At 41.2% G+C, this 72,089-nt stretch overlaps 1 protein-coding gene across 1 annotated transcript; it reads right to left on the reverse strand.

Moving 5' to 3' along the window:
* Positions 1-17,753: 17,753 nt before the first annotated feature.
* On the reverse strand, positions 17,754-46,492 carry LOC126268044 (uncharacterized). Its single transcript, XM_049973471.1, has 4 exons — positions 46,473-46,492; positions 31,672-32,014; positions 27,034-27,194; positions 17,754-20,087 (listed from the first exon to the last, which is right to left on the reverse strand). The coding sequence occupies exons 2-4, from the start codon at positions 32,011-32,013 to the stop codon at positions 18,188-18,190; spliced, it is 2,403 nt and encodes an 800-aa protein (XP_049829428.1). The 5' UTR covers position 32,014; positions 46,473-46,492; the 3' UTR covers positions 17,754-18,187.
* Positions 46,493-72,089: the final 25,597 nt, after the last annotated feature.

Raw genomic sequence — 72,089 nt, forward strand, 5'->3', positions numbered from 1 at the left:
ACCTAGATGCACACCACAGCCCGATGTATGTCAATTGGTACCTGCATACCTAGATACACACCACAGTATGATGTACGACAATAGGTGTATGCATACCAAGATGCACACCACCAACCTTAATGGACCATTGGAGATGGAACTTAATCCTGATGTGGCTGCGGCAACTCAGGCTATTCGACGACGTACTTAGTGTTTGGGTACACTAAAACTATGGAGCAAGGCGATGATGGAACCACATGGCGAAACCTGGTGTTGTGCTATGTGAGGGAAAGGAACAGACTTTTGAGTGCATTCACAGACAGTTGCCAGTGCTTTGACCATGCTATCCAATTCCTTTTGTACCTTCCTTAATTGTGGTACTAAGAGATGCCAATTTGAATTAAATGTTTCATAATGTAAACTTTCAATTGCTTCATATGATCTGTATATTGATTTTCACATTTACTCTTATTCTTGTTGTTAAATTTAAGGGAACCAAATTTTACTTGATGTACAATTCCTACTAAAACCCTTTCTATTTACATATTCTCTTTATTAGAGATAGACAAATCATTTCGTATGACAGCATTTGTGTATACACTTTGTTCAAACTATTTTCTATAATCAAATTTTATACTTATGTTGAGTCCATATGACTCAACAACGTAGTAAAATTTTAAGAAAGCCGAGTAGCGGCATATGTAATTATGTAATAGGCGTATTTAAACTGTTTTAGCATGTAATTATCTGAACTGTTTCTTATTTAAATTGTTTTGTTAATTAAATTGCATTGTGTATTATTGAGAAAGAGCGGGAAACCGCGCATAGATACATTTTGAGAAAGAGCGGGAAACAGCGCGCAGTAATACATCTGTAATGGTAGCAGGGATTGTCTGCACCAAAAACCATTGTTGGCGGCGAGACCGCACTTTTGTAGCATTGAGCGTTGGAAGCGAGCAGTTGCGAGTAAGATGTGAGACGAGGCAGTCGTAGCTAGCGAGACATGAGAGGAGGTTGCTGTAAGCGAGGTATGAATTAACACTTTGAAAGAAGCGGTGTGCTCGCCCAGCCACTCGCTATATGTAGCGCAATGCTAGTTTTGAAGAATTTTTGTAAAGAACTATGCCCCTTGTAATTGTTTGTCAAGATCGTTCTCAGAATATAGTTATGTAATTTTGATGGAAAATTAGGTATGTAGCGCAACGCTACTTTTTAAGAATTTTTGTAAACAACTATACCCCTTGTAATTGTTTGTCAAGATCGTTCTCAGAATATAGTTAACTTCTACCAGATTAAATGCATTAAGAATTTTCTATCCCAAAATCATTCACGTAAATGCTTTACGGAATTTATTGTTATCTTAAAAGAAAAGTCTAAACTGAGCTTCAGCTTTTATCAAATCTAAATTAACTTCAACTTAAAGAATTCCAGTCACAAAGTATTATGAAACTCCACCAGCAGCTTATAATTATGTTAAAGAGAAGTAGGTATATTCATTCCACAGTTTGCTGTAGCAGTCAGATGGCGATCCAGTATAAATAATTAAAGGTAAGAATCAGTCTTAATAATTTCAGGTAACGACTGAGGGCCACGGCGACAACACATTTTATGTTTCGTCGTAATAATCAGCAGGTAGTCTTGACAGAGCAGCAGTTAAAAGATTTTAAGAGACGCAGCGTTCAGTCAGCAAGCAAACGTTCATCCAATATTAGACGGGAAGGTTTCACTCATTTTCCAAGAAATAAAGGAAGAAGATAAGACAGTCGTGAAACACATTGCTTTTGCAAGCAGGATACTTTCTCCAGCAGAGCGCAATTATTCTGTAACAGAATTAGAGACACTATGTGTAATTTACGCTTTTAAGCGATTCCGTCATTTTCTATATGGCCGACATACAACAATATATACCGATCACCGAGCAATCCAGTTTTTATTGTCAGCAAAACTTACGCACGATAGATTAAGCCGCTGGAAATTATACTTACAAGAGTTTGATTTTACCATTATACACATTCCAGGCACGCAGAATACTGTTGCCGACGCATTGTCGAGGTCCATTCACAATAAACGCATGTAGAAAGAAAATACCTTTTGCTACAACAACCATAGTATTATGTATATTAAACAAGTAGCTTTCGAAAACTTTATATCAGCAGCATTACAGGATATAGAGAGAGAACAGCAGAAAGATGAAACACTGAAAGAGATTGTAACGCTTTTGAAAGACAGAAGTAACGCTAAAGTCAGACTTCATTACACTGTACATCAAAATATACTCTTTATTCGATCATACCGAGACGGTAATAATTGGCTTTTATGCATTCCGGAAGGGATCGTAAATAAACTGATATGGTATACACATCTAAGTTATGGACACTACGGAGCGAGGAAATGCTTTCTGATTCTGCGACAAAATTGCCACTTTAATAACATGGAAAAACACATAAGAAAAGTAATAGCATCATGCAAGATATGTCAAAAAGCTAAATCATCAACAGTGTCACACATTCCACCATTGTATCCCATCATACCGGTTAAGTTAAGACACATGGCAGCAGTGGATCTTTTCGGTCCAATCCCCAGAACAAATAATGGTTATAGTTATATTTTTGTAGCTGTAGAACTAACATCCAAATTTGTAACATTTTCTCCACTAAGGAAAGCAACAGCAAGAACAGTATCAAGAGCGTTTGTAAGAGATTTTCTATCAGTAGTAGGACGTGTACAGAAGGTTATTTCGGATAACGGTCCGCAGTTTAGGTCAGACGTATGGAAGAAAATGTTAGAAAGTAAGAACATAACACCTATTTACATATCAAGATATCACAGTTCTTCCAACCCATCAGAAAGAATAATGAAAGAGATCGGGAAGTTATGCAGAATTTATTGTCATAAAAGACATACAACATGGGATAAATATATTTTACAGTTTCAAGAAGTGATAAATGCAATACCCAATGAATCTACGATGCTATCACCAACCGTAATACTGACAAATAAAGACCCACCGAACAAAATTACCGAACTAATTACTTTTCCTAAGACGCGTAGGCTTCGACATTGTGAAATAATAGACACAGCATTAGCAAACACTAAAAGAGCTGCAGATCGGCGGAAGAAACAACAGAAGCAGGTAAGTCGACTACAGAAGTACGAGATTGGCGACAAAGTACTGATTCGCACTCATTTTCTTTCCAACAAAGGTAAGCACAGATGCCGTAAATTCGAACTTCTGTATGCAGGCCCTTACAGAGTTCGTAATATTCCACACGCTAATGTAGTGCATGTGGAAACGCTACGTAAGAAGAAATCATTAGGGAATCATCATGTATCCAACGTGAAACATTTCTTGACTTAAATTTTTGCATTTCAGCTGACGAAAGGACGGCGTGACACGTAAGTATGCAACAATGGTAGTTTCAGCGCGCTTCAGTAACAAACAAAGCCGCGACACGCAGCGGGCCGCTAATATTTCACCGTACCTTAAAGAACACAGCAGTACTTAATGATGCTACGCCAGCCAAGACAAATAAAAACACGAGACACATTTCCTAACTTAAAGAGAACATGCAGACAACGACACGACGTATGAATTTGTGCACTGAGAGCTCATAAATGAAAGAAATTTTTTTTTTATAACGTGACATAATTACTTAAGAAAATGTCGATTTTTGCAATAGCTAAACTGATAATATAGATCGTTCATTAATCAATTATTTTAGTGGTAACATTAACATGTACTCTTTATTCCAGAATGCAGCATTGTTGTCACACGTCATCAAAATGAAACGTAGTTTTAGTTAGAATAAGGATGTGAATCTTTAGGTCACGCAGATAGCTGACGCTAATTGTCATTACAGAAATTTTATAGGTCATGCCGGGAGCTGACGTGATTTTGCAGCAGTTAATATTATGATAAAGTGTTTTATAGGTCATGCCAGGAGCGGACGAGAAGTACCAGAAGATGTTTATTGAAGTCATGCCGTGCACTGACGATAATTAATACTGAATGTTTTATAATAAGTCATGCCGTGCGCTGACGTTAATTAATGCTGAATGTTTATAACAGGTTATGCAGAGAGTTGACACAGATGCAGAAGAAGAATGTGTATGTTATGTTAGTATATAAGAAATGTATAATGTTAAGAAATAATTTTGCTAGCATGTGACACATTGCAACACTATGGATGGGGACCACACATTACAATGTCTAACCAGAATAATGTTTACCTTAATTTTCAGCTGCAAAAGAATACTTTAAATAATTTTATGACAGTAATTTTATTGTATATTATGACCTGACATTTGACGACTCATAACTGACGAATACACCCCTGAATGGAAGATAAAATTTTAGGACAGTAAGTCAAGAAATGCATTGTCAACAAAATTTATAATTAATGATGTAAGAAACTAAGATATGTAAATACAGAATAAGTAATAATGTACTTGTCTATAACAAATCTGTATACTATCAAATACTGAATAAGTAGGAACTTTTATGTCTTTTATATATGGGGATAATTTTCTGGAAGAATTCTTAAATTAAAACTACATATTGTTACAAATTACGACACAACATATTTTGTCATAGGGAAAATTATTTGGTAGTCAAATTATGGTACCAACAATGTCCGTGAACCCATTGCCAAAACAATTTTACCCGTACCTTAATTCCTGTGCATCCCCATGGTTATTGAGCACAGAATCAGTGAATTGTGAAACACGTGACTTCAACCAATGATGTTCTCGACGAGGTGTTTGCATACCTAGATGCACACCACAGCCCGATGTATGTCAATTGGTACCTGCATACCTAGATACACACCACAGTATGATGTATGACAATAGGTGTATGCATACCAAGATGCACACCACCAACCTTAATGGACCATTGGAGATGGAACTTAATCCTGATGTGGCTGCGGCAACTCAGGCTATTCGACGACGTACTTAGTGTTTGGGTACACTAAAACTATGGAGCAAGGCGATGATGGAACCACATGGCGAAACCTGGTGTTGTGCTATGTGAGGGAAAGGAACAGACTTTTGAGTGCATTCACAGACAGTTGCCAGTGCTTTGACCATGCTATCCAATTCCTTTTGTACCTTCCTTAATTGTGGTACTAAGAGATGCCAATTTGAATTAAATGTTTCATAATGTAAACTTTCAATTGCTTCATATGATCTGTATATTGATTTTCACATTTACTCTTATTCTTGTTGTTAAATTTAAGGGAACCAAATTTTACTTGATGTACAATTCCTACTAAAACCCTTTCTATTTACATATTCTCTTTATTAGAGATAGACAAATCATTTCGTATGACAGCATTTGTGTATACACTTTGTTCAAACTATTTTCTATAATCAAATTTTATACTTATGTTGAGTCCATATGACTCAACAACGTAGTAAAATTTTAAGAAAGCCGAGTAGCGGCATATGTAATTATGTAATAGGCGTATTTAAACTGTTTTAGCATGTAATTATCTGAACTGTTTCTTATTTAAATTGTTTTGTTAATTAAATTGCATTGTGTATTATTGAGAAAGAGCGGGAAACCGCGCATAGATACATTTTGAGAAAGAGCGGGAAACAGCGCGCAGTAATACATCTGTAATGGTAGCAGGGATTGTCTGCACCAAAAACCATTGTTGGCGGCGAGACCGCACTTTTGTAGCATTGAGCGTTGGAAGCGAGCAGTTGCGAGTAAGATGTGAGACGAGGCAGTCGTAGCTAGCGAGACATGAGAGGAGGTCGCTGTAAGCGAGGTATGAATTAACACTTTGAAAGAAGCGGTGTGCTCGCCCAGCCACTCGCTATATGTAGCGCAATGCTAGTTTTGAAGAATTTTTGTAAAGAACTATGCCCCTTGTAATTGTTTGTCAAGATCGTTCTCAGAATATAGTTATGTAATTTTGATGGAAAATTAGGTATGTAGCGCAACGCTACTTTTTAAGAATTTTTGTAAAGAACTATACCCCTTGTAATTGTTTGTCAAGATCGTTCTCAGAATATAGTTAACTTCTACCAGATTAAATGCATTAAGAATTTTCTATCCCAAAATCATTCACGTAAATGCTTTACGGAATTTATTGTTATCTTAAAAGAAAAGTCTAAACTGAGCTTCAGCTTTTATCAAATCTAAATTAACTTCAACTTAAAGAATTCCAGTCACAAAGTATTATGAAACTCCACCAGCAGCTTATAATTATGTTAAAGAGAAGTAGGTATATTCATTCCACAGTTTGCTGTAGCAGTCAGATGGCGATCCAGTATAAATAATTAAAGGTAAGAATCAGTCTTAATAATTTCAGGTAACGACTGAGGGCCACGGCGACAACACATTTTATGTTTCGTCGTAATAATCAGCAGGTAGTCTTGACAGAGCAGCAGTTAAAAGATTTTAAGAGACGCAGCGTTCAGTCAGCAAGCAAACGTTCACCCAATATTAGACGGGAAGGTTTCAAGGCATACGGACAATCCTTCTTTCCACGAACAATACGAGACTGGAATAGAAGGGCGAACCGTTAGTGGTACACAAGGTACACTCCGCCACACACCGTCAGGTGGCTTGCGGAGTATGGATGTAGATGTAGATAACTTTCGTGAACTTGATGAGAAACTTAAAATTGTGTAGCATTTCCCTTCGTGCTCGACGACGTCAATTCTGCCGTTCTGTAGAAATAATCGCCATCTTTCCAGAAATGTCTCAAAATTCTGAAAGGATTGAAAAGTCCTTACCCTAGATTCCAGGAGAGGGCAACTGCCCCCTCTTGCTCAGCCCTTCCTCTCCCCCTTCCCCTCACCGACGCTCCCACGCCACACCTTGCGTACGCCTAAGTTCCGGCACATTCATTTTTAATTTCGACATGAATTTACCATTTTCGTCCTTTATCAACTACTTTAGTGAAGAAACTATAGTTCACTTCCAAAAACTCTGAAAATACCACACTGCCAATTGCTCACGTCTCAAGCACGACAGAAACGTTATTCTTCCCAGACAGCTACGGTGTTCCAATGTAAATTTCAAATAATCAATCAGTAACCTAAATTTTATATTGAAATTCGGATAAACGGAAGTCCATCGGACTGCACTGTGTCACAAGTCGCTAACAGAAGACTGACAATTTTCTTTCAACCAACTAAACCGGTTTTTCGTATGCCTACACAGTCTAGTTCAACACGTTTGACTATAATGCAACGACGATTCCAGAAGCGTGATAATTAGCCTAATTTTATTTTTTCCTAATACAGAAATTAATATACACTACTGGCCATTAATATTACTACACCAAGAAGAAATACAGATGATAAACGCGTATTCATTGGACAAATATATTATACTAGAACTGACATGTGATAACATTTTCACGCAATTCGGGTACATAGACCCTGAGGAATCAGTACCCAGAACAACCACCTCTGGCCGTAATAACGGCCTTGATACGCCTGGGCATTGTCAAACAGAGCTCGGATGGCGTGTACAGGTACAGCTGCCCATGCAGCTTTAACACGATACCACAGTTCATCAAGAGTAGTGACTGGCGTATTGTGACGAGCCAGTTGCTCGGCCACCATTGACCAGACGTTTTCAATTGGTGAGAGATCTGGAGAATGTGCTGGACATGGCAGCAGTCGAACATTTTCAGAAAGGACCGCACAGGACCTGCAACATGCGGTCGTCCATTATCCTGCTGAAATGTGAGGTGAGCGAGACGAGTAAGCAATGGCCCCATACCATCACGCCGGGTGATAAGCCAGTATGGCGATGACGAATACACGCTTCCAATCTGCGTTCACCACCGTGTCGCCAAACACGGATTGGACCATCATGATGCTGTAAACAGAACCTGGATTCATCCGAAAAAAATTACGTTTTGCCATTCGTGCACCCAGGTTCATCGTTGAGTACACCATCGCAGGCGCTCCTGCCTGTGCTGTAGCGTCAAGGGTAACCGCACCCATGGTCTCCCAGCTGATAGTCCATGCTGCTTCAAACGTCGTCGAACTGTTCGTGTAGATGGTTGTTGTCTTGCAAACATCCCCATCTGTTGACTCAGGGATAGAGACGTGGCTGCACGATCCGTTACAGCCATGCGGATAAGATGCCTGTCATCTCGACTGCTAGTGATAGGAGGCCGTTGGGATCCAGCACGTCGTTCCGTTTTACGCTCCTGAACCCACCGATTCCATACTCTACTAACAGTCATTGGATCTCGACCAACGCGAGCAGCAAAGCCGTGATACGATAACCCCCAATCGCGGTAGGCTACAATCCGACCTTTATCTAAGTCAAAAATGTGATGGTACTCATTTCTTCTTACACGAAGCATCACAACAACGTTTCACAAGACAACGCCGGCCAACTGCTGTTTGTGTAAGTGAAACCGGTTGGAAACTTTCCTCATGTCAGCACGTTGTAGGTGTCGCCACTGGCGCCAACCTTGTGTGAATGCCCTGAAAAGCTAATCATTTGCATATCACAGCATCTTCTCCCTGTCAGTTAAATTTCGCGTCTGGAGCACGTCGTCTTCATAGTGTAGCAATTTATATGGCCTGTAGTGTAGTTTCTTTTTTTTTGTTTTTTTTTGAGGGTGGTATAAATTGATAGCGATTCCGTAGCAGAAACGTTGTACGACATTACGTGAAGCCTCAAATCACATATCATCGGTTATACATATCGTTCAAACGCGTCTATCTACAGTCAAGGCCTTATATTCGTTTAAATTATTTATAGCGTTTATTGCGATATAATATTATGCCCATTTCTCATGTAGCTATATCTCTCTTTCATTTAATCTTTGAGCGGAACTGAATGCATCCCTAAGAAATCAACAGTAAACTTGTATATCCTTCAGAATGATCTGTGGAAGCTGTTGGTCACCATATCTGTGAAAGTTCGGAAGTAATACTTACTGCAAATTCTGCTTTAGTGACATTTTGGTCACGTCCATAAAACCGTCTAATACATCTCAGTAGACTCCTATGAATAAAGTAACATTTACTTTCGACAACGAGATCCATTCATGCACATAAAGTTGACTGACATCTTTCACACCGAGCGAGGTGGAGCAGTGGTTAGCACACTGGACTTCATTTCGGGAGGACGACGGCTGAAACCCGCTTCCGACTATTCTTTTTTGGGTTTTCCGTGATTTCATTAATCGCTTCGGTTAAACGCCCGATGGTTCCTTTGAAAGGGCACAGCCGATTTCCTTCCCAACCTTTCCTAATCCGAAGGGATCGGTGACCCCTCTCCTAAATCAACCAACCAACCAACAGCCCAACATCTTTCACACTTAACAAGCTAAGTGTATCTGCTTTGCCAAAAATTTAAAATACCCAAGAACTGCAAGTATGTCATTTATTTTGTTTTACATACTTGTGTACAGGCTTTGGGCATACAACAAACTCTTTTACCTAGCTGTCGACAAACTCAAAGTAGACAACAAATGAATGAATTCTGCGTAATCTTGTCAACCATCGTACTGTAATAAAATGATCGGTTAACTGTCGAGTTCGCATAAAAGCAAATCACTGTAATTGCCCAATACACACAAAACATTTTCGTACCTCTCATTTGTAATATGATGTGTAACCAATGTCCAGTTTATTCCGAAAGATTTAACTGCCCGCATTACGCAATTTAAAGCGTTTCGTCCATCGCTGTCATCAGAATAAAAATGGAATCTACAGTAAAGTCATCATGCACAGTTCACCCTTCACCAGGTTTGATACGAGGGGCGTTTGAAAAGTCCGTGCAACATCCGAGAGATGGCACAACCGGAGCGTATTGCAGTCATGTTTAGTTAGTAGCATCTTTAGAAAGAACGCTCACTAAGTTTCGGCCATATTGGTCTATTTCTTTGTGTTTGGAATTCGTGAGAATGAAGGAAGCGAGCATTGACAAAAAATGGACGAAAAAGAATTTCGTGTGGTGATTAAACATTACTTTACAAAAGGCAAACCACCTCAGGAGACTAACGACAAGCTTGATAAACATCACGGTGACTCTGCACCTTCGATTAAAACAGTTTATAAGTAGTTTCAAAATGTTCGGAATGGCTATATGGACACAAGTGGTGCTGAACGTTCTGGACGCCCTGTGGGGTCACAACTCCAGAAATCATTGATAAAATCCATGATATGATGATGAATGAATGAAGAGTTAGGGTGCGTGAGGTTGCTAGTGCTGTGGGCATCTCGAATGGATGGGTACATAATATTTTGCATAAACATTTGGACATGAGACAGCTATCCGCAAGATGAGTTCTGTGATTGCTCAAGCTTGACCAAGACTGGAACTGTGTGAAGTGTTGCAAGAATGGTTCGCAGCTGTTCAGGAAGAATCCGAAGGACTTTAAGTGTCGTTTCGTCACTATGAATGAAACATGGATAAACTACTATACTCCTGAGACCAAACAACAATCTAAACAATGGGTTACCAAGGGAGAATCTGCACCAAAAAGGCAAGCCCATTCCTTCAGCTATAAAGGTTATGGCGATTGTCTTTTTGGACTTGCACGGGATAATCCTCATCGACTATATGGAAAATGTTAAAACTGTTACAGGCGAATATTATTCATCGTTATTGAACCGTTTGAAAACCGAGCTGCAAGAAAAACGCCGGAAATTGGACCGTAAAAAAGTCCTTTTCCATCACGACATTGGATCAGCACACACCTCAGCAGTTGTGTCCACAAAATTAATGGAAATAGGATTCCAACTCGTTCACATCCCCCCTATTCTCCAGACTTGGCTCCCTCGGACTACCATTTGTTTCCCAATTTGAAGAAATGGCTGGCGGGACAATGATTTTATTCAAACGATTAGGTGATTGCAGCAACTAATAGCTATTTTGCAGACTTCGATAATTTCTATTGTTGGGAAGGGATCAAGAAATTAGAACAGCGTTGGACGAAGTGTATGAATCTAAAAGGAGACTATGTCGAAAAATAAAAAAGGTTTACCCCAAACACGTAAGTAGATTTTATTTCTGCACGAACTTTTCAAACACCCCTCGTATTTTATAATATGTATCAGAAGTTCAGTATATATCGGATATTTATTCAAGTAAGTAATTTAAAGGTTTCATCTATTGCCTATCACCAGAGCCAAATGAAAACGAGAGATACAATACAAGAATAGTACCTCTCTGAGTGACAAAGAAGAAGCTCTTAGATCGTAGATCACGAACAATATGTGGTGTATACCCGGTGTGGGAGCTCTGATACTGGCCTGTCGACACATATCTTATTTAATGTCGTTTGTTTAACAATGTGAGCTCGTTCCCAAGAATTAGCGGCTTTCATTCAGTTAATATTAGGCATAAATTCAATCTCCATTTGGATCGTACCTCTTTACTCTTGTGCATAAATGAGTACGGTACATTGCTGCATTCATTTTCAAATGGTTCAAAGGCAATCTTATTGGTAATCCCCGTAGATTCAAGAAAAAACTGATGAATTTCCTCGTGGCTGACTCCTGTACCTTCTGGGGATAGCAAATGTAAAAGTTTTAGTTTAAGAAGAATTCCAACATATTTCAATAACTCGCTGTTACTACCTGCCATACCAACTACCTTTCTGTTTTTTATTGCTGGTAACGCTTCTCCTATTTCTAATTAGTACGTCTAGCGCTTTGTAACCTTCATACGTTTCTGCTTGTTTCACTAATTTTTGGTTTTACCACAACTTTTTATAGTGTTCTTCCCATTGTTCTTCGTTAAGTGTGTTAGTGTTTAATGAATATTTTTCTTGTCTGTTTAAATGTGCTACTGGTTCATAGACAATTGTTTGTTGACAATCAATGTCATTTTCTACATTACTTGTAGACCTTTACCATCTTGCTCAGAATTACTTTTTTACATTTTCATTTAGCAATTGATCTCTTTCGATTATTTTCTACTCTCAATTTTCTTTGTAGACATCTCAGATGTGATTATTTCGTCTCTATTATTACATTTATAATTCTTTATTCTATAGCCTTAATCCCTTCTCACTACAACTTTTAAATTTTCTTCCCAGTGCTTCACAATCTACCTCCTGAACACTACTAATTACGTTGTGCAATTCTTAATTAATATCGTCAGTGATGGGTCTCATTATCAATAGTTCATTTACTCTATTTTCGTATAAAAGTTGTGTGAAAATTTGTGCCCTCAGCTCGTGGTCGTGCAGTAGCGTTCTCGCTTCCCAGGCCCGGGTTCCCGTGTTCGATTCCCGGCGGCGTTAGGTGTTTTCTCTGCCTCGTGATAGCTGGGTGTTGTGTGATGTCCTTAGGTTTTTTTTGGGGGGTCATCAGCCTACTGACTGGTTTGATGCGGCCCGCCACGAATTCCTTTCCTGTGCTAACCTCTTCATCTCAGAGTAGCACTTGCAGCCTACGTCCTCAGTTATTCGCTTGACGTTTTCCAATCTCTGTCTTCCTCTACAGTTTTTGCCCTCTACAGCTCCCTCTAGTACCATGGAAGTCATTCCCTCATGTCTTAGCAGATGTCCTATCATCCTGTCCCTTCTCCTTACCAGTGTTTTCCACATATTCCTTTCCTCTCCGATTCTGCGTAGAACCTCCTCATTCCTTACCTTATCAGTCCACCTAATTTTCAACATTCGTCTATAGCACCACATCTCAAATGCTTCGATTATCTTCTGTTCCGGTTTTCCCACAGTCCATGTTTCACTACCATGCAATGCTGTACTCCAGACGTACATCCTCAGAAATTTCTTCCTCAAATTAAGGCCGGTATTTGATATTAGTAGACTTCTCTTGGCCAGAAATGCCTTTTTTGCCATAGCGAGTCTGCTTTTGATGTCCTCCTTGCTCCGTCCGTCATTGGTTATTTTACTGCCTAGGTAGCAGAATTCCTTAACTTCATTGACTTCGTGACCATCAATCCTGATGTTAAGTTTCTCGCTGTTCTCATTTCTACTACTTCTCATTACCTTCGTCTTTCTTCGAATTACTCTCAAACCATACTGTGTGCTTATTAGACTGTTCGTTCCGTTCAGCAGATCATTTAATTCTTCTTCGCTTTCGCTCAGGAGAGCAATGTCATCAGCGAATCGAATCATTGATATCCTTTCACCTTGTATTTTAATTCCACTCCTGAACCTTTCTTTTATTTCCATCATTGCTTCTCGATGTACAGATTGAAGAGTAGGGGCGAAAGGCTACAGCCTTGTCTAACTCCCTTCTTAATACGAGCACTTCGTTCTTGATCGTCCACTCTTATTATTCCCTCTTGGTTGTTGTACATATTGTATATGATCCGTCTCTCCCTATAGCTTACCCCAACTTTTTTCAGAATCTTGAACAACTTGCACCATTTTATATTGTCGAACGCTTTTTCGAGGTCTACAAATCCTATGAACGTGTCTTGATTTTTCTTTAGCCTTGCTTCCATTATTAGCCGTAACGTCAGAATTGCCTCTCTCGTGCCTTTACTTTTCCTAAAGCCAAACTGATCGTCACCTAGCGCATTCTCAATTTTCATTTCCATTCTTCTGTATATTATTCTTGTAAGTAGCTTCGATGCATGAACTGTTAATCTGATTGTGCGATAATTCTCGCACTTGTCAGCTCTTGCCGTCTTCGGAATTATGAGAATGATGCTTTTCCGAAAGTCAGGTGGTATGTCGCCAGACTCATATATTTTATACACCAACGTGAATAGTCGTTTTGTTGCCACTTCCTCTAATGATTTTAGAAATTCTGATGGAATGTTATCTATCCCTTCTGCCTTATTTGACCGTAAGTCCTCCAAAGCTCTTTTAAATTCTGATTCTAATACTGGATCCCCTATCTCTTCTAAATCGACTCCTGTTTCTTCTTCTATCACATCAGACAAATCTTCACCCTCATAGAGGCTTTCAATGTATTCTTTCCACGTATCTGCTCTCTCCTCTGGATTTAACAGTGGAATTCCCGCTGCACACTTAATGTTACCAGCGTTGCATATAAAGTCACCAAAGGTTGTTTTGACTTTCCTGTATGCTGAGTCTGTCCTTCCGACAATCATATCTTTTTCGATGTCTTCACATTTTTCCTGCAGCCATTTCGTCTTAGCTCCCCTGCACTTCCTATTTATTTCATTCATCAGCGACTTGTATTTCTGTATTCCTGATTTTCCCGAAACATGTTTGTAGTTCCTTCTTTCATCAATCAACTGAAGTATTTCTTCTGTTACCCATGGTTTCTTCGCAGCTACCTTCTTTGTACCTATGTTTTCCATCCCAACTTCTGTGATGGCCCTTTTTAGAGACGTCCATTCCTCTTCAACTGTACTGCCTACTGCGCTATTCCTTATTGCTGTATCTATAGAGGTAGAGAACTTCAAACGTATTTCGTCATTCCTTAGAACTTCCGTATCCCACTTCTTAGCGTATTGATTCTTCCTGACTAATGTCTTGAACTTCAGCCTACTCTTCATCACCACTATATTGTGATCTGAGTCTATATCTGCTCCTGGGTACGCCTTACAATCCAGTATCTGATTTCGGTTAGGTTAGTTATGTTCAAGTAGTTCTAAGTTCTAGGGGACTGATGACCATAGATGTTAAGTCCCATAGTGCTCAGAGCCATTTGAACCATTTTTTGTGAAAATTGTTTCTGGTTATATGCACTCTTTCTCAAATTAAACCTCATCACTCAACACTTTATCAGTTTTTCTTTTGTTTCTTCTCTTCGTCACTTTTGCCAACAATCAAGAAGCACTCCATGTTCTAAAGAAAGTGAAACAGCTCTTACGTTTCACTAGTCAAAGTACCATACTGCGCTGTTACATACATACGCCATCTTCTATGCATCTGTATTCCTTATCCATACTCACCCTTCGGAATTTCACCCAAATCCCTCTACCAAATGATTAAATCTGTCGTGAGATATACTCCTGTTCCCAGTTCTAGCTCGAACTCTCTATCTCAATCAATCCTTCCATTTTCCTCCCCCCCCCCCCCCCCACCTCTCAGTGATTTTGGTTGCTGTTAGCGGTTCCACACGGCCCCACTGTCATACTCACCAACCCCCCCCCCCCCCCCAAGTTGTATACATGATCATTTTTGTGCACTGCCAGCATCACCGTCACATCTAAGTAGCATTAACATTATCCTCGGTGATTATTTTAAACTATTTTATACACTACTGGCCATTAAAATTGCTACACCAAGAAGAAATGCAAATGATAAACGGTTATTCATTGGACAAATACATCATACTAGAACTGACATGTGATTACATTTTCACGCAATTTGGGTGCATAGATTCTGAGAAATCAGTACCCAGAACAACCACCTCTGGCCGTAATAACGGCCTTGATAAACCTGGGCATTGAGTCAAACAGAGCTCGGATGGCATGTACAGGTACAGCTGCCCATGCAGCTTCAACACGATACCACAGTTCGTCAAGAGTAGTGACTGGCGTATTGTGACGAGCCAGTTGCTCGGCCACCATTGACCAGACGTTTTCAATTGGTGAGAGATCTGGAGAATGTGCTGGCCAGGGCAGCAGTCGAACATTTTCAGAAAGGACCGTACAGGACTTGCAACTTGCGGTCGTGCATTGTCCTGCTGAAATGTAGGGTTTCGCAGGGATCGAATGAAGGGTAGAGCCACGGGCCGTAACACATCTGAAATGTAACGTCCACTGTTCGAAGTGCCGTCAGTGCGAACAAGAGGTGACCGAGACGTGTAGCCAATGGCACCCCATACCATCACGCCGGATGATACGCCAGAATGTGCGTTCACCGCAATGTCACCATACAGAACCTGGATTCATCTGAAAAAATGACGTTTTGCCATTCGTGCACCCAGGTTCGTCGTTGAGTACACCATCGCAGGCGCTCCTGTCTGTGATGCAGCGTCAAGGGTAACCGCAGCCATGGTCTCCCAGCTGATAGTTCATGCTGCTGCAAACGTCGTCGAACTGTTCGTGCAGATCGTTGTTGTCTTACAAACGTCCCCGTCTGTTGACTCAGTGATAGAGACGTGGCTTCACGATCCGTTACAGCCATGCGGATAAGGTACCTGTCATCTCGACTGCTAGTGATACGATGCCGTTGGGATCCAGCACGGCGTTCCATATTACCCTCCTAAACCCACCGATTCCATATTCTACTAACAGTCATTGGATCTCGACCAACGCGAGCACCAATGTCGTGATACGATAAACCGCAATCGCGATACGCTACAATCCGACCTTTATCAAAGTCGGAAACGTGATGGTACTCATTTATCCTCCTTACACGAGGCATCACAACAACGTTTCACCAGGCAACACGGGTCAATTGCTGTTTGTTATAGGAAATCGGTTGGAACCTTTCCTCATCTCATCACGTTGTAGGTGTCGCCACTGGCGCCAACCTTGTATGAATGCTCTGAAAAGCTAATAATTTACATATCACAGCATCTTCTCCCTGTCGGTTAAATTTCGCGTCTTGTAGCACGTCATCTTCGTGATGTAGCAGTTTTAATGGCCAGTATTGTATAATGTTCTTACGTTTTTAAAGTAATGAAATTTGTCCGCTAAGTTCTTTTAAAAATAATTATTTTCATATGTTTTTATATGTTTAAAACTTCTTTTACAATTGTATAACCTTGGGTTAAAGTGCGATTTTTTGCGTTACCAGCCAACCCATTCGTGGAGAACTGAAATATCAGTTTGCGTTTGCATTTCCGTTTGCTAGTACCTGCTGGTGTGTGCCTCTAGAAATCAAATCAAGTTGTTACCTTCATTTGTAGATGATCCCCTTCCTGGTATGGAGTTCTTTTTTCGGATTAGCAGGTTAGTTCTTCATTTATTAAATTCCAGCCAATCAATGTTTTGTTATTACTAAGTTATCGTCTGAAGACATATCTGCAATTGGTATTTCTGCAGGCCTGTATCTAGTTCTTAAATCTTTGCCTAATTGCAAGTTAGTGCAGAATGTATCTTACATTTTATAGAAAGTGAAGCTGAAATTATCAATTTATTCTGCCTTCAATTTGGTTCTGGGAAAAATTACTCTTAGTAAGTCACCCCACTCACAGTTTTTTTGTCCATTACATTTCTAGTATATTTTGCACAATTAACTGATGAGGTGGTTTTATCATACAATCATCTATATGCTAGTAATTCCATTACTTTAATCTCTCGCATGTCTAACATCAGTCTGCTCATGTCCCTCTTCAACTTTAAAGTTTCTCCACAGTATCATTCCAACATCTGTTCCTCAAAGTCGCACTTCTTCTAGTAATATATATATATACATATATATATATATATATATATATATATATATATATATATATATTCTAGTAATATAGTATATATCAGCTCCCCCCCCAAAAAAAACTATATTCCACCTAAAGTTCCCATTAGAAAATTAGTTAATGTACTAAGCATTCTGCAAACCGTAATAGAAGAGTACATCACGCGATCGCTTGGAACACTATATGAACTTTTGTGTCTTAACGGAGTCTTTCAGTCAGGTTCAGAAACTGTTTCACGTCATAACAGAAAAGTCATGCCAAATACATGTGTTTTCTCATCAGCACTCTTATACACCGGTGTACGTTCTTAGCTTGGATGTGCTTGCTTACCAAAACTTAAAATGTTTCACAACTGATGTCGTCTGGAGAAGATTACTTTTGAGAAATAGTCATTGACTGAAATCCGTAAATACACAGCAAAAACTGAGGACAAAAACTTGAAAGTTTCGTTAATTGCAGAAAACCTGAGAAATACTGACATCATGTTTGGACACGGTAAAACAGGAAAGAAAAGAACTGTATCAGATGCTTATTACTCACATTTAATTTATTCTCTTGTCTCAGCGACACAAGTCCGTACAATATAAATTAAAAATAAATTATTTAATATAAATATGTCCGTGGTGAATGAAAGCAGAATATTCGAGTTCTATGCGTTTTCTACATAGTAGCATTAGACCATATGGACTATGTAAACCTGGATGATTCTGTCACGTTAAGTCTCTTCTCTGCATCTTGATATAGCTCACTGAAGAGATTATCTACCAAATGAGAATGCGGAGGAGGCTTTGTGGTGTAGTCAGGGGGAGAATGTAGTGGTGGTGATATTGATGGAGGCGGTACTTTGGCTGAAGGGGGTGCTTTCACTGGAGGAGTTATAGGGGATGGTGGCGTAGGAGGAGGAGGAATGGCCTCTGTCAGTGGTGGCTTATGTGGTGATTGTTCGTCGTCATGCTCATTGCACTTTGGCTGAAGAGGGTGCTTTCACTGGAGGAGTTGAAGGAGATGGTGGCGTAGGAGGAGGAGGAATGGCCTCTGTCAGTGGTGGCTTATGTGATGATTCTTCGTCGTCATGCTCATTGGGTGGTGTCGAGACCGGCTCTGGCTTTTCAGTTTCGTGGTCTTCATTAATGAAAGGATAAGAATGTTTGTAGTGGCCAGGCTTGTAGTCATGTTCAAGATCATATTGAGGATGAGCGGGCTTGCTGTCAGGATGTGCTGGTTTGTGGTCATAATCATAGTCATGGTCATCGTAAACAGGCTTAACGTGAACACCATAGTGGGCTGGTTTTGGAGGGTAGTCTGGCTTGGGGGGGTGTGGAGGATAGTCTGGCTTAGGTGCAGGGGGAGGGTGGTCTGGTTTATGGTCATAATGGGCTGGAAGGTAGTCTGGCTTAGGTGGGTGAGGAGCGTAATCTGGCTTAGGTGGAGGGGGGTGGGGCTTTGGTTTGTGGTCATACTGGGCAGGAGGAGAATGCTCTGGTTTTGGAGGAGGAGGAGGAGGAGGATGTGGTTTGTGGTCATAGTAATCCGGCTTTGGTGGAGGAGGAGGAGGATGATGTGGTTTGTGGTCATAGTATTCTGGCTTTGCTGGAGGAGAAGGAGGGGGAGGATGGTCTGGTTTGTGGTCATAGTAATCTGGCTTTGCAGGAGGTGGAGGAGGGGGAGGATGGTCTGGTTTGTGGTCATAGTAATCTGGCTTTGCTGGAGGAGGAGGAGGGGGAGGATGGTCTGGTTTGTGGTCATAGTAATCTGGCTTTGCTGGAGGAGGAGGAGGAGGAGGATGCGGTTTGTGGTCATAGTAATCTGGCTTTGGAGGAGGAGGAGGAGGGGGAGGATGGTCTGGTTTGTGGTCATAGTAATCTGGCTTTGGAGGAGGAGGAGGAGGGGGAGGATGGTCTGGTTTATGGTCATAGTAATCTGGCTTTGCTGGAGGAGGAGGAGGAGGAGGGGGAGGATGGTCTGGTTTGTGGTCATAGTAATCTGGCTTTGCTGGAGGAGGAGGAGGAGGATGCGGTTTGTGGTCATAGTAATCTGGCTTTGGGGGAGGAGGAGGTGGAGGATGATGGTGTGGTTTGTGGTCATAGTAATCTGGCTTTGGAGGGGGAGGAGGAGGATAGTCTGGTTTGTGATCGTAGTAATCTGGCTTTGGAGGAGGAGGAGGAGGAGCCGGATGGTGTGGTTTGTGGTCATAGTAATCTGGTTTTGGTGGAGGAGGAGGAGGGTGATGCGGTTTGTGCTCATAGTAATCCGGTTTTGGAGGAGGATGAGAGGGTGGTTTGTGATCATAGGGTGCTGGTTTATGGTTATATGGACCTGGTTTGTGATCGTAGTGGTCAGGTTTCTCGTCATAGTAGTCAGGTTTGTGATCATCGTGACTGGGATTGTGGTCGTAGTGGTCATAGTCATAGTGATCGGGCTTGTGAACAGGTGGCGGCGGTTTGGGCTTGTCACTCTTCTTGCAGAACGGAATCTTGCTATCAGGAGGTACGCAGTTTTTGATTTCCATAGTGGCTGTGACGTGTTTGTCGATGATCTTTTCCACTTTGGTCACCCAGAGCGTCTTAGTGAGTATCCTCGTGACGATGACGGCGGGCAGCAGGTTGTTGAACACGCGCTGCTGCTTCTCGGAGGGCAGGGCGAGGGCTGTCTCCTCCAGAGCCGTGGCCACCTCTTCGGGCGCCGGCGTGGCGCGGCGGAACTCCAGGTAGCGCGCCTCGCGCTCGCTCTCGGCGTCTCCCGCGGACGCCTCCAGCGACGTGCTCCCCTCCAGCGCGGTGCTATCCTGTTCGGAACTGCGACCCTCGCGGTACTCGAAATGCAGACCAGAGTCGGGAGCGGCTGTGGCGGTGATCCTGGAGGCCACGGACATACCGTTGTATAAAACGCAGGTGATAATACACTAATGGAAAAAGAAATCGCAACCCCAATAAGGAACTGTACGACATAAACTAAATTAGGTAGGAGCGTTTCTATTCCAATTTCGCGACAGTCGCAGAAGAGTGGCGTTTGTAGCGCCACTATGAGGATGTAAATCGGGTTTGTTTAGACCAAACTGTAACGGTCAAAAGCGTTAGTTACCTTTAATGGACGTGGTGAGTTGATGTCAATCAAGAATGCATTTAAGACGCCATAATCAATAGCTCACTGAGTTTGAAAGAGGTAGAGTAATAGGGCCATGAGAAGCTGGATTTGCCTTCTGCGACACTGCAGAGAGACTCGTGAAGAATGTAGTCACTGTACGAGGGGCGTTTGAAAAGTCCGTGCAAAGTCCGAGAGATGGCACCACCGGTGCGTATCGAGGTCATGTTTCGTTAGTAGCATCTTTGGAGAGAACGCACAACAAGTTTCAACCGTATTGGTCTATTTCTTTGTGTTTGGCATTCGCAAGAATCAAGGAAGTCGAGTGATTGTCAAAAAAAGGACGAAAAAGAATTTCGTCTGGTGATCAAACATCACTTTATGAAAGGCAAAACACCTCAGGAAACTAAAGAGACGCTTGATAAACATTACGGTGACTCTGCACCTTCGATTAGAACAGTTTATAAGTGGTTTCAAAATTTTCGGAGTGGCCATTTGGGCTCAAGTGATGCTGAACGTTCTGTACGCTCTGTGCAAGTTACGACTCCAGAAGTCATAGATAAAACCCATGATATGGTGATGGATGACAGAAGAGTTAAGATGCATGAGATTTCTAGTACTGTGGGCATCTCGAATGAACGGGTACATAATATTTTGAATAAACATTTGGACATGAGAAAGCTATCCGCAAGATGGGTTCCTCGATTGCTCACGCTTGACCAAAGACGGAATCGTGTGAAGTGTTGCAAGGATGGTTTGCAGCTGTTCAGGAAGAATCCGCAGGACTTTAAGAGTCGTGGATGAAACATCGATAGATTGCTACACTCTTGAGACCAAAGAACAATCTAAACAATGGGTTACCAAGGGAGAATCTGCACCAAAAAAGGCGAACACCATTCCTTCGACCAGAAAGATTATGGCGACTGTCTTTTGGGATTCTCAAGGGATAAGCCTCATCGACTATCTGGAAAATGGTAAAACTATTACAGGTGTATATTATAATTCCAATCCCAAAGAAAGCAGGTGTTGACAGATGTGAAAATTACCGAACTATCAGTCTAATAAGTCACAGCTGCAAAATACTAACGCGATTTCTTTACAGACGAATGGAAAAACTGGTAGAAGCGGACCTCGGGGAATATCAGTTTGGATTCCGTAGAAATGTTGGAACACGTGAGGCAATACTAACCTAACGAATTATTTTAGAAGAAAGATTAAGAAAAGGCTAACCTACGTTTCTAGCATTTGTAGAATTAGAGAAAGCTTTTGACAATGTTCATTGGAATACTCTCTTTCAAATTCTGAAGGTGGCAGTGGTAAAATATAGGGAGCGAAAGGCTATTTACAATTTGTACAGAAACCAGATGGCAGTTATACGAGTCGAGGGGCATGAAAGGGAAGCAGTGGTTGGGAAGGGAGTGAGACAGGGTTGTAACCTCTCCCCGATGTTATTCAATCTGTATATTGAGCAAGCAGTAAAGGAAACAAAAGGAAAATTCGGAGTAGGTATTAAAATTAATGGAGAAGAAATAAAAACTTTGAGGTTCGCTGATGACATTGTAATTCTGTCAGAGACAGCGAAGGACTTGGAAGAGCAGTTGAACGGAATGGACAGTGTCTTGAAAGGAGGATATAAGATTAAGATCAACAAAAGCAAAACGAGGATAATGGAATGTAGTCAAATTAAATAGGGTGATGCTGAGGGAATTAGATTAGGAAATGAGACACTTAAAGTAGTAAAGGAGTTTTGCTATTTGGGGAGTAAAATAACTGATGATGGTCGAAGTAGAGAGGATATAAAATGTAGACTGGCAATGACAAGGAAAGCGTTTCTGAAGAAGAGAAATTTGTTAACATCGAATATAGATTTAAGTGTCAGGAAGTCGTTTCTGAAAGTATTTGTATGGCGTGTAGCCATGCATGGAAGTGAAACATGGACGATAAATAGTTCGGACAAGAAGAGAATAGAAGCTTTCGAAATGTGGTGCTACAGAAGAATGCTGAAGATTAGATGGGTAGATCACATAACTAGTGAGGAGATATTGAATAGAATTGGGGAGAAGAGGAGTTTGTGGCACAACTTGACAAAAAGAAGGTACCGGTTGGTAGGACATGTTCTGAGGCATCAAGGGATGACAAATTTAGCATTGGAGGGCAGCGTGGAGGGTAAAAATCGTAGAGGGAGACCAAGAGATGAATACACTAAGCAGATTCAGAAGGATGTAGGTTGTAGTAAGTACTGGGAGATGATGAAGCTTGCACAGGATAGAGTAGCATGGAGAGCTGCATCAAACCAGTCCTAGGAATGAAGACCACAACAACAACAACATTATTCATCATTACTGGTCCGTTTGAAAACCGAGCTGCAAGAAAACTACAGGTGTTTGGACTGCAAAAAAGTTCTCTTTCATCACGACAATGCACCAGCACACACCTCAGCAGTTGTGTCCACAAAATTAATGAGAATAGGATTCCAACTCGTTTCACATCCCCCCCCCCCCCCCCTATTCTTCCGACTTGGCTCCCTCGGACTACTATTTGTTCCCCAATTTGAAGAAATGGTTGCCGGGAAAAATATTTTTTCCAAATGAGGAGGTGATTGCAGCAACTAATAGCTACTTTGCAGACTTGGACAATTCCTATTATTAGGAAGGGACCAACAAATTAGAACAGCGTTGGACGAAGTGTATAAGTCTAAAAGGAGACTATGTCGAAAAAATAAGGTTGACACCAAACACGTAAGTATTTTTCTTTTTGCACGGACTTTTCAAACACCCCTCGTACTTGATGGGTGGCACGGTGGTCACGAGAATGTTCGGTCGCAAGAAGACCAGTTTCCGACGGCCACGTAGCACTGCCGAGAGAGAAGACCATCGCGGTCGGCGTATGGCTCTGGCGCATTGTACTGCGTCTGCAGCAGCATCTTAATCAGCAGTTGGCACCATAGTGACGCAATGAACAGTTACAAATCGGTTACTGCAAGGAGACAGACGCCCTGTAGTATGCATTTTATTGATCCAAAAGCACTGTTATCTGCGACTTTAGTGGTGTCAGACGAGACGTCATTGCAGAACACGATGAAGGTCTGATGTTTCCCATGAAAGCTTGTTCTGTCCCGGTGGTAGTGGCGGCCGTGTGTTGGTTGGAAGTAGGCCAGCTGAGGGCCTGCAACCAACCTGTCTGCGTGCTAGACACAGTGGATCTGCACCTGGAGTCATGTTCTGGGATCCGATTTAGTACGACAGCAGGAAAACTCTCGTGGTTATCCCACGTACGCTGAATGCAAATTTGTGCGTCAATCTGGTGGTTCGATCGGTTTTGTTGCCATTCATGAAACATTCTAGGGAGTGTTTTCCAACAGGTTAACGCTCGCCCACCTACTGCTGTTGTAGACCAACATGTTCCACAGAGTGTTGACATGTTGCCTTAGCCTGCTCGATCATTAGAGCTGTTTCTAGTCGAGCACGTATGGGTCATCATCAGACGACAACTCGAGCGTCATCCACAAACAGCATTAGCCGTCCCTGTAATGACGGACATGGCGAAAGGCATGGAACTCCGTCGCAAAAACTTACATCCGGCACGCTTTGTTTCAACATTCTGACGGTTATTAATATATCAGCATTTATCATCTGCAATACCTTATCTCGTGCCTGCATTAACCTGTGATCTTGCAATGTTAATCAGTTACATTTGTTAGTTAGACAAATGTATTGCCGAAATTTCATTATTCTGCATTAATTATTTTTCGTGTTGTGATTATTTTCCGTCAGTATAGATAATCGGGAGTTCACCAAGGGAGTATTATAGGGCCGTTACGGTTTATAGTGTACGTAAGTGATCTAATGGATAACGTAGGAGGCTGTTCGCAGACAATGGTGTCGTATGTAAGAAGCTAACATCGCCACATGACTGAAGCGAAGTGCAGGAAGAACTGAGGAGGATCAGTAAAGTATTCTTACAGGTACTGCCAGTTGAGACTCAACGTAAGTAAGTGCAACGTACTGCGCGTGAATTGGTGTAGAGGTTCATTGTTCTTCGATTACATTATTAGCGAAAAAAATTAACGAACTGTAATTCTTTTACAAAAGTAGTGGCTTGTAAAATATTTGTAATAGGCGTATTTGAGTTTTTCTCGTCTCCTTGGGCCCTTACGAGGTTGGATTAATAGCAGAGATAGAGAAGACCCAACGAAGAGCGGAACATTTCGTCACGAAATCAGTTAATAACCACGAGAGCTTTACGGAAATGCTCATCAAACTCCTGTGGCAGACGCTACAAGAAAGGCGTTGTGTATCACCGAGAGGTCTGCTGTTGAAGTTCCGAGGTATTTGATCCTGCCAGATACGTCTCGTACTGACCACGAAGCGAAAATCAGAGAACATGGAATTTATACAGAGGTTTATCAACAGTCGTTTTTCCCACGCACCATTCGCACACAGAACTGGAAGAAGGGGGGAGGGGGGGGGGAGGAATTAACAGCAGTACTGAAAGCACTTTGTGCCCCACAGCCTAACGTGGCTTGTGAAGTACAGCAGCAGGTGTAGATCTCGACTCCCGAAAATGAGTACCTCGTTTCCTACTCCGTTATATTCTAAAAGTTTCTCGTCAAATTAAGGCTGGGCATACAACTGATAAACTGCCCTAATTGCAAAGCGGAGCGACTGCCTTTTCTTGAAGGGCTACAGGAGGAGTTTGGAAATTAAACATTGTCCTCTTCTGTGGGCTATCGGCCGTTATCGTGTACATCTTAGCACAAAAATAATTAATGTAGACCTGTGCAAAATTAAGTTGACTTATCATTTGTGTTGAAAGGTGATGGGCATTATGACAAATAAAAATCTCTAAGTAATAAACATGTGGATCGAAGTTAGCTTAAGTATTAATTACAGTGTAGCTGTCGCATCGATTAGATTAATTCAGTTCATTGCATAAAAATCGCATAAAACCGGAACAAAGGCAATACTCCAGTTGCGAAGATGTGTAATTTAGGAGAAAATGTTTCTGACGGCATTCTAGACGAAAGGAGCTTCTGATCTGCTCAGATATAGTTTCTGGTAGTGCGCAAGATCTAAAAAGGAAGTTCTCATTCGTGACATGTTTCTATAATTACACGAGAATTTCAGATACATAGGGAATATCATTCAATCTGAAATGAAGGATAAAAACAAAGCTACTTAAATAATTTCTGTTGGCTAGATGGCATGGAACCTATTCAAGGAATTATTTTTTGAGAAAAAAAAGTTGAAAGAAGTTCAAGAGATACATGTGCGTATGTAAGATGTATATTCTCTGTACTTATTCCCCAAGAGTCCGTAAAAACTCAGTGAGAAGGGCTACATGTAGTCTTGTTACCACAAAGAAAATGTTTCTATTGAAGGGATCCGGAAAAAAATTATTGTTAATAATCAAGCCAAGTTGGGTGCAGTGGGAATTATCCGAGGGTAATAAGCACAGGATTCGAAAACATTTATAACACTAAACTCAGAAGATATACTCTAGAGGTAAAAAATAATTTTTATAGATGTCTGGAAAGATACTAAACAAAGCATTTTCATTTGGAATATCGTGTCCGATTTCGTATTTATCTCGTTCATTTGAGAATTAATGAAGATACAGGAAACAATGCACTATCGAAATCCTAGACAGTCATCAACGAACCCAGAGACCACATCAGATATCCTTCAAGAAGGTTTTATACACCCACTGGCTTTTTCCGTATGTTAATAACTTAGCAGGTAATATTGCCTATACCTATTTCTTTCTGCGTTGGCACTGCGATGCGAACTCCCGGTATTGCACACAGCTTTACTCTGTCAGAGCGTTTCAAACCGGTGCTGTCGCTGGTACAGAGTGAAAAATTAAACCTGGATCCGCTGGTAGGGTATCATCCTGTCGTGTGGATTGGGAACCGACATTAGTGTGAGGAAGGGAACATGAGCGTACACATAATTGGTAACAAAAACAGTCAGGGATTTGTTGAACTCAGTAAACCGATTACGGTCAACGTTCGACAACGTTTAGTAGTGGTATTCTCCAACAATATCTCGTAAGGTATATGTAATTTCAAAGCTCGGTTTTTAGTTAGTGAGCTAGGAACAGATGCCCAAAGGATATAAGTGAAATTTATTAAATGTCGAGATTCGATTTTCAGCGAGTAATCTGGGAACATCTGCAGCCTTTTACGTACACAGTGTGGTAGTACGGACCGAAACAAAAAAAAGCTTAGTAATCCTGTGCTCTAAAATACATACCGTAAGAGTTATGAGTACTTGTTCATCTTCACTACTACGAGAAACATCTCTTGTACTGAAAGTTCTTAGCTTTCCATATTTTGAGTAGTGGTAGAAGGGATCAAGAAAAGAGCATGCAACTTCGAGGAGGGCCGGTGAAACAAGAGATGGAGAAAGTGAAAGTCATGGCATTTCCGAGGAAAGTGGAGGGTATGAATGTAAAAAGGCGGACCTTGTCAAGTTAGACTACAGCAGAAAGGAAAAGAAAAATACTAACGAGAGTTAAGACTGATAGGCTTTCCCCATTCGAGATTCTTTTATTTTCCGAAAGCAACTCAATTTCACTGGACTCCTGAAAATTGTAAAAAACTTCCTAACTATCGCATCTGCGCACAGTACTTAAATAATCGTACTGCGATCTGACCTTACACTACACGCCACTAGAAAATGGAGGAGTTACACGGCTGCAGCAAGCAGTGATACTGACCTCTTGGCGGAAGACGGGCTGATGTAGAGACCCTCCTCTGGGTAGTCGTCTTCGTCGTCTTCATTCTCGCGGTACTTGCCGTGCTCGTGCGGTCCGAAGCATGGCGGCTTGACGCCGTACATAGTCACACACACCGGATGTTCCGTCACCTTCTTCGTTACCTGCGACAAGCGGAATTTTCCGGTTAACTCTCACTACAGTGACTAGTGACGAACTACCGCCCTTGTAAAGGTAATCAAAAAAGCATTGATAACACAGTACTCCAGTTACAGATTCATTGATATTAACAAACAGAGAGGGCCAGGTTCATTTCATCAATCATCAGAAAACAGATTAGTTCTCAGGGCGATCGAAATTTCCTGCACACTGCGGAATCACTTTTCTATAATGCCCTGTTAACATCTGGAGTATCCATCACACACAGTCGATGCCGTTGAATGTGGGGAAAGTTGCAACGCCAGAAGCCGTAGGGAAATGTAGGGTGGTCTGTGTAGGATCGATACTTCAAAAACTAGTAAACAAATGTAACCCGTTACGCATAAATAAGCTGGCTGACTCATTACTCTTCGATCACGCTTCTAGAAATAAATCCTGGAAGATGTAACGACTGTAAAATATCTAGCAGTATCGATCCGCAGCGACCTAAAGTGGCATGATCACATAAAACAAGTCGTATGTAAAGCATATTCCAGGTTGATATTCATTGAAAGAATACCGAGGAAACGTAAATCACCACGAAAGAAGTGTTTTAGGAAACATTGATTCTTGAGTAATGCTCGCCACTTTGAGATCCTTAGCACGTGAGATTTATAGAGAAGATAGAGCAGTTTATAAGAGCAGCATCGCGTTTCATCATCGTTTCAGTGATGTTCACCGAACTCCAGGAGCAGATGCTACAACAAAGGCATTGTGCATCACGGAGAGGATTACTGATAATTACCGAGAGCCTACTTTCCGAAAAGAAGCAGAAAACGTATTACTTACTCTTACAAACACTTCACTAAATGACCATGACGGGAAACATCAGAGAAATTACAGTTTATATGGAGACTTACACACAGCCTATCTTCCCACGCTCATTCGTGATTGGAGAAATGATAGCGGTACCAGAAGTATCGTCCGCCACACGCCGTAAGGAGCCTTGCAGAGTATAGATCTAGATGCGGATGTAGCTGCAGATATATATGATCGGCTTATGATTTACGTACTGATAGATCTCCGCATATCTCTTGAACTATTCTGAGTTCCCACGGCTGTTGCGAGGTGTACATCGAAAGACTAACAACAATAATATTGTTCCACAGATGTTCAATTGGGTTACGATCCGGAAAATTTGGCTGCCATAAAGCTACGTTGGTGTCTTGATTATGTATCCTGGCTAGTTTTCGACACTTCTATCCACGCTGTCTTTCTCGTGTACCTCATCAATACTAGAGACGACAATAATAACGTGACAGAGTACTTGAGAACGGCATTGTAACTAAATTTGTAGACAGTGCCTTTATGTAGATGTACAGTTCTAGCGAAAATCACGAATAGTTTGAAATCACAACGCTGATATCACAGCACTGAGATCTGGCAGCAGTTGTTGAATCAGGTTTCTTCTCCAACTTGCTCGTCGAAGACCATTTGCCAAACCAACTGACAGCAGCTTCGATATTATCCACTGCTTCGGCAACCAAAACGCAGAAAGGGTCACTATTTTTAAAGATATTACTCTCTTTTTCCTTGGTTTATTTGGCCAGTGACCTAATCATATTCACCGTTTCAGAAATACTGCTCTTCTTCCTATTTCCCATGATCGTACCCATCCAAAAATGGAAAAATTCGCCTTCTTCGTCCACGAGGGCAGTGAGCAAAATGTGTGTAGTCAAAGCCTGTATACATGCACTTCACCAATACAGTTAACGTGAAATTCGTCATGAATTGGCACTGTAGAAACGTGGAAATGATGAAATTATATGCCTGGACAGTTTTTTTTTAATCATCAGTCTTCTGACTGGTTTGATCCGGCCCGCCACGAATTCCTCTCTTGTGCCAACCTCTTCATCTCAGAGTAGCACTTGTAACTTCCGTCCTCAGTTATTTGCTGGATGTTCTCCAGTCTCTGTCTACCTACACAGTTTCTGCCCTCTACAGCTCCCTCTAGTACCGTGGAAGTCATTCCCTGATGTCGTAACAGGTGTATTGTCATCGTCTCCCTTCTCCTTGCCAGTGTTTTCCACAAATTCCGTTCTTCTCCGAGTCTGCGCAGAACCCTCTCATTTCTTACTTTAACACTCCACATAATTTTTAACATTCGTTTGTTTTGTAGCACCACATCTTAAATGCTTCGATTCTCTTCTGTTCCGGTTTTCCCACAATTTTTTTGCTGGCCAGTACATACTAAATAATGAATAAGGAAGAAGACAATGGCCTATCCTGGAGAAACGATGTAATTATTCTCTTTAAAAAAAAAAGGACCCGTAAAAGCACATAAAAAGATAGACTTACCAACCTCCTCACCGTAAAGTACTAGAAATTTTAAAAATTATGACCAAGTGTATAAGAAATAACATTGGATTTTAATCAGGCAAAGGAACAAGCTGGTTTCAGCAGTGTTCATAGCACAACCCGCTAAATAAATTACAGAACGATGCAGATAGTATTAACTGCGATTTTGCCTGGGACTCATAGATTTTCTAAAAGATTTTGTCTCAGTTCGAACAAAATCTGTCGAACCATTGAGAAATATGATGCTAAATCAACAAATATGTTACTTCTACAGCTTAAATTAGTTTTTTCGGAACAATAAGAGATTTAGATCTGAAAGAGGAGTGAGGCAAAACTATACTTGGAAACTTAGAAGTTTCTGGATCTTTAAATGGAAAAACGAAGATAAAATACGCGGCAATGGAAAATATGTGAATTATTTTCGTTTTTGTTGACAACTTTCTATTTGTGCCTGCAGTCCAGACATATTTCACCAACCAATAGAATGAATTAATAGAACAGGTTCGAAAATCAATAAGACAAACATTATGTATAGTAAACATATCGAAACCAAAATAGTACAAATTAAGAACCAAGTCGTAAAAGCAGTGGATAAGTTTCTATATTTCGGACAATTGTAAACAATATCCATATGGACATACAAATACATAAACAGAAGATAAATTAACGTGGCTTGCTTTAGGGAAAGTAAAGTGAAGTTACCAATGTGTCCGAAGAGGAAATTATCTAAATGAGCAAAATGCTTTTAAATGGAAAACTACCCAAAACCTGATGGGTTGAATGACGTAACTACAGCCTCCAAGAAAATGAAATGGAGGTAGATGGATCATGCAGCCAGAAAGTGGTTGACTGATGAACAAAGGAAATTCCTTGTTGGATTCCAAGACATAAGAAAATACCAGGCTCACTACCTAGTGGAAGGTGCTTAAATGACATTATAAATCACGCAGGAAGGATGCTGATTGCGTATATCTTCAGACCGCAACGCGTGCAAAATTCGGGGGTAGTCTTTTATTGAGCAGTTGATGTCAAATATCTGACAATGGTGTTGATGAGTGCTCCTCCCTTTACTTTTTAAAGAAGAAGTTGTTTGTTTCGAAAGCTAATACCGATAATACTTTTCATCGGCCGTCATTCATTATAATTTCATTTTAAAATGTTCTACGACTCGCATAATTTTACATTAAACATTAGCAGTTACAACTATAAGATTGAAATCATTTAAAGATGGAAATCATCTACAGACGCATAGAATACATTATGGCCTGTCCAAAATATCATGACATTTTGATATGGGATATGAGCATTGGCCTGGAAACAGTTCGTCGTCGAGTACACCATCGCAGGTGCTCCTGTCTGTGATGCAGCGTCAAGGGTAACCGCAGCCACGGTCTGCGAGCTGATAGTACATGCTGCTGCAAACGTCGTCGAGCTGTTCGTGAAGATGGTTGTTGTGTTGCAAGTGTGCCCATCTGTTGACTCAGGGATCGAGACGTGGCTGCACGATCCGTTACAGCCATGCGGAAAAGATGCCTGTCATCTCGACTGCCACTGATACGAGGCCGTTGGGATCCAGCACGGCGTTTCGAATTACCCTCCTGAACCCAACGATTCCATATTCTGCTACAGTCATTGGATCTCGAGCAACACGAGCAGCAATCATAACAATGCTTCACCAGGCAACGCCGGTCAACTGCTGTATATGTATGAGAAATCGGTTGGAAACTTTCCTCATGTCAGCACGTTGTAGTTGTCGCCAACGGCGGCAACCTTGTGTGAATGCTCTGAAAAGCTAATCATTTGCGTACCACAGCATATTCTTCCTGTCGGTTAAATTTCGCGTCTGTAGAACGACATCTTCGTGGTGTAGCAGTTTTGATGGTCACTAGTGTATGATCACAGACCGCTTTAGTCCCTAGCCCAACGGCTTTGCTCAGCGATGACCATCCTCAGTGCTCTTTGAAAACTCATCTAACGATGACCATCGCTGGCCGAAATCGGCAAACTAAGGAGCGAGAAGTTTTTTGATCACGGACTGGAACGGAAGAAACCTATTCTACACTTACTGGATCACTGTTCTAGAGCTTGCGAGACAGGTACGGTAGACTAGCGCAAATGCGAATTTCGCTGCGGTGGGCTACGCACCTCGACGAAGACGGTGCGCGTGGCGTAGACGGTCTCGGTGCGGTGTATGGGCGGCATGCCGGGCAGCGAGGGCAGCGTGACGGGCAGCGGTGGCAGAGTGGGCAGCGCCGGCAGCGGCGGCAGGCCCGGCAGCTGCAGCGGCGCCGCCACAGTCTGCTTGCCCTCCGCGGAGTCGCCGGCCGCGACGGCGCTGGGGCTGACGTCCGCGCTCTCCGCCGCCTCAGCTACGGCCTCCTTCCCGGCATCACTGCTGCCGCCGAACAGGCTGCTCAGGCCCAGGTCCAGCGCCAGGGCCGACTCCAGCACCACGGCCACCACCAGCAGGCCGCACCACACCTTCATCCTGCAGGAAAACGCCAACACTGTACTGCCTACCCGCGTCCTTCTATCTCTTCACTTCTCAGAACACGGAGGTACCCTGCAGCCACACTTTACAGTCAACTACAGTAACGTGTAAAATACACCAACAGCAGGACACACACAAAACCTTCGCAGTGTGCGATAGCGATGCTAAAGTTATCGACTAAAGAGCCACTAAAGCGGAGTTACTAAACACTGTTGTTGTTGTTGTTGTTGTTGTGGTCGTCAGTCCTGAGACTGTTTTGATGCAGCTTGTAATGGTTCTTTATTTACGTGACCATTATGGCACTCCAACCCCAGTTCTCGATACCAGTAATATCGTACTACTTTGCTGCGAAGTAACAGACATATTTTTGTGACAATATTCACATTTGGTTTTATTAATGTATAGGTACTCCGACGTATCGATATATTACAGTGATATGGTTCTTGTGTGTATTCATTTCTGTGAGACTGTCACAATCTCTGACTTACTTGTAACCATTTTGGCGCCAATGCGCACAGAGCAGTCTTTGTTTCACTTTGCAGAAGTTAAGTTGTTATTTCACTTTGTAAAAGAAAAGTAAAGTCTTGTGTTTGGTTAAAGTGGAAATTAAATGTATGAAGATTGATACAAAACTGTTTTCTTGTTGATGTGACAATTAAGAAGAAGTATATCTGAATTTACAAGAAGTTTAATAAAAATGTGGATCGTGATCACCAAGTCAAAAATTATTTCTACCGTACCATTGTTCTGATCTGGCATTCTTTGATCATTAAGAATTTCCTGAAAAACGCATTTGTTAGGTCTTCAAATATTGCTAAAATACAGATCTGGACCATCTAGCAGTCAAAGTGGAATCACCCTAGAATCAACAAGATGAGCCATAACAACTTCGACGAAATCTACGTGGGAATCCATTCAAGATAAGTGCCAAAATTAATGACTTTTTTACAGTGACTTCATTATTTCCATTCTCACGATGCCATCCACAGTCAATAACTTTGTTGTTGCCCGATAAAGCAAACATATGCTGCGTGAGCAACATAATTAATTTGATCTGTAACCTACTTTGCAGGTGGTGGTATTGTTAGAAGCTCTCCATGCAACTCTATCCTGTGCAAGCTCCTTCATCTCCCAGTACCTACTGCAACCTACATCCTTCTGAATCTGCTTAGTGTATTCATCTCTTGGTCTCCCTCTACGAGTTTTTCCCTCCACGCTGCCCTCCAATACTAAATTGGCGATCCCTTCATGCCTCAGAACATGTCCTACCAACCGATCTCTTCTTCTAGTGCCAGCGCGATGGTCTCGCAATTCTAGGCGCTCAGTCCGGAACAGCGTGACTGCTACGGTCGCAGGTTCGAATCCAGCCTCGGGCATGGATGTGTGTGATGTCCTTAGGTTAGTTATGTTTAAGTAGTTCTAAGTTCTAGGGGACTGATGACCACAGATGTTAAGTCCCATAGTGCTCAGAGCCATTTGAACCATCTTCTTCTAGTCAAACTTCTCTTCGCCCCAAATTCTATTCAATACCTCCTCATTAGTTATGTGACCTACCCATCTAATCTTCAGCATTCTTCTGTTGCACCACGTTTCGAAAGCTTCTATTCTCTTCTTGTCCAAACTATTTATCGCCATGTTTCACTTCCATACATGGCTACGCTCTGTTGTGTACATAGTTCCCACTAGAACGCGCCCCGCTAAGCACAACAGCGCAGGCGCAGCGCTCGTCCGTCTCGGCATTACGAGATGGCGCTGCCAAAGAGATGGACCAAATTCTGCTTCCGCCCATCCGCGTATTAATATGTAACGCAGCCAATGAGATTGCTGCTAACGTAGAACCTTTATTCCTCGCGTATCACACTCGCGCAGTGATACATCGGGGAGAGGCTACAACCCTCTCTCACTCCCTTCCAAACCACTGCTTCCCTTTCATGTCCCTTGACTCTTATAGCTGCCACCTGGATTCTGTACAAATTGTAAACAGCTTTTCGTATTTAACCCCTGTCACCTTCAGAATTTGAAAGAGAGTATTCCAGTCAACATTGTCAAAAACTTTCTCTAAGTCTACCAATGCTAGAAACGTAGGTTTGCCTTTCCTTAATCTATCTTCTAAGATAAGTCGTAGGGTCAGTATTGCCTCACGTGTTCCAATATTTCTACGGAATCCAAACTGATCTTCCCCGAGGTCGGCTTCTGCCAGTTTTCCCATTCGTCTGTGAAGAATTCGCGTTCGTATTTTGCAGCCGTGACTTATTAAGCTGATAGTTCGGTAACTTTCACATCTGTCAACACCTGCTTTGTTTGGGATTGAAATTATTATATTCTTCTTGAACTCTCAGGGTATTGCTTACCAGACAGTAGAGTTTTGTCAGGACTGGCTCTCCCATGGTTTTCCGAAATTCCATCACCAAAGAAGATGAATTAAACATTCGACAATTCGAATCAAAGAACAGCTGCCAACATGAGTAACTTAGAAGTACACACTAACGCTGCAGAAAAAGCACGTTAAGGGGATAGAAGTACAGGGCAGAAATTCTTATACGTTAGCTTTTTTACTGGCTAAAAATGTTCCTAGAAAGTCTGTCTTTAAGATTATCCATATAAAGTGTGCCATAAATGTTAAAATATGTTATAACCACGATTTAGTGGATGAGAGTCTGGCGAATCTGAACACTCGAATGTAACCGATATAGTACTGTAATAGTTACCGACGGAGTAGGGGTCCTGTTAATTTCCGATGTACCACAGAGAGCATTACTATCGACTGAAATACCATTCTCAACATGATCTCTCTTCGTAACATGATACGTTTATGTTAAATAGTCTAAAAGTACGTGCTTGCCTCGCGTCTGCTTAACTTGTTATTTCGTTTGTTTTTTATACGAAGCGAAACTTGACCAACAGTTTTCGTTGTTGCTGAGCAACAGTCATATAGTATTTTTTAAACGAACACGCTTCCGTTTTACCGTATTATTGTTTATTTAAATACAACCTAGGCAACCTAGGTTTCGACCTCCTTTGTCATTTCCAAGTATTTAAATTTATATCTTTAACATATATCAACATTTAACACCTTGTCAAGGTCAGAGTTTCTCAAATTATGGTCAACTTTGAGCTTGACAACATGTTAAGTATCCTGCAGTATATGTTAAAGATATAAAATTAAATACATGAATTGGGTTGTACTTAATTAAACAATAAAACACTAAAGAGGCGTTGTGTGCCTTTAAAAAAAACCTGAGTGCTTGAAAATGACAGAGAAATGTATTTATACGGATAGAAGAAGACCTAAAACATCATCCCAGTCCTGCAAATAACCCTTCGATTGGTAATCGGAAGTCAGTTAATCAACATTTTTTAATTTGGTTGGAACTGTAACTCTTGAAATATATGTGCAACTACATTATACATTTTTGTACGTTTTGTACACTTTAAATTAATTTTTTGATGCCCCTTTTTGGAAGACACTTTCTTCGTCGAAAAAACTTGACTTTTCAGTCATACAGCCGCCAGTTTGTTAAAAATCAAATTTATTAGACAGTAAAAAATATGACGTCGCCCACATGAGTGTTAAAAGGGATCCGTTAAATTTCGATTACTCGATAAATCTCATAGATATGAAGGTTGGCGGTTCAACTAAATACTTATGGATTACAATTACGAACAACTTAAAGTGCAACGTTCACGTAGAAAATGTTCTGGGGAAGGCGAGCCAACTACTACGTACAATTTGCAGAACACTTCGAAGATGAAACAAATCTGCTAAAGAGACTGTTTACAGTTCACTTGTCCGTCTTCTTTTGGACCGCTACTGCGCCGTCTGGGATCTTCACCAAATGGAACTGATGGAGCACATCGAAAATGTTCAAAGAATGGCAGCTTGTTCTGTATTTTCGTGGAAAGGGGAAGAGATTGTCGGACATCATACGTGAGTGGGGGTGGCGCATATTAAAACAAAGGCGTTTCTCGTTGTCGTGAAATCTTTTCACGAAATTTCATACAACTTTCTCCTCCGAATGTGTAAATATTTTGTTGTCTTTACTTACATAGGGAGGAATTACTACTGCGATAAAATAAGAGAAACCAGAGTTTGCACGGTAAGATTTAAATGAATGTTTCTTCCACGTGCTTTTCGAGAGTGGAACTGAAAGTGGTTCGATGAAACCGCAGCCTTGAACTGCAGAGTAGTTATGCAAACGTACATGCAGATATTAATGATTACTGAAGTATTTTCTCTCACTTCTCAGAAGCATTGGATTCTGCAGTTCACAACATTCTTCTAGAAAAGCTCAAATATTTGTTATCTTGCTAGTAATTGGTTTACATCTTATTTCACTAAAAGGATTCAGTGTATGGCATTATGAAACCCAGGGAGTGTACACCAAAAAGTAGTATCTTCAGAATGGGAATGATCACTATAAGTGAGTCACAGTGATCGATATTTGAACCGCTATTTTCTTTTTATATACCTGTCTAACGGAAAGGATGTAGAGTGCCACACTAAGAAAACCCAGAGAGTTTACGCAACTAAACAGCATCTTCAGAATGGCGAATAATCACTGCAAATATAACACAGGCATCGATAGTGATTCCGCTGTTCTTCTTGTCTTATGTATAAATGATCTGCCATCATACATCCAAGTAGCTGAAATAGTTCGCTTTGCTGATGAAACAAGTATTATAAGCCTAACGGAGAAATTATTAAATGTAACTTCATTACACTGAAGGACAAAAGCGACACAATCTTTGGCCTCAATTTTTTTTCCTTTATTTTATTTCGATATATACTATCACCATCATATATGTCTTTCATTCTAAACTATTACAGAAATCATTAAAGCCATATAGTCAAAATACGCAGTGTCAACAGATAAACCGACTCATTATCAATTTATTACTGTTTCATTCTGTCATTATATCTGTTGACGGTGATGTTTTATGTAAAAGTTTAGAATGAAAGATATGTTTGATGATGATGGAAATTGGAAATTCGTGGTAAGTTCCTATGGGACCAAACTGCTGAGGTCACCGCTCCCTGGGCTTATACACTAGTTAATCTCTTAAACTAACTTAAGGTAAGGACAACACACACACACATGCCCAAGGGAGGACTCGAACCTCCGAAGGGGAGAGCCGCGCGAACCGTGGCAAGGCTCCTAAGACCACTCCACGATGATGATGGTATAAATAGAAATCAGTAATAAAAATAATGAAAAGAATTTAGGATCACAGGCTATTCAGTATTCTATAAGGACTAAGGAAAGAACTTCAACACTTCAAAATGTAAACAGAATTTTATTGAAAGTTAATAACAGATTATCTGCAAATGGATGTCGCTAAATTTAGTTAAAACACGGTTCACGTAATTCTGAAGTGCGAAGACCTGACCACACTGTTAGCAATAATCAGTAAATGAAACACAGTATTATTAATTCTTAGGTGTTTACATTGATAATAACGCGAACTGGAAGTTACATGTTACAGACATTCTCAGACGTCTAAGATTTTGGAGATGAAAACGTAAAAAAGTTGACTTGGTTTTCATTTTCATTCACACATGTCTTAGAAATCATATATTGGGGCAACTCTTCTTGAAGTAAGAAAGTGTTTGTTGGGTTTGCTGATATTTCATCCAGCTGGTAGAACAATCAAGTTTTGTATCGTACGTCAGACATTGTTGAGACAGTGTCAGGAGTGTGCCGGGAATACCAAATTTCAGAAATTTACCGATCACCACGGACAACGCACTGGCCGACGGACTTCACTTAAGGACGGAGAGTAAAGGCGTTTGTTTAGAATTTACAGTGCTAACAGACATGCAATATTGCGCGAAATAACCGGAGAAATCGATGTGGGACGTAAGACAAATGTATCCGTTATGACAGTGGGGTGAAATCTGGCGTTAATGGATTGTGGCAGAAGACGAACGACGTGGGAGACGACTAGCCTGATCATATAGTCCCAATTTCAGCTGGTAAGAGCTAATCCACTAGCGTTCGAGTGTGGCGCTGACCGCATTAAGCAATGGAACCAGACTGTCAACAAAGAACTGTGCAAGCTGGTGATGGCTCCATAATGGTGTGAGCTGTGTTTACGTGGAATGGTGTGGTGCCTCTGGTCCAGCTAAGACGATCATTGACTGCAAATGGCTAGGTTCAGCTACTTGGAGACATTTTCTTATCCATCCATGGACTTCATGTTCCCAAACAGTGCCACATTTCTTCGTGATTGGTTTGAAAAACATTCTGGGCAGTTCGAACCAATGGTTTGACATCCACATCGCCTGACATGAATCTCATCGAGCATTTATGGAACGTAATCGCCAGGATAGTTCGCGCCCAAAATCCTGCACCGCCAACACTTGCGTAATTGTGGGCGGCTGTAGAGGCAGCATGCCTCAATATTTCTGCAGAGGACTTCCAACGACTTGTTGAGTCCATACCACATCGAACTGCGGAACTACACCGGTCAAAAGGAGCTCCGACACCATATCAGAAGGTATCCCATGCCTTTTGTCACCCCAGTGTATTTGTGGTTCTGACTGATGAGGACACTTTGAAGAGGGCCTAGTGCCGCAGTGAGCGTTACGTCCGCAATGAGCTTCAAGTAAAGTAAGGAAATCGCAAACATACGATAGAGGATTTTCTGTCCAGTGATTCCGTGATGATGTTACGATCTTCCAGGGATAATGGAAAAGCGTAAATGTATTAGTCTGAGGTGAGGGACTCTGGTCCGGAAACAACCAGGTTTAAAGCTATACACTAAAATACAGTACTGGCCATTAAAATTGCTAAACCACTAAGATGAAGTGCTACCGACGCGAAATTTAACCAACAGGAAGAAGATGTTGTGATATGCAAATGATTAGCTTTTCAGAGCATTCACACAAGGTTGGCGCCGGTGGCGACACCTACAACGTGTTGATTTCTCATACACAAACAGCAGTTGACCGGCGTTGTCTGTGTTGTGATGCCTCGTGTAAGGAGGAGAAATGTGTACCATCACGTTTCCGACTTTAATAAAGGTCGGATTGTAGCCTATCGCGATTGCGGTTTATCGTGTCGCAACATTGCTGCTCGCGTTGGTCGAGATCCAATGACTGTTAGCAGAATATGAAATCGGTGGGTTCAGGAGGGTAATACGGAACGCCGTGCAGGATCCCAACGGCCTCCTGTCACTAGCAGTCGAGATGACTGCCATCTTATCCGCATGGCTGTAACGGATCGTGCAGCCACGTCTCGCTCCCTGAGTCAACAAATAGGGACGTTAGCAAGACAACAACAATCTGCACGAACAGTTCGACGACGTTTGCAGCTGCATGGGCTATCAGCTCAGAGACCGTGGCTGCGATTATCCTTGACGTTGCATCACAGACAGGAGAGCCTGCGATGGTGTACTCAACGACGAACCTGAGTGCACGAATGGCAAAACGTCATGTTTTCGGATGAATCCAGGTTCTGTTTACAGCATCGTGATGGTCGCATCCGTGTTTGGCGACATCGCGGTGAACGCAGATTGGAAGCGTGTATTCGTAATCGTCTTACTGGCGTATCACCCGGCGTGATGGTATAGGGTGCCATTGGTTGCACGTCTCGGTCACCTCTTGTTCGCATTGACGGCACTTTGAACAGTGGACGTTACATTTCAGATGTGTTACGACCCGTGGCTCTACCCTTCATTAGTTCCCTGTGAAACCCTATATTACAGCAGGACAATGTACGACAGCATGTTGCAGGTCCTGTACGAGCCTTTCTGGATACAGAAAATGTCCGACTGCTGCCCTGGCCAGCACATTCTCCAGACCTCTCACCAATTAAAACATCTGGTCAATGGTGGCCGAGCAACTGGCTCGTCACAATACGCCAGTCACTACTCTTGGTGAACTGTGGTATCGTGTTGAAGCTGAATGGGCAGCTGTACCTGTACACGCCATCCACGCTCTGTTTGACTCAATGCCCAGGCGTACCATGGCCGTTATTACGGCCAGAGGTGGTTGCTCTGGCTACTGATTTCTCAGGATCTATGCACCCAAATTTCGTGAAAATGTAATCCCATGTCAGTTCTAGTATAATATATTTGTCCAATAAATACCCGTTTATCATCTGCATTTCTTCTTGGTGTAGCAATTTTAATGGCCAGTGGTGTAGTTCTGATACCTCTTGCAATGAACCTCATCTGCTCCAAGCTCTTTGCCTTCCATTTATTGAGGAAGTAGTATTGAGCAAACAAAAAAATGGCTAATAAACATGGGCACTAAAATGCATACCTTAAGAGCCATGAGTACTTGTTCAGTAGAAGAGATTTCACAGTAGCGAAGACGAACAAAAGCTCAGAGCTCTTAAGGCATGTAGGCCTACTTTAGAGTCCATGTTTACTCGATTTTTTTCTTGTTTTTGTACACACTGCCTCCTCCCAAAATCTGGAAGGCAGAGCTTGCAGTAGAAGAGGTCCATTGTCAGAGGCATCAGAACGATTTTCGCTTGTAACTTTGGAGTCGGTCCTTTCAGGATCTGGGTCCCTTGTCTCAAATTGATACGTTTACGCTTCTCCGTCATCCATGAAAATTTGTAACATCGTTATGGAATCACACTGCATAGCTGTACAGAAAATCGCCCTTGTATATCTGCGGTTTTCCTACTTTACTTCAAGCTAATGGCTTAACGTAGAGCCCACAGCGTCCCAAATAACCTCAACCCCACGTACACTAAGATGACAAAAGTCTGTAGCTCTTCTCGTGCTCTGGTCTAGTCTGAATTAGTCTTATAAATACGTTAAGGGACAGAAAAAAAATGTGGAAATAGATTTACGAACTGTAATAATTAAGAGTCGTACTAATTACAAACAGAGGGACATGTTTCGTTGGCATAGTGAAAAAAGTGTTGTCTTGCCACACAAAGTGATTGCAAACAATTCACAGTGGCATCAAAGCAAAGTAAAAAATACATATTAAGGGTTCATTACGTAATTTCCGGAAGTTTCATAGCCAGCAAGTAAATGACACAAAATTGTCACCTTTTTCCACGTTCTACATAGAATACTATAACTTAGCGAATAGTTTGAAACCCCCATTACTACAGTTCTCCTTACACTTACTTCACACACAGACATATATTGTAAGATGTATCAGGCACATACACAAGAAATAAAATCATGACACTTTAACAAGTAAAGAAAAGGTAATAACACTTGTTGGTACGCATTTAGCAGAATCCATGCATACTTCGCTGTTGTCATAATTTAGAAACAGAAACTGAATGTTGATGCTGAAGAATTATGCAGTTACAGAAATAAAAAAACGAACCTGACCGCAATTTCGACCAGGAAATAGATGATTCCTTAACTCAGCTCACTTATTCGGTTCTCATTGAAAGCATATTAATCAATCAGTTCAACGAAATCACAAATGAAACAGAACTAATAAATTTACAATTGCAGATAATAGCGCAAGCTTTATCAAAGTCAAGTATTTCGTTCAACTGAGTGTTTACTTTTAAATAGATTCTACCAAATTCTGCTTGAAACCTTTTTACAGCCTGCTCCCATAACTATTACTCTGCACACGACTAAAATATATTGGAACTGTAGAACCACTAGTCATGGTTGAAGAACTATTTGGATATACTCTGTTTCAACAAATCCTACAGCATCCTTAAGATCTATATCCTCATCCAGATCCACATGATTACTCTACAATTCGCAGTTAAGTGCCTGGCAGAGGGTTCATCGAACCACCTTCAAGCCACTTCTCTACTGTTCCATTCTCGAACAGCGAGCAGCAAAAACGAAAACTTAAATCTTTCCGTGCGAGCTCTGATTTCTCTCTTATTAAAATTATGATGATTATTTCTCCCTATGTAGTTGGCCGTCAACAAAAGACGGTGACTGAAATTTGATGAGAAGGTCCTGTCACAATGAAAAACGCCTTTGTTAATGACTCCCACAGCAATTCATGTATCATATCCCTCATATCCCTAGCACTCTTTCCCCTACTTCGCGGTAAAATAAGACAAGCTTCCCTTCTTTGAACATTTTCGATGGCCTCATTCTCTGAGTATTCCGCCAATAAATCGCAGGCTTTGGTTTGCTTTCCCACAAAATTATCTATGTGCTCGTTCCAGTTTAAGTTATTCGTGACTGTAATCTCTAAGCATTAGACTGAATTTACAGCCTTTAGTTTTTGTGTGATTTATCGTGTAACCGAAATTTAGCGGATTCACTTTAGTACTTATGTGGATGACGTCACACATTGCATTATTTAGATTCAACTGCCACTTTTGCAACACACAGATATATAGGCTAAATCATTTTGCAATTCGTTTCGATCATCTGATGACTTTACAAGATGATAAATGAGAGCATCATCCGAAAAAAATCTAAGACGACTGCTCTAATATAAATCGTTTATGTAGATCAGGAACAGCAGATGGCCTATACTACTTCCTCGGAGAACGCCAGATATTACTTGTGTCTTACTGGATGATTTTCCGTCAGTGAGTACGAACTGCGGTCTATCTGACAGGAAATCACGAAACCAGTGATACAACTGAGACGATACTCCACTGGCACGCAATTTGATTAGAAGTCGCTTATGACAATCAGTACAAATCCGCACTGTTGCTTTATTATTTTTCTCGGCTTCCGTGTGTCCATGTGCGCCAAATATGCTGTAAGAACGAGCTAATACGTAATGTGTACTTTTTTTATAAAGAAAAAGACATGCAATGATATACGAGTGCATAAGTAACACTTTACAGTGAGAGGTTCTAAATTACCACAAATGCCATGAAGGAGTTTATGTGCAGGTATGGCTGCTATACGTCATCGAATATTGAAACTGAATTGTGCGCTGCATTCTGTGCAGGTTACACAGGCGTAGGTTTGTGCAGGTCTGTTGCATTCAAAATTTGTCATTTATTGCAATAAGCCTGCGGGAGGTCGCTCATGGTCAAACACTCTACTCCCATTCGGAAGCACAACAATCCAAATCCCCGTCCGACCTATCGGAGTTAAGTTTTCCGTGGTTTGCCTAAACAGTTTAAGGCAAACGGCGGTATAGTTCCTTTGACACGAACACAACGATTTTCTTTTCTGACCTTTCTCATTCCAAGAGTGAGCTTTAATTCTGTGCTCTAATAATACAAGGTTTATTTTCTAACTAGGCAAAAATGTACTCTAACAGTAGTGTCACTTCCACTTCTGGTCTATCCGCATTTACGTAACATTTAAAGTAGTGAGTTAGTTTAAATCATTGGTAAACTTCCTGCCGGATGCGACACCTTATCACGGCTGTGATACCAATTCACTACAACAACAACAAAGAATTGGTAAGTTACTGCATCCGTCACGACACTGCCATTGCAAATAACAGAATAAACAAGCGTTAAAAATACCCGGAAAGAAATCTTTCACGGTGACGTGCTTTGCCAGAAGATGACAAGTAAAAAACTTGCCGAAACTTCTCTTGAACACGATGATATTATTCGACTGATTTCCCAAGAAGAATTCATCACTGAAATTAGCTGAGAAAACCTTCGTTTTCTGGCCGCGCTAAATTCAAATAGACATTTTTGCGTAGATTTGATGTGCGCCCTTTCAGTCAGGAAGTTGTTCGCAATGCGTTTTAATTCACAGCTGATTCGATTGGAAGACAGAGAGTCTTTTACATATTGCAGTGGATGATTTAATCATTTCGCCTGCTATTCAAAATCTATGCACGGACCTAGCTTAAATTCTTCAGTGATGTATTGGTAAGGTTCATGTTCCTCACTTTCCGTCATACCATATCGCATACATTTCAGTTCAGTACGTAAACTATCAAGGAGCAAAAAATAAAATAAATAAATAAACACTGGGTGATCAAAAAGTCAGTATAAATTTGAAAACTTAATAAACCACGGAATAATGTAGATAGAGAGGTAAAAATTGACACACATGCTTGGAATCACATGGGGTTTTATTAGAACAAAAAGAAAAAAAAAACAAAGTTCACAAACTGTCCGACAGATGGCGCTGGACAGTAAAACGACTGCGCATGACAATCGTCATGCTTGGCCTCCCAGGTTCCCCAGACCTCACTAAGTGCGATTATTTGCTCTGCGGTTACCCGAAGTCGCAAGTGTATCGTGATCGACAGACATCTCTTGGGATGCTGAAAGACAACACCCGACGCCAATGCCTCACCATAACTCCGGACATGCTTTACAGTGCTGTTCAGAACATTATTCCTCGACTACAGCTATTGTTGAAGAATGATGGTGGACATATCGAGCATTTCCTGTAAAGAACATCACCTTTGCTTTGTCCTACTTTGTTATGCTAATTAGTGCTATCCTGATCGGATGAAGCACCATCTGTCGTACATTTTTGAACGTTTGAATTTTTTGGTTCTAATAAAAACTCCTGTCATTCCAAGCATGTGTGTCAGTTTGTACCTCTCTATCTACATTATTCTGTGATTTATTCAGTTTTCAAATTTATACTGACTTTTTGATCACACGGTAGATTTCGGTTTGACTCAGGACACACGTATCATCTAAATTTCATTCAAATAAGCAATGGAAGTTGTGGGTCAGCCTTGATACTAAACACTTTCCCTTTATTTATTTTCTTCGCAAACTATTTTCTATGACAATATCACCATCTTTATTACAAAACATGCGAAATTAGCGTCTTTATAAACAGTTGAAAACATAATTACACGTGAACTTTTTGAATCCAAAATCTGTATTCAGAACATAGTTTTGTAATACTTTGAATGTAGTTTTACAATTCACTGAAAACAATATTTGGAACCAAATAGTACACATGCAATAATGTTTTGTAACGCTACAACGATGCTAATTTTGTATGGGTTAGAAAAAAGGAAAAAAAGCATAGATGATGGCGATATTGGCGCTGCAACAATTTTGGGTAGAAAACGAATAAAACAAAAATGTTTTGCATCAAGGCGGATCCACAATCACCATTGTTACTTTTGTGCAGATACGGACCAAAAGTTGTGGGTCAATTCCGTCGAAATGTTGGAACACGTGAGGCAATACTGACCTTACGACTTATCTTAGAAGAAAGATTAAGAAAAGGCAAACCTACGTTTCTAGCATTTGTAGACTTAGAGAAATCTTTTGACAATGTTGACTGGAATACTCTTTTTCAAATTCTAAAGGTGGCAGGGGTAAAATACAGGGAGCGAAAGGCTATTTATAATTTGTACAGAAACCAGATGACAGTAATAAGAGTCGAGGGGCATGAAAGGGAAGCAGTGGTTGGGAAAGGAGTGAGACAGGGTTGTAGCCTCTCCCCGATGTTATTCAATCTGTATATTGAGCAAGCAGTAAAGGAAACAAAAGAAAAATTTGGAGTAGGTATTAAAATTCATGGAGACGAAGTAAAAACTTTGAGGTTCGCCGATGACATTGTAATTCTGTCAGAGACGGCAAAGGACTTGGAAGAGCAGTTGAACGGAATGGACAGTGTCTTGAAAGGAGGATATAAGATGAACATTAACAAAAGCAAAACGAGGATAATGGAATGTAGTCAAATTAAATCGGGTGATGCTGAGGGAATTAGATTAGGAAATGAGACACTTAAAGTAGTAAAGGAGTTTTGCTATTTAGGAAGTAAAATAACTGATGATGGTCGAAGTAGAGAGGATATAAAGTGTAGACTGGCAATGGCAAGGAAAGCGTTTCTGAAGAAGAGAAATTTGTTAACATCGAATATAGATTTATGTATCAGGAAGTCGTTTCTGAAAGTATTTGTTTGGAATGTAGCCATGTATGGAAGTGAAACATGGACGATAACCAGTTTGGACAAGAAGAGAATAGAAGCTTTCGAAATGTGGTGCTACAGAAGAATACTGAAGATAAGGTGGATAGATCACGTAACTAATGAGGAGGTATTGAATAGGATTGGGGAGAAGAGAAGTTTGTGGCACAACTTGACTAGAAGAAGGGATCGGGTGGTAGGACATGTTTTGAGGCATCAAGGGATCACAAATTTAGCATTGGAGGGCAGCGTGGAGGGTAAAAATCGTAGAGGGAGACCGAGAGATGAGTACACTAAGCAGATTCAGAAGGATGTAGGTTGCAGTAGGTACTGGGAGATGAAGCAGCTTGCACAGGATAGAGTAGCATGGAGAGCTGCCTCAAACCAGTCTCAGGACTGAAGACAACAACAACAACAACGGACCAATGGAAGAGTTTCAAGATAAAATGATTCTTTATGCACGTAGCACTACTAGTTTAACTACCGTACGAACTGCCTATGAACTCGCAGAGAACGCCAGAACAAACGTTGAACGTTAAGACGGTCGGAAGGCTTGGAACAGTGGTAGGATCAGATTATGCGATTTTAAAAATGTGCTGACATCGTACGAAACACCAAGTTGGTGATAGGGTGACTGGAGGAGGATGACTGAGGTGCGAATGCGGCAGCGCGCGCTCGAGCGTGTACTCACGTTTGCTGTGTGCAGCTGTGCTTGTGGTCAGCAGCAGCGCCGGGGCGGTTTATATAGGGCCACCCCCTACTCGCCGGCACCGTAAGCAACGGGAACCGCAGAGCCGCGGCCGAGAGCCCGGGGGAAAGCCGAGCACCCCGGACGGGCCTCGCCCGGGTGTCGAACGCGGCACCACTTGGCTGCAGCAGCGCCCTGGCCCCTGGCCAAATGCGGAACAACCATACGCACTGTCTCTCTCTGGTCTCGGAAAGATTCCGAGATGAACGCAAGTACTAAGTAACGTGCTAATTCGTCAAAAATTGACATGATGAGACTGTGTCGGTGCAAGAATACAAGTGAATTCTTACCAAAAGAAAAGTGATAACAGCAATTAGCCATTTGTAGAAAGTGTGTTCCCCCCTCCCTGTAAGTGTGTAACATGTGATAATAAGCAGATATAAGAAGTCGACAGAGTTAAATTCTAGCGATTACAACTTGATATTAAATTCAGCTGTGGCAAGCATACCACAGAACTGTTGAAGCGCCTGAACAAATCTTTATTTGCGATGCGGACGTTGTAAATTACAGATGATATAAAAAGAAAAAAAGCTACCATGTTTCGCTTACTTTCATTCCATAACGTCATACGGAACCAGTCCAAACTGCAGTGGTTCCAAAAATGTGTAATACAGATTATTTTGTGGTATGAACTCAAGAACGTCATGCAGGGTGCTGTTCAACAAACTGGAGACACTGTCTACTGCTTCCGAATACATGACATTTGTCGTTAATAATTTATCTTTTTTCCAAACCAACAACCCAGTTCACTGAATTAGTGCTGGAAATAAGAATAATCTTCATAAAGATTTCAAGTCACTTACTTTGGTCCAGAAAGGCGCCTGTTTTTCAGGAACACACAGTTTTAGTATCTTTCCAACGTTTAACTGCAGATAAAGCTCATTTTAAGTCGAGCCTCAAAGATTTATTGGCTCCAACTCCTTCTACTGCACTGATGAATTCCTTAGTAGAATCGGTTAATGCAGATATTACTAAAATATCAAATAACGTATTACGTAAAATCTTACTTCTTCACATTTTCAGTGCAGTACTGTGATCAATGTAAATAAGTTGCCAGCTGATTTGATGACATGCGGCTACAATAACCATTATTTTTACAGGCTTGTTATTACGTCTTCAAAAATATTTTCAGTTTTTTCTGTTATTCCACATCCGTGAGGACCATGCCACTTAGAATATGTGGTAGGGGCATTACGACATTTTTTGTACATAGGTAGTATGTATGCTCGTTTTATGAAATGTTTTAGATCCTCACTATGCATCTATGGAATAAAAAGCATATGTAATATCTAAATAACACAATGTACTGGATTTGAACCTATAGATTTATCCTCAAACACTTTTTCACTTTCATAATTATATTTACTTTGCTTGTCGAAGTGGTCGGGCGGCTCTAGGCGCTTCAGTCTGGAACCGCGCGACCGCTACGGTTGCAAGTTCGACTCCTGCCTCGGGCATGGATGTGTGTGATGTCCTTAGGTTAGCTAGGTTTAAGTAGTTCTAAGTTCTAGGGGTCTGATGACCACAGAAGTTAAGTCCCATAGTACTCAGAGCCATTTGAACCATTTTATATTTACTTTGTGCTGTAGCTGAGATGTCGTTTTCTTTACATTATGACAAAAGCTCCTTTGTTTATTTACTTTTTCCGTTTTTGTGTAGGAGGGATGCTTATACAAAGAACCGTTCCACAATGTCAACTGAATAAGCAGCTAAACATTGTGCGTAATCAGAATTATGGGTTGTAGAGTGCCACCTTTGATGTCACTCAGCTATCTCTTGCCTCCAGGTTCCATAGTCGTTTTTGGAACAAATCTTATAACTGAACAGCACAGGATATGTTAGAGAGGGAAATGTAGCAATTACGATTTCCTCATATCATAATAGTTAAAGTAAAACGATTTTGATCTCTCCTCCACCTCCACCCACCCTGTACGGTTCAGTTACATAATTTGTTCAAAAATTCGATCCGTAAAAATTCTAAGGGTATCTGAGAAAACCTTGACACGTGTTTGTGTAACAGATAGACCCTATTGTCAATATGGCGTAGTGAGAAATTACGTATTTAAGGTGTAACGTAAGCCAGACATTACAACTACGATACCCTATAGTATGTTGTTTCCGTATTGTACACTATAATCTGTGGTTGTAGATTTCTCGTATCATAGTACATCAGAAGACATGAATAATATCTTTGATGCAACAGTACTAGAAAACAAGCTCCGTACCCGAAACATAAAACAGTTACAGTGTTCTAGGTCATGACAATTTTATAACAAGCTCTGCAATGAAGAAGGATGTTTTTTTTACTAAGGTTTCCTGTAGACGCCTATGATTAAAGATAGTTGCTGTATCTCTGTCACGTTTTTGATCAATAACGATTTTGGTGTCGTGCTCCTTTTTTCCTGTTCCGTTTCTCCATATAACTTTGTTATGCAGACTTCAATCTCAGGGTATGTACTCCAGAAACTAGGATTGTAAATAAGTGAAAATTGCCTGTACTACGTCGACCAGGGCATCCAGAGCGTCGGTTATTGGGGAGAGGAGAGTATTCGTAAATATCGAAAAACTGTAATCAATTTTGAACAATTGTGTGGTACTTCCTAATCAAGATCTGTCTGTACATTTTACAACGATTCATAAGGCTAGTGTTCGTGCTTCTCGATAAAAGCTGACGAAATTGAGTCCTTAGTTTGGCACCAAGTCGGATGATGTTCAGATACAGTTGCAACCTGTGTTATTTTAGCTAGCTGTCTAATTTACACGTTAAACGCAGTCAAAAAGAAAAGCTTAAATGATGGTGCAAAATAAGAGCCAAACTCCCGGCCAGAAACTTTCCTACAGGTTTCATTTTGTGGGAAGGTCCTCTAATTATTTTATTTCGCTAACTTACAAGAATCGTTTATTTTTCTATCACTTGTCAGTATTCTGTTTTGCCGTCAAAATTTCCGTAGCGTATATTACACTTACAAAATATTACAAGTCAAATATTAATTTTAGGACGAACAGTGTCTCAGATAACGTAAAAAAACAAACCCGTTCATTTCATCTACTCTTGAACTAATTTATGAGATCACATGAAGAAAACCACTATTTATTTTTTTATGCTGTAGTAGCCTATTCACTATTCTTGTGCTTATAATTTCAAGGTATGTCTTCCACTGGTAGACTGTACATCTTCAGCAAAAAAGGCGGTTCTAATCCACGTTATACCTTCCAGATATAGATTTCTCACGTTTCTCTAAATCTTTTAAGGTAAATGCTGGGATGATACGTTTTAAGGGGACACAGCAGATTTCCTTCCCTATGCTTCTTCAAGCCGAGTTTATGCTCCTTCCCTGATAATCTCGCCGTAAACAGAACTTTACATCCTAATCGTCCTTCCTTTCACTATTCAGTCAAATTTTACGATTCGTGTTATTATGTCATTATTATTATATTAGCCAAACACTAACGCATGTTGCAGGGATTGGCAATTGACCCTCAAGATAAACAAACGTAACATTTTTGTGGTAAGTTCCTATGAGACCAAACTGCTGAAGTCATCGGTCGCTAGGGCTACGCACTACTTAATCTAACTTATTAACGTACGCTAAGGACAACACACGCATCCATGCCCGAGGGAGGACTCGAATCTGCCGGCCGATGTGGCCGAGCGGTTCTAGGCGCTTCAGTCCGGAACCGCGCGTCTGATATGGTCGCTGGTTCGAATCCTGCCTCGGGCATGGATGTGTGTGATGTCCTTAGGTTAGTTAGGTTTAAGTAGTTCTAAGTTCTAGGGGACTGATGACCTCCGATGTTAGGTCCCGTAGTGCTCGGAGCCATTTGAACCATTTGACTCGAATCTCCGACCGGGGGAGCCGCGCGAACCGTGACAAAGCGCCCTGAGGCCGCGTGGCTGCCCCGCGCGGCAAAACGTAGTATATTACGAACCACAGACGGGAAGACTCATTGTTGTATGATTGCATTGCTCATCGTATGATTGCTGAATATTGCTCCTCAGTATGGGATCCGCAACGCATAGGATTGATACAGAAGCAGAAAAAAAATAGCAGCGCTTTATGTTACAGGTTATTTTAGTAAACTCGGAAGCGTCTCAGAAATGATAACGAAGTCCAACGGCAGCCACCGTAAGAGAGGCGCTCTGCATCACGGTATGGTTTATTGCTAAAGTTCCGAGAGCGTTCGTTCCAGAAGAGTTAATAAATACATTACTTCCTCCTAGGTATAGCTCACGAAAAGTCCATGAACATGAAATTCTAGGGATTCGAGTCAACATGAAGGCTTAACGGCAATCGCTCTTCTCTCGAATCATTCGCAACTGGCACAGGAAAAGGAGGAAGTGACAAAGTACCCTCCGGAACACTCCGCAACGTGGCTTGCGGAGTTTAGATGTAGATTTAGATTACACTCGTTCGACAAACACCTGATTATTTTTCGTCAGTCTAGGATCAGTACCAGACAGGATCGGCAGAAGAAATAGATGTTCCAAAGAAGAGCAGCACGTTTCGTTACGGGCTCATTTAATAAGCGCGAAAGCACCACGGAGATGTTCAGTTAATTCCAGTGGCAGACGCTGCAAGAGAGGTGTTCTGCATCATGGTGCGGTTTAATGTCAAAAATTTTAGTGTGTGCGTTTATGGTTTAGTAGCAGAGCCACACGATACTGAAAGGGATCCGCAGCGGATGGACCTTTTTTGTGTATTCCATAGGAATTCAAACAATCAAGAGTACGGCCTTCGACCAGCGGGATATATTGCTTTGATGTTGATCTTTTGACGAACATCTGTATACCACACCTGATTTTTACTGGTCCTTTGTTACTTCTGACATAGGAAGGAGCAGTAAAAAGTGAAAAATCGACAGTGTGCACTGAACTGCTCGCGTCGTTCTGTGGCTGAAGAATCCTTGCATTGTCAAAAATGGTTCAAATGGCTCTGAGCACTATGGGACTTAACTGCTGAGGTCATCAGTCCCCTAGAACCTAGAACTACTTAAACCTAACTAACCTAAGGACATCATAAACATCCATGCCCGAGGCAGGATTCGAACCTGCGACCGTAGCGGTCGCGCGGTTCCAGACTGTAGCGCCTAGAACCGCTCGGTCACTCCGGCCGGCCCTTGCATTGTCGTTCTTGTTATCTTCCACGATATATTCAGGTAAGGATTAATATCACCCTTTGATCCTAACAGGATCTATCAACAACTTGTTGATAATAGCGAGAAACTTTATATCAAAACTGGTGATGAGTAGATTAAGTTCAGGAAGCAAAATACGGGGTTGTCCAGGAAGTAAGTTCCGATCGGTCGCGGAATTGAAACCACAGTGAAAACCAGAAACGTTTAAGTTGTAACAGTTAGGTGCACCATCCACCTACTTCTGTACGTAGTCGCCGCTCCAACTTCGAGTGTTGTCGTAGTGTTGTATCAACTTTCCAATATCCTCGTCATAGAAAACAGCCGCATGTGCTTTCGGCCAGTTACCTGCAATGGTCTGCAGCTCGTTGTCTGTGGAAAAATGTTGTCTTAATAGGCAGCGGTTCTTGTGAGCAGAGATGAGACTCAAGGGGAGCCAATTACGGACTGTATTGTGGGTGAGCAAACACATCTCATCGGAAACGGTGCAGGAGCGTCTTCATTGCCCCTGCAGTGTGCGGCCAGAATTGGCATGAAGAAGGAACTGCTCGACAGTTGTGTTATGTGGGTTGCAAAACACAGGCGAAATTTCTAACGTGGCCCTCATACTTGGCGGAAGACGCCATTCCCTATGAATCTTTACGTGCTCACTGTTCACTCCAAACTGAAAAGAGCAGCACGACACGATCGACGGGCATAATAGAGACACTGCCCAACACATCTGTGCAAAGCTTTACCGATTTTTCCCAGTGGTTTCCATTTCGCGACCGATCGGAATTTACTTTCTGGACAGCCCTCGTAACCCATGAAGGACGAAGCAAAGAGGACATAAAAAGCAGGCTAGCACAGGCAAAGAGGACATTCTTGACCAAGAGAAGTCTACTAGGTGACCAAGATCATTTAACTGCTCAAGCTTTGTCCCCAGCAAAGCACAGCGCTTTTGCAAGTAGTAACGTTCCTGTATACAGGGTGTCCCAGGAGGAATGGCCAATATTCACAGGTATGGCGAGAACGATCATTCGAAGCAAAAACGTGTAGCACTCATGGGCACTGAAAAGAGCTATGAGCATTTTTTCATCTTTGCTACTGTGAAACACATCTGTTCTGCTGAACAAGTGCTCGAAGTTATTAAGGTATGCAATTTAGAGCCCATTTTTACTAGACTTTTTGTTTCGAATGATTGTTCCTGTTAGATCCTTGAATATTGACTATTCCACCTGAGACATCCTTTTAATTATTGGGCCGCTGTCGTCTGTATAGGGAAAAAAATATTAAGGGAGATGATGCTCACCTGTGACATGTGTTTTGCGAAAAGGGGCAATTGACTCAAGTAATGAAAAGTGAGAAGTTATCCACAAGAGTAGTAAAAGAAATCCGCTGAATTTCGGTAGTAGGATAAATAATTCAAAACTAAAGACTGTAAATTGACCTAAATACTTAGGTATAACAGTTACAAATAACTTAAATTGAAAAGACCACGTAGATAATGTTGTAGAGAAAGCAAAGCAAAGACTGCGATTTATTGGAAAAACACTTAGAAAGTGCTATACTAAAAAGACCGCTTACACCGCCCTCTTTTGTATTGTCGCGAAATAGGGGAGACAGGACTATGGACTATGGACATGATACATAAATTACTGATACAATTATTAAAACAAAGGCGGTTTTCGTTGCGCCAGGATGTTCTCATGAAATTTCAATCACCAGCTTGCTTACCCGATTGCAAAAATATTTTGTTGACCCCACCTACATACGGAGAAATTACCATCAGAATGAAATCAGAAAAATCACAGATCACCTAGAAATGTTTAAGTGCTAGTTTCTTCCGCTCATCGTTCGAGAGTGTAACGGTAGATAAGTAGTTCGATGAACCCACTGCCAGGCATTTAATCGTGAATTGCAGAGTAATGATGTAGATGTAGATGAACTGGAACAACTTCATTGCGCGAAATAGTATAAAATCAACTTGCACTAAGCAAAATTTATCTGCTTTTGTCTTTAGCAATAAAGGTGGTCTTGCACCATATAGGATTTACTGATAAAGATGGTCTTACACCATATAGGATTTACTGATAGCCTTGTGCATCATCAATAAATAGGGAAAGTAGTAAATATTTTGCCACATTTTTCTTGGAAGCACGAAGTTAACATAACCGTATCTACACTTCTACAAGTAGCAAAATTTCGATTGCAAGTCAAAACAGAGTACTAAACTAATGGTGAAGCATAGATACATTTTTGAAATGTAAACCAAATATGTATGGAAATAAGAGGAACGTGAAATGATTTAGACGAATAAACCGCTGCAGGTATCATGTCTTGTAAAATAAGTCGGCGAATAGAATGTGAATCATTGAGGTCTCTACAAATGCAAGTAATACCTACCCCGCAAACTACTCCAATGAATAGCGCAGATGAGCAATTGGCGGAACACCAACACAGATAGTGGCCTAGCACTGGCTGTCGTCTCATAGTACGGCAAACAGTAATATTACTCTCTCCGGAAGTGATAATCACTAATGTGGTGAAATTGATGTCGCCAGTTGTTGCACCTACCGTTGCTTCTTTTAGTTAATGAGGGGGCGCTTATTGACTCATTTGCTCTTTGCGTGCATCAACAATACGCACAGAAAGAAGAAGAATTTATCGATTTAAGTGACGAGACGAGTTACTTAAAGAAAAAGAAATGAGGTAAAACACTTCATCCATTTATTAGCATCAATCTTTTACTAATATGGTTCTTAATCAATGTCTGTAATCAACGTTCACTATGAATTTACAAGTGATCTAGGTGTAGTGTCTTTGACTAATAATCCTAAGAGTTCGCGGTCCTGTATTCGAATCCCGCCACTGATAAATTTTGAATGAAAATCATCAACAATGGCTGGCGAAGACTTCCGGCATAGGAAGTCACCTTCATTCAGAATAGGGCCTTGTAAAAAGGGCATAGGAACGGCAGAGGTTCAGAGCACTCTCTTGTCCTTGGAGTGCGAAGCTGCTCCTCAAGAAGGAATAATCAGCAATGATGAGAAGGCAATAGAAATCACGGCATGAAAAACACATAATGTGTAACGGCAGGCCATGTTCCTGTAGCTGAAAAAGTGTTGTGATGGTATCTCTATTGGCAGAAGATTCTGGAATAGACCTCCATTCGGATCTCCAGGAGCGAACTTTCAAAGGGGAAGTGACCACACAAAAAAGACTGAATAACCAACAAAAGAATAATGATCTACGAGCCGGGGCGTGGAACTTCGGAAGTTTGAACGTAGTAGGGAAACTAGAAAATCTGAAAAGGGAAATGCAAAGGCTCAATCTAGATATAGTGTAGCTCAGTGAAGTGAAATTGAATGAATATAAGGATTCCTGATGTCATACGAGAATGTGGTAATATCAATAACAGCAGAGAATGATATAACAGCAATAGGATTCGTTATGAATATGAAGGTAGGAAAAAAACTGAGTTGCTGTGAACACTCAGTGAAGGGTTATTCTAACCAGAATCGACAGCAAACCAACACCGACAACAATAGTTTGCGTATACCTGCCGACGTCGCAAGCCAAAGATGAAGAGATAGAGAACGTATACGAAGATATTGAACGGATAAGGGAGATGAGTAGTCATCGGGGATTAAAATGCGGTCGTGGGGGAAGGAGTAGAAGAAAGGCTTACGGAAAGATATGGGCTTGGTAGTATGACTGAGAGAAGAGAAAGACTGAGTTCGGCAATAAATTGAATGTAATAATAGCGAATACTCTGTTCAAGAATCACAAGAGGAGGAAATAAAATTGAAAAAGGCCTGGAGATACGGAAAGATTTCAGTTAGACTACATCACTGTCGAGTAGATATTCCGAAATCCGAGACTGGATTGTAAGACGTACCCAGGAGCAGATATAGACTCAGATCGCAATTTAGTAGTGATGAGGAGTAGGATGAGGTTTAAGAGGCTAGTCAGGAAGAACCAGTGAGCAAAGAAATAGGATACGGTAGTACTAAGGAATCAAGAGATAAGCTTGAACTTCTCAGAGGCTGTAGGTACTGTGATAAGGAATAGCGCAATAGACAGTTCAGTTGAAAGGGACTGGACATCTCTAAAAAGACAGTCACAGAAGTTAGGAAGGAAAACATAGGTACAAAGACGGTAGCAGCGAAGAAAACGTGTATAACAGAAGAAATACTTCACCTGATCGATTAAGGAAAGAAGTACAAAAATATCCAGGGAAATTCAGCACTACAGAAATTCAAGTCACTTAGGAATGAAATTAATTGGAAGTGCTGGGAAGCTAAGACAAAATGGCTGTATGAAAAGTGTGAAGATATCGAAAAAGAAATACCTTTCAGAAGGACTGACTCATCACACAGAAAAGTCAAAACAACTTTCGGTGAAACTAGAATCAAGAGCATAACATTAAGAGTATAGTGGAAATTTCACTGTTAAATGCATAGAAGAGAGCGGATAGGAATAAATAGTACAATGAATGAGGATTATTTGATGACGTGGTACAAGAAAAAACAGTAGTCAATAGGGAAGAGACGGGGGATGCAGAATTAGTCAGAATTTAAAAGAACTTTAGAGGACTTAAGATCAAATAAGGCAGAATGGTTAGATAACATTCCATCAGAATTTCTAAAATCATTGGGGAATGTGCCAACAAAACGACTATTCACGTTGTGTGTAGATGTATGAGTTTGGCGATATACCATTTTACTTTCGGAAAACATCTTCCACACAATTTCGAAGATTGCAGTAGACCACTAGTGCGGAATTATCGCACAATCAGATTAACATCTCACGTATCCAAGTTGCTGACATACATGAGAATAGTACGTTAGATGACCATCAGTTTGGCTTTAGGATAGGTAAAGGCAGCAGAGAGACAATTCTGCCGTTGAGGCTGAAAATGGAAGCAATACGATATGCTCGCAGGATTTATCGACGTAGAAAAAAGTGTTCTGCAATGTGAAATGGTGCAAGATGTTCGAATTTCTGAGAGAAGTAGGTATAACCTATAGGGAAAGACAGGTAATATATATAATACGTACAAGAGCCAAGAGGGTACAATAAGAAAGGAAAATCATGAGAGAAGTGCTCGGATTAAAAAGTATGTAAGACAGGGATGCAGTCTGTCGACGTTATTGTTTAATCTATATTTCGAAGAAACAATGACGCTAATAAAAGAAAGGTTAAACAGTGGAATCAAAATTCAAGGTGAAAGGATACCAATTTAGCTGATGATGTTGCTATCCACAGTGAAAGTGAAAAAGAATTACCAGATTTGCTGAACGTAATGTACAGTTTAATGAGTGTAGAATACGGTTTGAGAGTAAATCGAAGAAAGACAAAAGTAATGGGAAGTAGCAGAAATGAGAACAGCGAAAAATTTAACACCAAGATTGGTGATCACAAAGTAGACGAAGTTAAGGAATTCTGCTACCTAGGAAGCAAAATAACCCATGACGGACGGTGCAAGGAGGTCATAAAAAACAGACTAGCACTAGCAAAAAGGGCATTCCTGGCCAACAGAAGAAGTCTACTAGGAGTATCAAACATAAATGTTAATTTGACGAAGAAATTCCTGAGAATATGCATTCGGAGCACAACACTGTATGGCAGTGAGACATGGACTGTTGGAAAATCGGAAAAGAAGAGAATCGAAGGATTTGAGATGTGATGCTACTCAAGAATGTTGAAAATTAGTTTGGCTGATAAGGTAAGGAATGACGAGGTTCTGCGGAGAATCAGCAAGGAGAGAAATACATGGAAAACGCTGACGACAAGAATTGACAGGCTGGTAGGACATCTGTTACAGCATTTCAGAATAGCTTCTATGGTACCAGATGGAGTTGTAGAGGGTAAAAACTGTAGAGGAAAACAGAGATTAGAATACATCTAGAAAATAATTGAGGACTTACGTTACAAGTGCTACTCTGAGATGAAGAGGTTGGCTTTGGAGAGGAATTCGTACCGGACTACACCAAAGCAATCAGAATACTGATGACACAAAGAAAATTAGTAAACTTATTCAACCATAAGGGCTGAAAGTGACACTACAATCAATGCAGTTTGACAATAGCTGTGTGTCTATTCTACTCAAAAGTGAACATTGCACGAAACGTAAAAATGAAAATTTATTCATTAAATATGATTGCTGATCAGTTATTGTCACCCATCGCATACACAGATTAACATTTAATAAAGACACATTACTTCAGTCCTTTGTAAGGTAGGTAAAAAGCTTCGATTCATTCGGAGAACACTGGAAAAAATGTGGTTCATCTGCTGGACAGATCATGTATAAATCTGTCGTATAACATACACTAGAATGTTGCCCTCGCGTATTGAGACCATACACTGGTTTATCCAAGAGCGTATAACAAGCGTACGCAAAGAGGAGCAGCATACGGTTACAGATTTACTGGAATAGCGGTAGAGTGTGGCAGAAGTTGATCTGACAGGCACCAGAACAAATTAGGTAACATTTCACTAGAACGTCGTCACATAACGCTTCGAGTATTGGAGTTCATTGGGACCGTCTACACACTGTTCTCTCGTTCCCCTGGAGCCGCGAAAGTAAGATTGGAATAATCACAGCTGTCACAGAGCTGCATGGGATGTCGTTTTACTGTGGTGCAGTCGAGGTACAAACTGGAAGAAACGTTGATCCACAGTACACTGAAACACACATACTTCCATGTTCTTTACAGGGAGCAATATATTACTCTCATTTCCAAAATCATGAATTAAAGTAAAGCATGAAGCAAGCATGATATTCACATTTGCACAGACAGCTGAAATTTCCTGTAGCTTCTGTAGATATAAATTTTAAATATCGCGTCATTCAACAAAACATATATTAAATACAAAGAATTGTAGTTTCCATAACTCAACCCGTTCAAAGACGACGAACAAGTGGTTTTAGTTTTAACTTCCGTATTTTTTCAGGAGGGATGCAGCAGAGGCTCTCCAATGTGTTTTCACAATAATAGATAATACGCACATCATATTAGATTTTGTTTATATCGGGAGACCAGCAAAAAAGTTATATTGTTTAATGAAAAATGAGGGAAGACGATGTCATGGTAATACGACTGAGTAGGTACTGCGATTTTTTAAAGTTAAATTAGATCCGCAGACAGAGCACCAGCTCAGCAGTTGTTTCTGGTTATGTTAATAAACACGAGGGCTTGCTGAAAAGTAAGGCCTCATAACTTTTTACGTAAAAACTTATAAATATTTTTAGTAAAACGAACGTTATTAACATTCTAAATCTTTATTCTTCATGTTCACATATTTCTCAACGTAGTCCTACTGTAGGAAAGTAAGAACACGCGATGTAATACTGACCCTACGACTTAGAAAATAGGTTAAGGAAAGGCAAACCAACGTTTACGCCATTTGAAGACTTAGATAAAGCATTGACAATGTTGACTGCAACAGTCTCTTTGAATTTCAGAAGGTAGCAAGGATAAAACAGAGGGAGCTCAAGGTTATTTACGACTTGTACAGAAACCAGACGGCAGTTATAAGAGTCGAGGAGTATGAAAGGAAAGCTATGGTTGAGAAGAGAGTGAGACAGGTTTGTAATACTCTATCGTCAGATCTGCCACAGATCGCTGCCTATCCTGGACTAACAGTATAGTAGAATGTTCTTCAATCTATACGTTGAGCAAGAAATAAAGGAAACCGAACAAAAATTTGAAGTAGGAATTATAGTTCAGGCAGAAGAAATAAAAGCTTTGAGGTTTTCCGACGATACTGTAATTCTGTGGTAGACAGCAAAGGACTTGGAAGAGCAGCTTAACGGAATGGATAGTGTCTTGAGAAAATAAGATGAACTTCAAATGGTTCAAATGGCTCTGAGCACTATGGGACTTAACTTCTGAGGTCATCAGTCTCCTAGAACTTAGAACTACTTAAACCTAACTAACATAAGGACATCACACACATCCATGCCCGCGGCAGTATTCGAACCTGCGACCGTAGCGGTCACGCGGTTCCAGACTGTAACGCTTGGAACCGCCGGGTCACCCCGGCCGGCGATGAACTTCAACAAAAGTAAGCCAAGGATAATGGAATGCAGACGAATTAAATCGCGTGATACTAAGGGAATTAGATTACGCAAAGAGACACTTAAAATAGTAGATGAGTTTTGCTATTTGGGCGGCAAAATAACTGATGATGGCCGAAGCAGAGAGAATAAAAAATGTGGACTGACAACGGTAAGAAAAGTGTTTCTGACGGAGAGAAATGAGCCAAAACTTTATGATCACCTATTTAATAGCGTATTGTTTCACATTTCAAACACAGTACAACAGATATTCTGCTTGCCGTGGATTCTACAAGTCCGTGACAGGATTCGAGAAGTATGTGGCACCAGACCTCTACGCATAGGCCAAGCAATTCCCGCAAATTACGGGATGGTGATTTAGAGCACGCAGCTGGTGTTCGATATATGTTCCAGTGGCTACAGATCAGGCACATTTGCTGGCGAAGATACCAATGTGAGTTCACTATAATACACCTCAAACTACTGTAGCACAATTCTGACCTTGCAACGCGGACAGTTATCCTGTTGCAAGGTGTCATCCCCGCAGGGGAGACTTAACTATGAAGCGATGCAGGTGGTCCCCAATAATGTTTACGTACTTCACTGCTGTCATGATGCCTTCCATTATCACCAAAGATTCCATGGAAGTCCAATCCAGCGTACTCCATAGCATAATTCTGCCGTCAGCGACCTACATCCGTGGCTCTGTGCATGTTTCGTGCAACCATTCGCCTGGATGACGGCGTGTAACGACCCAACCGTCGACCTGGTGTAATAATAAATGCGATTCATTAGGCAGGCGACACGTTTCTGTTGATCCAAGGTGAAAACTCAGTGATGCTGTGCCCTCTGCAATCATAACTGACAATGTCGTTTGGTCAACACAGCAAGGGTCGTGCGATGTGGAGTTCTATGTTGAACAGTGGCTTTTGAACGGTGTGTCCAGCTTAGTACTCTGTCGTTAGATCTGCCACAGATCGCTGCATATCCTGGGTTACACAGCGGGGGAACCCCGACCGCTACGTTTTGTGACCATACGGCGTACTCGTTATTTCACCATCCTTCAGCCACTTTCCACAGGTGCTCACGACGTTAGAACGCAAACAGGCGACCAGCTTTTCGATTCAGAGATTCTCGTTTCCAACGGCAGCGTCACAATAACAAAACCGCTTATATCAGTGGATTTCCGCATTTGCGGCCCCTATCAATGGCAATTCGTCTCTGTTCTGCTTACATTCTGCCCTTACTGTGTCACCTGTTTAAACACCACCAGGAAGCATTCAGTCTCGCGGCGGGCAGTGATCATAATGTTTTGGCTCAGCAGTATAAACTTAGGCGCTGGGGCGTCTTTTCTGGGTGTACTTGTCTGGAGTGGAGCCGTGTATGGAAGTGAAACATGGCCGATAAATAGTTTAGACAAGAAGAGAATAGAGGCTTTTGAAGTGTGGTTCTGCAGAAGAATGCCGAAGTTTAGACGGGTAGATCATGTAACTAATGTGGAGGTACTGAACAGAACTGGGGAGACAAGACGTTTGTGGCACATCTTGGCTAAAAGAAGGGATCTGTTGACAGGACACAGTCCGGGACATCAAGGAAACATCAATGTGTATGTGTGTGTTTGTGTGTGTGTGTGTGTGTGAGAGAGAGAGAGAGAGAAAGAGGGGGGGAGGATTTCAGAGGGATACCGAGGCATGAGTATAGTAAGCAGATACGGAAGGATGTAGGTTGCAGTGGTTATTTGGAGATGAAAATGATTGCACTGGATAGAGTAGATTGGAGTGCTGCATAAACCAATCTTCGGACTGAAGATAGCAGCAACAGTCATCCAAGAGACGAACACATTTATCCCAATGAGAGACAAGTTTTTTGATATCGTGACTTCATTCATGTAGCCACAATCTCACTTCTAATTGCACTATCAAAGTGAAGTCCTCGAAGGTGTTTTGGAAGCAGATGAAAATTGGATGGGGCCAAGTCTGGACTACGTGGAGGGTAATAGATGACAGTGACCCAAAAATGTCGGATTGTCGGATAATTGCATGTGTATAAGCGTTCGTGTAAAATGTGTGAACGAGTTCTTCGAAACCGAAAGTCAATTACAGCGTGCTGTTTCTCAAGGAGCGAAGGAATTACGTTCACACCACCATGTTAAAGGCTACAATTCGGAGCCCTTTAACAGCAGAGGGCTGAAAGTAGGTAGACATGAAGAATAAAGAAGTAGAGTGTTACTAATGCTTGTTTTATTCAAAAAGCTTGAAGAGTTTTCACATTAAAAAATCAGGGGCATTACGTTTCAGCACTCCTTCGTGCATAGTACCTGTAAAATCTCACTGCTTTTCAGCTTAAACTGGTGTTAAGCTCTTGAAATAGTTGTTTGTGAAACTTTTATCTGATTTTAGCATTCATCTGTAGCGATCGTTTAGGTATCGAATACTTGTTACTATTCCAAGTCCAATAAGGTAACTACGGGAGACCTTATTTGCCGGTGTTAGGCCTCTCCCGAGATCACAGGACGTATTTAAAACAGTGACACAACCAGCACGGTTCGACCCATTAAAACTCATCAGTCTAGTAAGGTAATTCACATTAAAGAGCGAGGAGGCGCAATGAGTAGGACACAGGACGTAAGAAGAGCGACGTTCGTATCTCCGCATGGGCCTTCTGATTTAGATTTTACTTGGTTTTCTCACGTCGACGAATGCCAGGAGAGTTCCTTTCTAACAGGTTTCCTTCCTCGTCCTTATCATGTCCGAGGCTGTGCTCCACCCCTAATGATGTCGCTGTCAACGGAACGATAATCCGTAATTTTCCTTCCTTCTTCCATAGCATATATTGATTGACTTTTTCGGAACTTTAATAGGTTTCCTTTATCAATATACACCAATATTTCTGAGTTCAGTAGCCGATACCTTATCCCCTTAAGAGTTTGACTCTGCAGTACCTTGAAATATACGACTGGTTCGCATCTCTCAACCTTATAAGCTAAATTTTTCATTGTTGGTTACAGTGCTTAAATTAGGCTTCTGTGATTGTTCACGGTAACAGGAGAGTTGAAAAGCCATGCTAACAACTTCCTTTTTTTCACAGTATTGTGCTTCTGTCGAAAGTGGAGCGCACGGGATGAATCAGGTTAGCCTGTGTGCGGCGGTGAAAGCGCAGGAAGTAGCACGCGAAGTCCGCCACCGCCCCCAGCCCTCAGGATATTTCCGTTCCACCCGGCACGGGCAGCATTGTTCCTGTTTCCCTGATGGAATGAGACCACGTCCTCTGTTTTGTGGTCGCACACAGTGGCAAGAATGATTATTTTTTGTGCATCAACACCATGACAGATTATACCCATCACTACAATTGTTTCTCATACTGAATAATTTACAGCCACTGTCAGATTGTAACATATCAACGAAATTATTGTACCACAAACTTCTGCTACAAGATGCGGCACAGAGGGAAAAAAGAAGGAAAGAAACGTAGAAAAGAAATATCTATGAGGTGAGCATTCAGCTGTGGAGAACAGAATTTTTGTCGGCAAGATACTACCCGTACAGAAGTCACGTGACTAAAACAGAACGTAAGGTTTTTCGGAAGCGCTCTGCTGATTTGGAATGTCGCTACGTCGCTAGTACAGAGAGCTCCCGTTCAAAAGCACCGTAGATTTTGTACACGATTTTCATAGAGATCTTAATAATTTGCATTCGATATCTGCAATGAACTTGGTTGAACGCTTTAATGCGATTTCGCTTGTCTCCGACGAGTGTCACAGCTCGTATGTCGATTTTTTATGTTGGGAAAGAAGGTGTAGCCACTGCTGTTTTTAGACTATAGCTGCATTCATCGTTCTGCCTAGTCTCTGTTTTAATAAACTATCCTACGATGACATTGCAGAATTGCTTCTTAGTACGTCAAAGTGTAAGTGTCCCGAATAACATCGAAGTTGGAGTAAAGATATGCAGCACACTCTAAAAAATGTTTACTTCTGTTTTAATTTTCTGATGTCATGTGTTTAATCTTTGTTCATTTTTATGGTGATTAAAATATTAATCCTTTCGTAGTTTCCTAGAACGACTACTCTAAAAGAAGAGTTATAGGTAGGAGATCTGTGTAATCTGGAGGTAATGACTCAGACTGTCATATAAATCAAATCTGCAAATGAAAATTGGTTGATATGTGTATGCACGCTACACATTGACTGAAGGCACTCGCGCACACTATCAAATTCGTCCGGCTCCTGTCTAATGAATATATAGTCAAACAGTCACATAAATTATCGCTACGGTCTTATGCCTTTATTAAACAGAGGCTCGATGCTACTCAACACGTAAAGGAAAATTAGAACTATACCATTGTGCTACTTACCTACGAAAAGTAACTTTCAGTAACTATCCCCCTTTAACAAATTTTAATTTGCGCATGTAGCAGCTAGAATTCAGCTCCATTGTTGTTATTAATAAAAAATGTATGAAAACGGGACAGAACGTTTACAACATCATATTAACGTCACTTGACTATTTCGGTTGTTTGTAGACGTGCAAAGTACGCTATGGTCACTTGAAAGATATCACCATTATTTAACATAAAATCACGGAAGTACCTCCATGTTAAAAATACATATATACGATAGTTACGGCAAGATTTAACAAGTGAGGCAAGGATTCCAAATTTTCACAGTTTCTGCCGGACGTCTGTCTCTTTTAACTTCACATACTTGCTACTATCAATGTTCTTCATGACTTTAGTTAATTTCACGCTTTTCCCCGTCTCCTATGTTACCGTAACCCGCCTTTCATTATAGTAGTGTAATTAGGACGGCCTATTCTTCAAGCAAACTTTTTTCTCATATTTCATTTAAAAATATCGTCCTTCTTGCATCCAACAAGTTCAGCTAGTGTTTAAATTCTTGCCCAGAACTAGAGGTCAACATTTGCAGCATCTTTACGTAGCTAGCGCGACTATTAAATTAAAAATTAAGTACGGGCTTCAACCTTAAGGTTGGTGGGAAGGTTTAGGTGTCTCGGTGATCCACTGAGCTATACCGGCGGGGGCAATACTCCTGGTAGGGTCACCCAAGCCAGACTGTTCAGTTGGTGAGATTCCAAAGTGTAGTCCACCTTCAGGGCTCCCTTCTTGGGAGAATGTGGGCGGAAACTACATGGGCCCTTAGCTAAGTCTGACGTTACTTACGCTTACCTGTGTTAGGTTTGTTCTGCTTTCCTTTCTATCGACCCTCCTTGGCCAACCCCACTTTTATTTCGAACCCAACGGTGGTAGGTTTTGAGGCCTGAAGGTGTCTTTAATTTTCCTATCCTATTTCTAACGGCGGAGACAGTGGAGAGGATGGACCTCGGTACAGTGGAGCCGGTGGAATTCTGATTAAAACTCAGAGTAGACTTAAGGTCAGAACGAAAATCGGTATAAAGGAAGAAATCTTTTATTAAAATTTACCTGGTCCTACAGCTGGGGATTGAGCAATTAGGCCTGCTGCCCATCACTCGGAAAACTTCAGTCTGCAAAAAGAACAAGAGTAAAGCCTCGGAACCAGGTCGGAACTAAACGGGATCGACCCAGAAAACGAAAATGGTATATGAATTTCAGTAAATGGAACGTCAAGGGCATCGCAACGAAGAAAACAGAAGTATTCAAAGAAACCCATCGGAACAATATAGGCGTAACAGCACCAACAGGAACGAAGAAGAAAGGTAAAGTGATCCAGGAAATAGATGACTATATCCATATTTACAGCGGAGTAAACAAATAGTGTTGGGCAAAGAGTGGGATATCCGTTGGGGTACATAAAAAGTGGAAATGCTCCATTGAGAAATGGGAATGGGTGAACGAACGTCTGATACTTGTGGACATCAAGCTGAAAGGATACGACGTAGAGATCTTTGCAGCATATGCACCCACAAATAATGCTAGTGATGGTGAGAAGAACAATTTCTTTAATGATTTGACGAACCTCCTAGATGTCATTTTTTAGGAGAATTTAATGGTCAAGTGTGTAAGCAGAATGCTAGCAAGGGTGTAGGCAAATATGGGGAGAATGTTATGAATGATAACGGAGTTAGCCCGTTATAAATGAGTGGACAGTGCCTTATTAAGACACGGAATGGCTTTTTTCGACACAAAGAGATACATAAATACGCCTGTACACAGCCTGCAAGGAAGTCACAGTCTGTAACTGATAATGCCATAGGGAAAGAAAGTAATCTTACGAAAATGGACGATTGCAAGGTCTACAGAGGAGCAGAATGTGGATCTCACCATTCCCAGCTCCGGTCTGCACTTTGGTTCCCCTATCAAAAAAATTGTGAGTCCGGAAACAACTGTAATGAGAATAGGGAGAAACTGGACAAGCCACTATATAAGTTACTTTTACTGCAGGATTCTTCAACTGCCTTCTTATACATGTTTAAACTGAGTGGGAAGCTACATCATATTGATGATCCAACAATGGAATTTGCGTATAAGACAATTGTGGCAGCTATTCATGAAGATGTCTTTGAAAGTCGCGGAGTAGTTGAGAACGTATGGGAGATTTAAAAGTTATTGGTATCGCCGCAAAGATGAAGAAGAAAAAGGAGGCTTATAACAGATGACTTATGAGCAATAAGACAGATGATAGAAGTAGGCCTGTAAGGCTGAGGCGAGAAGCAAAGAAAGCAGTTATTAGAGCAAGAAATGCCATGTGGGACTTTAAATGTGAAGAAACTAATAACCGTATAGGGAGTTCAAAGTCCAAAGAAACATAGAATATAATAAAACAGCCAAGAAAAAATAACAGAAGTAGTATAAATTCATAGCTGATGAGCGTAGATGGAAGACATACTATGAAGAACTGTGTAAAGAAGATCGATTCGAATTTCATGATATATTCTCCTTTGCAAGCAACGAACATGACACAGAAATCCAGAAGATAACAACATCAGAAGGACATAATACAATTAAGGAATTCCAAATGGCAAAGCACCAGAACCTGGAGCTGTATATATCAGGTTGTTGAAGTCCGAGCCAAACGTGTTATTTCAACACCTCGCAAAGCTATTTAACCGCTGTCTTAGTGGAGAAGAAATCCCTGTCGAGTTTAAAGAAAGGTTCATCACAAAGATATTTAAAAAGAGAAGCAAGGATGACTGCTCAAACTGTCGAGGCATCACGGTTCTCAGTTACACGTACAGGGTGTTTCAAAAATGACCGGTATATTTGAAACGGCAATAAAAACTAAACGAGCAGCGATAGAAATACACCGTTTGTTGCAATATGCTTGGGACAACAGTACATTTTCAGGCGGACAAACTTTCGAAATTACAGTAGTTACAATTTTCAACAACAGATGGCGCTGCAACTGATGTGAAAGATATAGAAGACAACGCAGACTGTGGGTGCGCCATTCTGTACGTCGTCTTTCTGCTGTAAGCGTGTGCTGTTCACAACCTGCAAGTGTGCTGTGGACAACATGGTTTATTCCTTAGAACAGAGGATTTTTCTGGTGTTGGAATTCCACCGCCTAGAACATAGTGTTGTTGCAACAAGACGAAGTTTTCAACGGAGGTTTAATGTAACCGAAGGACCGAAAAGCGATACAATAAAGGATCTGTTTGAAATATTTCAACAGACTGGGAACGTGACGGATGAACGTGCTGGAAAGGTAGGGCGACCGCGTACGGCAACCACAGAGGGCAACGCACAGCTAGTGCAGCAGGTGATCCAACAGCGGCCTCGGGTTTCCGTTCGCCGTGTTGCAGCTGCGGTCCAAATGACGCCAACGTCCACGTATCGTCTCATGCGCCAGAGTTTACACCTCTATCCATACAACATTCAAACGCGGCAACCCCTCAGCGCCGCTACCATTGCTGCACGAGAGACATTCGCTAACGATATAGTGCACAGGATTGATGACGGCGATATGCATGTGGGCAGCATTTGGTTTACTGACGAAGCTTATTTTTACCTGGACGGCTTCGTCAATAAATAGAACTGGCGCATATGGGGAACCGAAAAGCCCATGTTGCAGTCCCATCGTCCCTGCATCCTCAAAAAGTACTGGTCTGGGCCGCCATTTCTTCCAAAGGAATCATTGGCCCATTTTTCAGATCCGAAACGATTACTGCATCACGCTATCTGGACATTCTTCGTGAATTTGTGGCGGTACAAACTGCCTTAGACGACACTGCGAACACCTCGTGGTTTATGCAAGATGGTGCCCGGCCATATCGCACGGCCGACGTCTTTAATTTCCTGAATGAATATTTCGATGATCGTGTGATTGCTTTGGGCTATCCGAAACATACAGGAGGCGGCGTGGATTGGCCTCCCTATTCGCCAGACATGAACCCCTGTGACTTCTTTCTGTGGGGACACTTGAAAGACCAGGTGTACCGCCAGAATCCAGAAACAATTGAACAGCTGAAGCAGTACATCTCATCTGCATGTGAAGCCATTCCGCCAGACACGTTGTCAAAGGTTTCGGGTAATTTCATACAGAGACTACGCCATATTATTGCTACGCATGGTGGATATGTGAAAAATATCGTACTATAGAGTTTCCCAGACCGCAGCGTCATCTGTTGTTGACAATTGTAACTACTGTAATTTCGAAAGTTTGTCTGCCTGAAAATGTACTGTTGTCCCAAGCATATTGCAACAAACGGTGTATTTATATCGCTGCTCGTTTAGTTTTTATTGCCGTTTGAAATATACCGTTCATTTTCGAAACACCCTGTATATCGAAGCTGTATTGCAAGACACTAAACTAGAATTGAGACAGAAATTGAGGAAGTAGAAGAACAGAGTGGCTTTGGGGTAAGAAGGTCTTGTATCGATAATGTTTGCAGCATTAGACAGAAGAATAACAAGAAACTGTCTCATAACATAGAAACACACATGGTTTTTATAGATTTGCAGAAGGCCAACGACAGTGTACCACTATTTAGGATTTGGGAAGTAATGAAAAACCTGAACATTCATAAATGTTGTGTATAAGCTGTTAGAAAGCTGTATTCAGATAATACTTGTGTTAAAGTTGGGAGGTTTCCATCAAACAAACGTAAGGTTAGAAAAGGACTGAGACAAGGATACTGATTAGCGCCTACCCTCTTCAAAATATTTTTGAATGAAGAACTGAAAAATTGGAAAAGCTAGTGAAAAAACGTGGGAATTAGAGTAGATGATGACATCCTTTTCTCCATAAATTTCGCCGTTAAATCAGAGAGAAGAGGATGTCTCCTACATGTTAAGAAAGGTGAAAGAAGAATATGAGCGGTGGAGCATGAAAAATATCTTTACAAAGACTGAATATTTGATTGTCGGAGGTATAAGGATGGATCTTGTTGTGGATGATGGATCTATAGTAAAGTGTAGCTGTTCTTATAAATATTTAGGGACAATCATTTCGGATACAGGCGGAAGTAACGAGGAAATCAAGCGCAGACAAGGAAAGGAAAAGGTGGCAATTGAACAGTTGCGCTCTATTATTTGAAATAAAACGACGTCACAAAGTTTGAAGAGTTGAGAGCACTGCTATGTATGGTGCTAAACTGTGAGAAGTCTCCACAGTTAATGAGAAGAAATTAAAGGCAACGGAAATGGCGTTTTGGAGACGAAGTTGTGAATAACAGTAACAGGCAAAATAAGAAATGAAGTACAAACGAGAACAGATGGGAGTTACAAAACATATTGTAGACACTGTTGAAAAGAAACGGCTAACATGGTATGGGTGTCTTAGAAGAATGCCTGAAATATGGCACTGGAGACCTCCACGCCGCGCGTGTTAGCCGAGCGGTCTCGGGCGTCTTGTCATGGTCCGCGTGCCTTCCTCCGTCGGAGGTTCGAGTCCTCCCTCGGGCATGCGTGTTTGTGTCGTCCTTAGCGTGAGTTAGTTTAAGTTAGATTAAGTAGTGTGTAAGCTTAGGGACCGATGACCTCAGCAGTTTGGTCACGTAGGACCTTACCACATATTTCCAAAAGACCTCCACGACACGGGAAAAGAGGAAGACCCCGACTGAATTGGAACGATGGAGAGAAGAGTGCGATGCAGGACAGAGTTACGTTGAAGAGGACTGCCAAGATACAAGAAGATGGAAACTTGGATACAAGAGACTCCGTATAGTGTAGAAAACTCGCAGAACGAAAAAGAAGAAGGAGGTATACTTTTTTTTCACTTTAGGGAATAAATAGAAGAACAGAGTGAAGACCAAAATACGAAATGGTCGATGAAATAAAATGGGCAGTGAAATAAATCATGCTTAGTAGTAACGAACTAAGCGGTAGTCGATAACGGCTGCTCTTCGGTTACACTGCGGTAACGGCAAGTTTTAAATCATGAAGCTCTAGCCCGATATTCGTCAAACACTGCGGGGACGTTAATCACATAATGAGTATTAAATAATTAAACTTTCATTCCATTCGGTATTGATGTCCATACGCACCGTCAATATGAGCTGTTGTGACCGAAATTTTCTCATTTGTAGTTAACGTAGATCAATTCTACTAGCATTCTTTGCCTTATTTTTTCTATGTTCTTCATGTTAATTTAAATTATGTTTTACTGATTTTTCTTTGTACAAAAGTGCAAAATGTGTTTGAATATATGTAACCGTAGCTGTAAATGTATACTCTTGATGTATCTTGTATGTAATGTTAATAGAAAATTTGTATAGTTACGTACATGAAGAACTACGCCCATTAGGACAAAATTGAAGTCTACGAACAGGAAGGCACTTGAAGGAGAGAGTGTCGGACGTACGTTAAGGAAGGATCGGTTTGAATGTCGAGGGAGGAAGCAGCATTTTGATACTAGGTTTAGACTGTGATATATGTAGAAGAAAGATAAAGAGATTCGGTAACGAGCAGAAGTTGAAGTGTAGCGCCTTTGGAAGATTTTCAGATGCAATGAAGGCTGAGCAGTGGCGTCTTGGCGCAACGTTTTGGGAAAATCACAAGCGAACATCAGTCATACGAAACAGGCGGTTCAAGAAGAAAAGTGGCAAATCTCTTGACAGAATAAACAGAGGAATTAAATTTTGGTGATATTTTTGTGTCAATAAAAGAAGAGAGAAAGGATGAAGATGTAATGTCGGATGGCAGGTGTGGCATACTTTTGAAGAATTGAACAACTAATTGGAGTATGACGTGAATCTGTTGAGCATGATCTGTTTTATACCAACAGTAGAGTTATCTGGACTCTGGTATTATGAGTAAGGCAGGATGTGAAACAATGCAGTAGCAGTAAAGTTGTCTATCAGTGCAGGCAGTTAGCAAATGAATAGACGCAAAATGAGTTAATGGCAGCGTTTTGTGTGTGCGTCAGATCAGTACTGAAGAGCCCTTGTCATCGAAGCGGTAAGATAGTGCAAAGAGGCAGTACAGACTTGGCAGCTGAATTTTTGTTTATTATGGTGAAACGATAGCAAGAGTAAGAACAGTCATTCGAGTCAGTCAAGTTATAGCATAGTTAAAGGAATCAGATTAGAAGAAAACAAATTAAGACACCGTTTTCATGTGAGCCTGATGGGCACTAATGTACTCCAGTATTCGTTGTTGCATAGAAGCAAACAGTGTCCGAATGTCACATTGAGAAATTTCATACCATGCCTTGAAAGAAATGCTCTGTCAATTCATAAAGACTTCTGCTTGGAGACTGGTAGGAAACGTACCCTTTGGGCTGCCTTACGAGTCAAGTATAAGTTTATTCCTTAGTGAGTCTGTGGTGTGAACTGTAGTGTGGGGTCCTACATTATCCTACTGGAATATGATATTTGATATTGTAGTCGAGAGGGGTAATACGACGGGTTTTAACATTCTTTCCGCATACTGGCGAACATTCAGCCCCCCTTCAACAATCACTCGGTCAGTCTTATCGTCTTACCCAATAGCCCCTTAAAATTTCATCAGTAGGAGAGCTACAAGTTCTGAGACTTTCACCTTCCTTTAATTTACACCAATAAAGCTGCAAACAGTAGCAAGACTCCTCGCTGAATAGGTCTGTCATAGAATTCCACTGAATGACCCGGTTGACAATGGCTCCACGCAAGTCTGTGTTGTATGTGGCTTGGTGGCAGCAGCGTACACACACCATACTTTCTTATATGGAGTGCTCCTATGGAAATTTTGAGTAAAGACAAAGAGGTAGTGTACAAAGATCGTATGGTGCTGAAACATGGACTTTGAAGAAGAAACACACAGGCTTTTGAGATGAGGACATTGCGGAGGATGGAAAGAATAAGTTAGATGGACAGAGTAAAAAACGAAGAGGTACTGAGCAGAGTGGGAGAGAAAAGACAGTAACCAGATATAATAAAAAGAAGAAAACGAAATTGGGTTGGGCGTATATTAAGACGGACTGATAAAAACAGTTTTAGGTTATGTAGAAGGGAAAAGGAAACGAG

This window comes from Schistocerca gregaria, chromosome 4, assembly GCF_023897955.1.
Source record: "Schistocerca gregaria isolate iqSchGreg1 chromosome 4, iqSchGreg1.2, whole genome shotgun sequence".
Classification (NCBI taxonomy): domain Eukaryota; kingdom Metazoa; phylum Arthropoda; class Insecta; order Orthoptera; family Acrididae; genus Schistocerca; species Schistocerca gregaria.

Excerpts from the sequence above, each read along its gene's own strand:
- LOC126268044 (XM_049973471.1), bottom strand. The coding sequence starts at position 32,013 with ATGAAGGTGTGGTGCGGCCTGCTGGTGGTGGCCGTGGTGCTGGAGTCG. Across the intron at positions 27,195-31,671 it reads CGCGCACCGTCTTCGTCGAG|GTAACGAAGAAGGTGACGGA; the intron begins GTGCGTAGCCCA and ends CGCTTGTCGCAG. Across the intron at positions 20,088-27,033 it reads AGCCCGTCTTCCGCCAAGAG|GATCACCGCCACAGCCGCTC; the intron begins GTCAGTATCACT and ends CGTGGCCTCCAG.